Genomic DNA, 70,776 nt, shown 5'->3' on the forward strand with positions numbered 1-70,776 from the left:
TATTTTGGGATCGTGGCACGGCACAATTGCTTGCTGTTATTCTGGCAGTCATTTCTCAGAAGCCTGTTACGCACATTTTATAGAGCTCTTGAAAACACAGAGCTGCCCGAGAACACTTTACACAGCACGTTTCTGCTGTGCCTTTGTGTGCAAGTTGTTTGCGTCTCGGCAGCAGCCAAAGAGCCATTCGGATGTATTGGTTGCTATAGTAATTACTTTTCTTGGGAACTAAAATAATAGCTTACAGCTCCTGCAGCTCGCTGCTGTGTAGGCTGCCTTGAGCCAGAGACACTTCCATTTTGTTTTGGAGGGGGCTGGGGACTCTCAAGTATGCTGAGAGACAGACTTTCCTTCCTATGCTTGTGCAGCTCATTTTGAATTTAACCTTTGCAGAGGATGTGCTACAGGTCTGAAGGCTCAAAAATAAAAGTAGCTTATGAAACAATAGGACAGCTTTGCAGCTGTGGTTTCTGATGGGGTAAAGATTCGGATTTGCTTTCCATTTACCGTTTCTGAACGCTGGTAGGAGAGGGACTGGGGCTCATGCTGAGACTGATTTTCAGTGCAAAGGATGCTACAAAACACTGTTGGGGGGCTCAGAGGGGTTTCAAAAATGCCTAAGCAAGCCAAGCAGGAATGTGACAAGGAGGGCAGCTCTGCATCGTTCAACATTTTTCTCCCTGGTGAGGTAACTACTGTATGGACCTGCACCTCTGGAGAGGGCAAGGGGGTCTCACTGTGGACAAGGCAGCCTTTCAGAGCAACCCAACAGCTGGCAGATGCCACCTCCCCCCTTCCATCTGCAGGCACAGAACATTTCTGGGTGACATTTTAAACTGCAGCTCTGGACTTCTGCTTGAAAGGACACTGTGCAGAAGCATTTCCCAGCAGTAGGACAAGCCCCGTGCACATGGCTCTGGGAAGGTCTCTAAGTCGCTTTGGGCTCCTGGACTGACAAACAGGGATTTCTGTCCAGCTTGCAGCCAGGCGGGCTGGCACAGCATAGCACTTCTGGATCTCCCAAGGAAGCAAGAGAGGCAGGGGCAAGTGGCACAAGAAGTGATAAGCCCCACTACCCTCCTGCATCATGAAACAGCTGCAAGTTGACTGCAGCTCAGACTCTTGACTCACAGGGGCTGACCTACATAAGGGTCCCAGCATCACCAACAAGTACCAGCTTGGTTTTGCAGTCAGAGGCCAGCAAAAGGGGAGGAGAATATAAAAAAGGGATCAGAGAGGGGGGCAGGAGGAGTTAGGATGAAAGCAGAGAGAAAACAAATAGGGAAAGCATTTTACCTCCCAGTGCTGTCCTAGAAAATTTGCTCTCAGATATGCACATGGCTGCATTGACAACTGGCAGAGAGATGCCAAAGGGAGATAGAGCATCATCTGCTAAAGGCTGCGAAGGCAAAACAGTTCCTGTTTGAGCAACAGCTACACAGAGATGCAGGCAGGGAGGTGTTTGGGGAAACCACAGGGCAAAACTGGGCCTTCATGTGTGAGGGGGCTGTGCTTGGCTTGCAGGCAGCAGGTGAAAAGAACTTACTTCCCATGTGTAGATGTGCTGATCTACCCCCCCACCCCCTCCCCAATTTAGGCATAGCACACACACAGGTTTTGTGCCTGCGCAGCTCTGCAGCTGAAGTACAGTGCTGTACCAACAGAGCTCAAGCAGCTGGGAGTTGCATGAGCATCCTCATTCTCCCCAGGCAATGCTGGATAAAGGACCCTTGCCCACCTGTTTCTTCTGTTTGAGGCTTGAATTTAACAATACTGGTGCAACTAAAGCTGGGTTTCCTATGGCCTTTTTATAAACCTCTCAGGCTGTTTTCTTCTTTTGTATCAGAAATTTTAGCTTTGTTTTTATTCCTGGTGGATTGTGACATACCAAGAACTTAAAATAGTCCCTGAAGCACACCAGGAGAAACAATATTTAAGATGCAAAATCCTAAACGCAAAGGGGGAAAAAAAGACTTTTTATCTGGCAGGATGCTTCAGGAAACAAAAAAGTAACTCAAAGGCACATGAAGATAAAATTTCACAATCAGTCCAATGTATTACTTGATTCTGTAGATTATTGTCTGTCTTTGAAACATACGACTTGTATTCACAGTGGCCAGCACCTGCACTTTTAGCAGGGTAACAAAATTCATTTCTTTACCCACAATGGGTCAGGTGTGGGAGAATCTTGGCTTTCCTTAAACAGGAAATCTGCAGCTGTTGTGGGGACTTTAAATCATAATTGAAAACATGATCCAGCTATGAGATACAGACTCAAGTTACCACAAGGCAAACAAAATAATTCAGACTGATTTAACCACAAAAATATGACACCTGATTTTTAAGCCATGGCTTAGGGGAGGAAGAGGACAGGGCTAATTGATGACTTTTGATTTCTACTGGTCTACAGAACAATTAATGAGAATATTTCTGGACCACTAGATTTTTCTTTGAGTTAATTTGGGAGTCAGCTTTGTTATTAATTATTTGATATTTGACATTTGCAGTGAGCTGCTAGTGACTTAGAACATGTACTTTAGGAAGCCTTGTTATATTAAGAGCAAAAACTGCAGCTACGTTAAAAATTTGGGGAGGCCACAAACACCTTTCTCTACTGCAGAAACAGTTTGTGCTAGACAAGTATTCTTGCTGGCATAATAATGATTTCTTCTCAGCAGCAACTCTTCTCCAGCAAAGACATCATAAGATGAAACAAAACCCTCAAATTTTGCTCTCCAATATGTCATTAAAACGACTTATCTTACATCACCATATGGCAGGTAGCCTGTCTAAATGTGTGGCAACAGCTGGACAATGCATGAATGCTCCTGGAGTGTGAAAAGCTGCAGTGTAACTCAAGTCAGCGTGTCAATGGCACCTTAGGGACATGCTTCATCGAGTGCAGTTTCCTAGCCAAGTCACTGGAGCTCTGAAGGGGCAGCAAAGATGATCCACAGACCTTATTTGTATAAGCAGCACTTCCTCAGGCAGAGAGGTTGTGCCAGCTGAATGAGTAGTCCTGCAGTAGCTCAGGTGGTGAATTGTATTGCAACTGCACAAGAGAAAGCTGAGTGCACAGAGATACCTACCATGAATTCACTGAGCCTGATCCTCCACCCCCACCACAGCACTGTCAGCTGTGGCTGCCAGCAACAGCCACGTCATTGTCACAGGTTTAGATACTGTCAGTCAGGGCAAAGCACAAGTGGGAATTATTTTATTTTATTTTATTTTTGCTCCCTGTGAAGCACTACTTGGTGAACTCATCCCGTTTGTTAACAGTCAAAATCCTTGTGCTTAGTGTCAGGCTTGGGGAGTCCAGGAAGGTGGCAAAAGTAATGCCACAGGGAAATCACGGGGGATTTACATCAAAGCTGTTGCAGCTAACTGGGTGGAATGGTACAAAATGTTTTATTTGGTTTTAGCCAGCAGAACCTTCTTTGGAATAGGCAAAAATAAGCAGAGACAACATTTTAGTAATAATCAATAGAACCAATCCTCATGTACCACATCCAGCATAATGACATCAGTAAGCAGAACTGCTTTGGTCTTACAAAGTATTCATGCTGTGTAACGTGCATTAAACCACTCTGGGAATTGGGGTTCTCTGGGGTGGTGTGTCTCCAGCCAGCACAAAAGTGAGGAAACCTCTGTACTGCACCCAGCCTCACCTCGTAGACGTCCTTGCTTACCAGTCAGATCAAAATCCAGCACCAGTTTGCATTCCTGCCACAGCAAGCAAAGTAGTCCAGTGCTGCTGTTCCATCCTGAAGGGTAAGAGACAAAGGAGATCAAGATTAGAAATAGAATACAAAACTCATAGGAAAGCACCTGGCTCTCAGAAATTCTCTTGCTTTGACACTGAGCTTTATGCTTCAGTTAAATTTTCACCATCAAAGAGCAAAATGCAAACCACCAGACATCAATTAAATTACTATCTTAGTCAATCACATCCTTTCTGGTAGCTCTGGTAGCTCTTCTTCCCAGGTTCTTACCAAATGGTGATTCTGAGAAGAAACCCCTGCTTCACTAATTGAGCACTGATAATTTTTAGGAACTGTTGCCTAATATAAGTACAGAAGGGTGACCCCTTCCTCCTTTGGGGATGCAACACTCAGGAACATAAAAATGCTTCAAAATCTCTTTAAAATGGAGCAGCTATTTTATGACTGGGAGAACAGTCTGGGTATCTGGATACAACTGTCCCCGCAGATGGCAGTTCAGGGTGTAAGCAAAGGTCAGAGCTGGCTAAGGGCATGGTTTGTGTCGATGGGACAGGAAAGCTTTTGGCTTCCTCAGCAAGACAGGCTGCCCCAGGATTATTTTGTGTGAGCAGTCCTGAGAGCCCTACACTGACAGGTAGCCAGGGCCTCTTACCCTTGGCACGCCACGTTGATCAGTCCTCTTTTCTCCCTGCACACCCCAGTGTCCTGCTCACTCCTCATGGTTCTGTGTCCACATTTCCTGAGCCAGGCAGGACAAGGAAGCTGTCTGGGCTTCTTTCAGAGCACTTGACCTTGCACAGGGCACAGGCAATGTGTGTAGCTCATTCATATGTCACTGGAAGCATCCATCTCTTCTGAATACACCAACAATTGAGCAACCTGCCAGCAAAACGAAGACATTTTGGAACTGCATTAATTTGATTCTACAGCTCCAAAGAAGCAAAGGCATCCCTGGAGGGGGATGTGAAAGTGCTGTTACAGTGTCTTGAGCAACAAATGGTGTCTAGTGTTTATACAGAGAAAAGTGGTATGAACTAGAGAGGAAGTCGTGACTAGACTGTCTGGTTACACCGTCCATCCAAGCAGGAATGCTGGTAACCAAACAAACCATAAAGGCAAAAAAATAACCACCACCCACCGAGGGGCCCCATACCTGGGACTTTTATCTTTCCTGTGGCTGCAGTAGTGCAAACAAGTGTAGTGGCTCTTGTCTGCTGCTGTATCTCTGCTGTATTCAAATCTGAAAAATCCCACAGGATAACCCGTCAGGTTGCCTTTTTATCCTTTCAGCAGAGGGTAATCACACACCCTGTATATAACAAAGAAAAAGAACAAAGCATGCAACGTCAAAACTATACATAATGGAAAATGCCAAGATGAACGCTGCAAATGCAGACTGATTTTGTCCCCTTGTGCCTCACTTGTTGTGATAAGGACTTTTATTTTACAGCCTTTGATTCATTTTCTCGTGGGGCCTCAGCCTCACTTGGTGCACTGAGCAGGCTGTGCCCAGGTTGCAAAGAGGTGCTCACGCTTTGCTTTCCTCCCACTCAGCCAGGGAGCCCAGGCCGTGCCCGAAGCGGCTCCTCAGCCCTTCCGCTGGTAAAGCTGCCTTGTTTTCTTCAGAGTGTTTTTCACTGCCTCAGGGAAGTGGGGCGCTGCCATGTGAGGTGAGCAGCTGCTGTACTCTGCTGCAGGGGCAGAAGAGGGATATGTAGACAGCTTTTGGCCAGATATGTTCTGGCTGTACACTTTTTTAGGGACCATTTGGAATGCTTATGACCTGATTTCACAGATAATGCAATTTTATTTGGCACTCAGTTCTGGTTTTGGGATTTTATGGATCGTGTACTTGGACCTACTGCAGTTGGGTTTCCCCTGGCATGGGAGCATTTAAAAATAATCTTTTTCAGTAGCAATCAGAGGAATTAATGTTTTTTCAGATGTATTCACTAGACAAGTTTACTTAGAGAACTAAACATAGAATCATTTGGAGTCTGATTCAGAGTAGCAAGGAGCAAGGAACAAGGAGCAGTAAGTGCCTTCCAGCCTAGAGGAGAACAGCGACAAATTGAAAAGAAAATAATAAAAAATAAACTGAGAAGAAATTTCTAGTTCAGTTTGTCCAGGTATGCTGGTGTTTTCACCATCCCTCTGCAACCGAGGTAGTGTTACCTTCCAACGGGAGGGTGATCAGAGCACTGCTTTCTTAAACTACAAAGACTAAATTTCAAACAAGGAACAAAAACCTTGCAAGTGTAATGCTTTAGCATTGTAAAACACATCCCTTGCCACAATGAACTAATAATGTAATTTAAATTACAGTAAAGGATGTAAGAAAGACAAGGCACAAAAGGAAGAGGAGACAAGACAAAATTGTCCTAGTAACAATATGTTCTTCCAAACTATGAGCATAATTATGTGATTTAAATTTCTACCAGATTTGGGGAATTTTTTTCATGTCATTGTTCTCCTCTTTATGTAATTAAGTGGTTGTACTTGACTGTGTGGTGGTAAGAAAATAACACTAATTCCAATTCTTATTGGAGGGTAGTGGACTGAAACCATGACTTCTCTTTATCAGCTCCAGGTAATAAAAATTGTATGAAAAGAACTATTTCAGGCAGTTTTAGCATCTTTCTTCTCTCTCTCTTTTTATACAAAAGAAGCAGGTCTGACATGCAACATGACAGTGAAATCCTTCTGCTGAGTCAGACACTCAGTTTCAAACTTACATAATTGGGGTGTATTTCCATATTCCTTCCCTCCTTTCCTATGCACGAGGCACAGACAGAGGGAATGTCTGTTCCAAGGCTGCTCACAGTAGCTGAGTGTGGAAGCCTCAATGCTGCAACTTAAATATATAAAATATCTTAACATCTCCACAGCAGGATAATTAAATACTGCACTAAGTCAGCAAAGCAAGGTCTGCTGCCCAGTGACACTGGAGCCCATATGCTGCACAGAAGCAGGCTGAAACTCTTCTGTTTCAGGGAACACTGAGTAAATAAGAATTTGGTCAAACAGTAAGTCATTTCCTCATTTTCAGAAAAGTCGTTCTAAAAACATGCAGGAAAGAAAATTTAATTATTAAAGACAATCTGATTATTGCAGTGTTCCAATGCCATTTTCTGACTCTGGTACGTTCTGTGATTTCTCAGGCTGTTATTTTTTGCAGTGCTATGGTGGAAATGTCTGCTAAAATCCCACAGCCCTATCACACAAAACAAATTTACTAGAAACGTCATCTGGCACGTAAGCCACATTTATGTCCACAGCAGAAATTTAGGTGGTGTATTTGGAAAGAAGTGCCAAGAAAAGAAAGCTTCATGTTCACAGATGACATGTTCCTCATTGACTGTTTCAACCACAAGAGGTGCATGCACAGCTTCAGCCCTATGGGATGTGTGCTCTCAGAGTTGCAAGGGTTTTTTTGTTAAAAATAAAAACAGGTACAAGAAATGCTGAAAGGAAAACATAGCTAAGAAACAAAGAGCAAAGAGAGAACAAGAAGGTGAGAAACACAGCAAGTTAAGTTAAATCAGATGTCTGTGCCTGCGAGATGATGAGATGAGCTATCTGAGAGATGCAAATTCAAATCATACCAGGCAGAATGGGAAACTGAACCTCCTCCAACTTCTTGGAGGAGTGCCTTTACTACTGTGCTTCAGGATAACAGAAAATGAGTAAACAGCACACCATTTGCTTTCCTTTTTAGTGTACAAAGCTTACAAGTACCATTTCAGATTGAACAAGGTTTTATCAGATACAAGTGTGGGGGGTTGAGTTTTCCCCCACACACACAGGGCAAAGGAAGAAGAAAATAATATTTATTTTGGCTGTCTTCTGAATTATTTCCCTCCCTCTTATTTGGCTGCTCAACTGAAAAAGCAATCCTATACCCATTCCCCATTGATCTGCTTCCAGCAGGGTTCCACTCCACATCCCTCTGGGTTTGGCAGCCACAGAAACTAATTCAGCTAGAAAGTCCTGTAAGCCACTTATAACATTGGAAGTCTTCTCACTGTGCTTCCACCCATGAGGAAGCCTTCTCCTGGACTAACTGGCAAGACACAGACTTGGTTAGGTGGTTTGCAAGATGCGGAGAAAATTGGCCAACAGGCTGCGCTCAGAGAGTCGTGATCGATGTTTGTGACTCAGGGTGGCAGCCTGTCACAAGTGGGGTCTCCCTGAGACTGGCACTGGGCTCCATACTGTCCATCTTCACAAGGATTTGAATGATGGATTTGAAAGCACCTTCACCCAGGTTGCTGATACCACTAAAATGGGTGATGAGGACAACCTGCCCTGTGAGGAAAGACCGAAGGAGTTACATCTTCTCTGCCTGGAGGAGAGAAGGCTTGGAGACAGAGGGCTAATCTCAATATGCCAGAGTGCTACAAAAAGGATGGAGGCTCTCCTCAAAAAGGACAGCATGGAGAAGACAAGGCACAACAGGGATTTTGTTATGGTGAGAACAACCAATGACTGAAACACAGGGATGTGGTGGTAGGGTCCCTGTCACAGAAGGTTTTCAAGCTGCCCCTGAACTGGGTGCTCGATAATCTCATCCAGGCTCCCTCCCACAAAAGTTGGACCAATGATCTTTCCAGTTCCCTTCCAGCCTGGGCTGTTCGATGGTTCTGTGATTCTATGCAGACAGGCATGGGCTCCTATAGCCATCTTCAGCAACCTCGCCCTGAAGAAGGAACCTGAGCAGCCCCACCATTTGCCAGCAAGCAGACCTGCACGCGATACAGTGCCAGCTCTCCAGGCAGGTCTGCAGCTCATCGAGCTCGCCCGCACCACACTAAGGGCGCTGCTGTTTCTCACGCGGTGGACATCGGCCCACGTGAGCCAGCATCAACTTCTTGCTAGGGACCGCGGGCCAGGTGTGAGTGGTGAGGAGCAGTCTCACGGCTCACCGAGGCCTCTGTGACCTTGGTAACTCACGGCCGCCGTGGCCCTCGCAGCCGGGACGCACCGGCCGCGCCGCTCCTGGCGGCCCGCAGCGCCGGGGTCCGCGTGCCCCGCCGTCCCATCAGCCGTGGGTGGCTCCGGGAAGGAGACAAAGGCGGCCGGGACGGCCGGAGGCGGTGGTAGGCAAGAAAAAGGCTCCGGGGCCGGGGGCGCACGGTGGGCGCCGGGGGACCCTCAGCGCATCTCCCGCCGCGCCCGCCGCCTCCCCCCGACCGAGCCCTCAGGCACCGCGGCGGGGAGGCGGGGCCGAGGCGGCCCCACGGCGCGGTGATGGGCGCGCTCTCTGTCCAATCGAACCGCGCAGTTGCCTGATGGACACGCCCAATAACCAATCGCCGCGACGCACCCCGTCCCTCCTCGGCTCGGAGCCAATCGCGGCGCCGGCGGCGGGCGGGGAGGCGGGGCCGGGTGCCGGCGCGGGGCGGGCCGTGTGCGGGGGCCGGGGCGCAGAGCATCGCTCGGGCTCGGTGCCGCCGCCGGCTCCGTTCCCGCTCCCGCGTCGTCTCCCCCGCCGGCCGCCCCTTCCCTCCCGCGGACATGTCGTCGCCGTCGTCCGGAGAGCGGTACGAGGAGGAGGAGGAGGAGGAAGAGGAAGACGGCGCCTACGAGAGCCAGGCCAAGCGGCTGAAGCCCAGCGCCGCTGCCGAGGAAGGCGAGATCGAGTACAGCGGCGCGGAGGAGAGCGAGGGCCGGCGGGACAAGCCCCCCGCGTCGCGCGGCGGCGGCGGCGGCTTCTCGGGCGGGGTGAGGGACGCGGGGCCCGGGGGCGGGGGGGCGGCTCCCCTCAGGCTGCCGGCGGGGGGAGGGGGCCCGTCCCGCCCCGCCCCTCCCGCGGGCGAGGCCGCGACCGCCCCCGCCGCTGCTCCCCGGGCGGGGGGGGCCCTGCTCGGGGAGGGGCGGGGGGCTTCCCACGGCAGCGAGGCCTTCCCGGGGTCGGGGCCCGCTGCCTGCTTCCCAGGCATGGAGGCGCTTCCGGCGGGGTGGGAATGGCGGGGGCTCCGGGCCGGGTCCTTTGCTCCGTTCCGCGCTCCCCGCCGCAGGCGTGCGCTTGTTCCTCACCGCCCTCGGGCATGGACTGAGCCTGCAGCCTGAGGGATGGATGGGTGTGAGGGATGTGGCTTTGGGAGCTCACGGATTGCCGCTGTTCGCGGGCAGCTGGTTGCCTTTCGGGGTATCGCCATTGCAAGTTTTGTGCCGGCCCTGTTGCTGAGCGTAACTATAGAAACACCGAGAGGAGGGGTGGCGGCGGGGGCTGAAACCGCGGCCGAGGGTTTCTTTCCTCCTCCGTTCTACCTTTGTGTCTGGCACCGTACGGCGATAAGGCTGATCTTAAGCCATTGCCTCATTTTGAAATTAATTTTTAATTCCCTCCCTCAAGAACACTGCGCTGAGCACCATGGTTCACTTTTTTTTTTGGCTACCTACCTTTTCCTCATGAATATGCATCTAAGTATCAAGGTAGTCCTTGACCCATAAATTTGAGCTAATGAGACTTTTCTGTCTACTGTTTGATTCCTTATCTAACTAATTGTCCATCAGATTATAACCATTTTTCTCCTTGATGTCTGTTTCTGTTTCTTCCTTGAACAAGCCAAATCAAGAAAACATTGATTTAATGTCAAAGCTTGAAATCTGAAATACCCGTTTTTGTGATTTGTTAAAATGAACTTGCTTATCACTGGGATAAGTCAATGAGGGAGCATTTGCTGTTACCATTTCTCCATCAGTTAAATCTATTGATAGAGAAGGTGCCTGCTAAATTTATTGTCGTGGTTTAACCCTCTCCTGCAACCAAGCACTGCACAGTCACCTGCTGACTCCTGCCCGGGCTGATGGGGGAGGGAATCAAGAGTACAAGTGAGGAAAATCCTGCTCTCCCTTGTTTTTCCCCCACTTTATATGCTGAGTGTGATTTCATGAGGTCTGAGATATCCCTTAGGTCAGTTGGGTCACTGTCTCAGCTGTGCTCACGTGTGGGGCTGCAGGAAAAGCAGAGAAAACCTTGATTCTTGCTCAGCCCGACTGAAAAACTCTGTATTATCAACACTGTTTTGAGCATGTATCCAAAGTATAGCCCATACTATTACGGAGAAAATTAGCTTTACCCCTGCCCAAACCCAGCACATTTTTAGAAAAGTTCCCTGATAAACTGTAACAAAATAAACCGTAACAAAAAAATTTCCGGAGAGAACTATTTTAACTCTCAAGTTTCTTGTGACAGAGCAGCATCTCTGTTGCAGTCAAGACTTAGTAATGTGCTCTATCTTAGAAGCCAGTGCTGAAAGAAATCCTTATACTTGCTTAAGTTACCTGGAATGTTTGTCATGTAGGAGAGCTGGATGCCATGCAGTGAGTGTTTCAAGTAGGAGCAAGATTCTGCTTTTGCCTTAGCTCTTTTTTGCAGTATTTTTATAAAATCAACTAGTTCTTGTATTTCTTTTTTTCCTTCTTTCTGGGTTCTGGCTCAGAGTGTCTCAATTTATCCAAGTTTACCCTTCATGGTAATGAGAGTGTGGGGTACATAACTTCACCTTTTGGATCTCAAGAATGGCATGTGCTGAGTCTTGTGAGTAAAGAAACTGAAACAAGTGAGTAGCAAGTCTAGAACAGGAGGGGTTTTAGGTAGCTGGTTGTGTCAGTTGCAGTGTAATTGACAATTTCTTGTCAAAACTGTATTCACGGATTCACTACTGGAGAGGCAGAAGTTGTCTTGATGCTGGAGATCAAACTGGTTTCTTAAGAATAAGGTGTAACATCAAGTGGATATATGAAAAATTAATGACTGAGTGCTTTTGGTAGTGATTTTATGTGAAGCTTTTAACAGCAAAATGCCAGCATCTATTAAGTAGAGTTAGTTAATGTGAATTTTCATGTGTTTTTTTCTCTAACAGATACGGAAATGTGCAGGAAACTTACTTATTCTGTGACGTATCTTATTTGTTTCTCTGCAGGGAAATGTTCTCAGCTTATAAAAGTTGTATGTGGTTCAGACATACAAGATGAAGGTAGGCTGAGAGGAGGGAAGAAGTGTAACTGTCCTGGATTGCTCAGAAGAGAGCAGAAAAAGAATAAGTAGGAGGAACTATGGGGAATTAGGAGGAGAAATGGGAAATGATGATGAGAAATGGATGATCAGGGTAAAGAGTGATAGGAGTTTGGTAGCCTCATGATTTGGTGGGGGGGGTTGTTTGTTTGTGGTTTTTTGTTTGTTTTGTTTGTTTCTTTTGGTTTTGTTTTATTTATTTTTCCCTCACTTATGCCCTGGAATATAAGTGAGCTGTACACTCATATGGATTATATGCTCTTGTATAAAAGCTCTTTTGTGCTAGGACTCCTGTGGCAGGTTGGTCGGGTCACCCTCCTGGGCTGTATTTATTTTTGTGGCAGTTTCCTGTTCTGGGACTGTTGCATTTGGCTGAAGAAGCCCTTCATGCCTCTATTTTTTTTGTTTTGTTTTGGTTGGTGTCTTTTGTTGTTTTGGGGTTTGTTTTGGTTTGATTTTTTGAAATGGGTGCCTTGAAATCTCTATGTGAGGTCCGGAGGAAATCCAGCATTTATTTTGCTCTTCATTTTCCTCTGTTTCCCACTTGTGTGGACACTTCTCGTAAGCCAAGGGTGTACCCTCTTCTTCATGGCTCATCTCCAGGCTGAGGAGCATGGAGAGCCAGGAACAGACCAGGGAAGGAGCAGGATGTGTTTCTGCAGAGGTATTCGGTGGGAGAGAGTGTTATTTGGAAGAATGACCTTTACAGAAGCAGTGAAGCCCTGTCAGAGGAATCAGAATTGCAGTGTAGCAGAGGGTGAGGACACTGGGATAATGTGGGCCAAGAGCTGTGTTTAAGGGAATTTAGAGGGCCTTTCAGCTCCATCCCCTCTCCCTCCCTTAAATATCAGTTTTACTGATTAATGTCGTATTTATACAACCTGTAGCATCCACTTCCCTCACTGTCTCTGACATACCTATTCCTAAGCTTTCTTGTGAAGTGAGGAAGACCTATTATCCCTGTTCTTACAGCTGGGGAAGTGAGATGTGGTGTCTAAATACACAAACAGAACTGTCAGCTGCTGCAAGGTGAAACAGGGATGTGATCTTGCAGCTTCTCAGTCACTCTGTTGAAACTTCTTGGGTGCTAAATGGAAAGCAGCTCTCCTTGCAACTCAAGTTGCTTTGTGTCTAACACACGCAGTGTGGTAACAGCCGCTAAATGCAATAAGTTCAGATCTTGACCTATTTTGCAGTGGCTTGTCCATTTCTTAAATGAAGTCCATCCTAGAAGCTGGTTTTGAGTACGTGTAAATCATCTTCTCTCCTTTGTCCTCCTTCAAAAAAAGAAAAAGTAACTATTACCTTCAGGCTGGTTCTTCTTTCAGTATCTCAGGCAGAATCTCCTGTTGATGTGTTGTGTAGGGGTTTTTTGTTTGGTTTTGGGTTTTTTTTTTTGTTATATTTTTGAAAGGATATTCAGATTGTGATGAGCAGAGAGGAAAATAGAAGAGGCTATTTCAGTTGGAAGGGACTTGGAACAATATGGTCCAAATACTTGGCCACTTCAGGTTAAATTCAGAATTAGCAGAAGGGGTCAGAGTGCAGGTATTCTTTCTGTAGCAGTTGAAATCATTGAAAGGACACAGTGGTAGAGATGCATTAAACGAAGAGAAATGATACCCAAACTCCTCATCCAAAACAAAACTAAATTGCCAAGTAACCTTCCAGAAAGTAACCTTCCAGAGTATGGGATGTGATTAATCTTAACCCCCTTCTTCTGTGTAGCCCTGCCCCACAGTCCCCCAAACCAACCAACAGCAATAAAAAAAAGAACAAATCCAGGATATGCAAAACCGATACATTCTTCCACCAGCTTGGAACCTTAACTTTGTCTTGTCTGCTTGGTTCTTTTGAGACACTTCCCCCCCCACCCACCACCAGTTCCTTTGTATCTATAAAACAAATTTCAGACTAGTTATAAAAGGGATGCAGAGGGAGGAAAAAGTTGAGAGTGAATAAGATAATCTGAATGGTGAGAAACGAAATAAGAGTATATTTAGGTACTTGGCGGAGGGAAGATGAAGACGTGCCATCCTTTTGCAGTAATGGAGAAAAGAGATGGAGGAGATAAGTAGCAAAAAGCCAAAGAAGCAGATGCTCAAAAAAGATAGTACAAATTAAAAGGACTAATCTGAGTATACTGACTGGAAGGTGTCTGGAGAAAGGATAAAGGATACATTTTTGTGCAAACAGTTGGTGATAAAATTCTGATCTGGAATTGGTGAGCAAGAGAGACATCGTCCTACAGCCCACAATGACCTTCCTCCTTTTTGGAATGGCAAACTGTAATTAACTGGCAAGAAACCATTGATATTTTTCAAATGTTGTCTAGAGGTTGTAGGTCACCAAAAAATGGATGTTAAAGTGCTACAGCCATTCTTCGAAGCTGCTTCTGTTGCAGTCTTAGGTATGTGAAGTCACTTGTTTGTGCTTCATTTGCTTGGGTATGTCAGTGCTTCCCTTTGTGCCTCAGCTTTGTTTCAGGGTAAGCCTTTTTATGCTCCTAGTTTCCTCCTTGAGGGAAACCTTTTCTGTCCTTGTTACTGGTATTGAGCACTTCCTTGAGAAAGGAAGTCAGTTCCATTATCTATTTAAATAACTGCGTTTTCCGTCCAGCCTAATGATTCTCCAAGAAATCATTATTGAGCTTTCAAACCCTCTTAAGATATATATATATTAATGGTACAGCCATAACATTGGCTACTCTGTTCTCCTGGCTTTGGTGGAGTACAAGCGTGGTGTTGGAGTTTTGCATGGGGCTTTTGTGCTCTTGTGGGAGTTGAGTTACTGAAAGACTTCTTTGTAGGCAGAGAAATACTGGTGGTTGTTAGTCGGTGTGTGAGCAGATGCTTTGATGTAACCTTTGTCTGTGTGCCAACTGTAGCACATGTAGCTTTCAGACACAGTGGCTGTGAGATCTTGGTCAAAATCCTGTGTTGTTCATCTCTGGGGACAAATTCCAGCATCAGTTGGATGAGCTGTGAATGTTCTGACCTTAGCTGTACACTTTACACTCTGCAGAAGCATTTGATTTTTCATGTGGTCTGGTGCTTTTAATTCTCCTTCTAAAGGAAATCGAGGGTCATTCTAGATTCGCTTGATACTGCAGCTTTGTAGCTGCAAAACTTGTTTGACAGTAATAATATGTGTGTCTTCCCTCTGTGAAGACTTTTTTTTGCACCCAGAAATATATACCTGTGGCACGTGTCCCCATCCTTCAGCAACCCATGTGCTCTCTGAATGTTAGTTTGAGGCTTCCTGGCTCAGGACTGATTTGTGCTTGGTTCTTGTGCTGCTGTTCACTGCTGCTGGCTAGAAACTATTTGGAGTAAAGCAGAGACTCTCTGATTTGGCCACCTCAGTGGTTTTATCTGTATAAAAGAGGTTCTGAAATTCTCTGTGGATAAGTCCTTAAGTTCATGGCAGGTGACTGAGATTTCACTCGTTTGTGTTTGGGGTTTTTTGGTGGGTGGGTGGGTTGTTTTTCTGTTGTTTGCTTTGGGGGAATTTTTTGGGTTTTTTATTCCATGCTTCTCGAGCTCCTGCATAGGTTACTATAATGGCAGTTTTTGTTTCTTTCTGAATCTCTTGCTAAACCTTGCTAGAAGAATGCATTCTGTATGATGTTATGGGAGAAGGAAATTGGGATTGGAAAGCCGAATGTTACTTTAAGGACAAAAGAAAGCAAAATTTGTATTTGTTGATGTTCTAAGAATAATTCCAGTTGCAGTAGTGCAGACACCTGTATATGTTCATGTAACTCATGTATAATGGATTTGAAGATGCAAGTGTAAACGTGTTAATTTTTGAGAGAATTTGCACTATTAGAAAGATTAGTATCTACTAATACCTGCTAGTAGATAAAAGTACAAAGGGATGTGCATAACAAAGAAACATGAACTGAAACTAAAACAGAAGTTTGAGCTGGGAAGGGGAGGGAGAGTGAAGTACTCTTCTGAGTATCCCTTCTTTGAAAAGCTTGGCATGATTTATGGAGATATTAGTTCAAAAAGGTAGTGAGTGGCAAGTACTAAGTTGCTAGTGACTCTACTCCTTGTGATGAGTCTGCTTCAGTGAGCAAATCATTGCTTTTATTTACCATCTGATTAGACAGAAATGTTATTAGATGGGATTTCTTGAGTGTATTAAAGAAACCTAAAAGGAAATGCATCCCCCTGGCACTAACTGGGATCTTAATATAGTAGCAAGTATGCAGGGCAATGAATAATTGATGTAATCGTTTTTGATTGTTCTGTAGACTGTAAATAAAGTAAAGGTGCCTGTTATCTCAACATCTTAGAGCAATAGGCTTTGCAGGAAAAGTGATAGTTATTGTTAGTTTTCTCTTGAAGATTTCCTCAGGTGCTTCTTTCAGCTTTGAAAAGTGTGTATGTGGGTTAAGAACATATAAGCTGAAAATAAAATCCCTCTGTAGTTCTGTTCCTTCTGCAATTGCCTAAGCATTTGCAGTTCAAAGTATTAACCTTTCATGACTACTTTGATCACTGCTCCTGCCGTAGACCTGACTGATTGATTCAGGATACAAGGTAACTTATGCAAATATCACCAGTGGAGTTTTCCCAGCATTGCCACAGTTCTTATTCAAAGAAATGTGTTGCCACTTAAAATGCTTTTGTACTGCAAACAAATAAAATGTAAGCTAAGCTTAAAATATTACACAGCAGATTGTTCTGACATCTGAGGAAGCCTGAAGTGCTTCAAACAGATGATGAAGTTGATTCGAACAGAATGGTCAAGTCTTTGATTTAAAGAAAAAATATGTAATTGTTTAGTGAGAACTCTCTATGGAACACAGGAGTTAAACACACAAGACTCAATTTGTAGTTATCTGGAATGTGTTTTTTCCTGAAATCTGTACTTCAAATGGATAGAGAAAGAGAGGAATGTCTAACAGTGGTAGCAGTCATTGTGATTACTTAATTACTGGAGCTCAATGCACCTTTGTGCTACAAATGAGAATCTCTCTCAAGTTCCAGAAGATGTCGTGCTGCTGTTTTTGAAAAAGTGAAAAATCAACAAGACTTGATCTGTTCCATGCAACACATTGATATAGTCACTAAATTTGAATACATCAACTTCACACTGCTGTTACAAATATGACATTTGGGTGCCAGGTATTTACAGTATATATTAGTGTGCCCTTTATTATCTCTAATCTTTTATTTTTATCATCTCTCATTATTGTCTTACATTGTTGTTGTTGGTTTTTTTTACCCTGTGTCCTAGAATATATAAGGTAAATTTCAGTGTTTTCATGGAAAGATGAGCTGATTCCAACCCAAATTCTTCAGTTGCACAGAACTGAGACTGTCTGAAAGCAGCTCTGAAAAATATTCATGGTGGGAATTCTCTGTGTTAATGTTCAGTGTCTAAATCCTTTAACAGTAGTCAGCCTTGGGGTGAAAAGAGCCCCATATGTACAGAAATTGTGAGTTTTTAAAAACATGTGTGTTCAGAATTAGAAGGGAGGTTGGGTTTATTTCAACCATAATCCAGAGCTGGCATTTTCTTGCATTGTGGAGCATTGGAAAAATACTCAATTTTCATTCAGTTCACAGATGGCCCTCATTTGTTCTTGCTTTTTCATTCTCCCAGCCTGTCTCAAAAAAATACCACCAGCAAGCAGAGTGTCAGAAATATTTTAGCTGTCGGACATGTCTTAATTTTTTTTTATGCTCTTAATGAATAGGGTGTGTGTAAGACCTCCTGCAATTCAACCAGTGTTAAATGGGCTGCTTTTTTTTAATACAAGAAAAATCTTGTGTGTGCAAACAGATTAATTTAATCTGAAAAGCTTTTTATTTTAAGTAGACTTCAGCAACTGAACTTGGCAATCTGTTCGGAAAGAAAAGTTAAATTATTTAACACACACTTAGATTGTGCTTTTAGATGGCTGCTTCTGGACCCAGTGTAGTGTCTACCAAATATTTAATTTTAGTTAATGATAGCAGTATTCCTTGCTCTGTGTTGAATTTTAAAATGTCGTTTTGTTGCTAGGATGCCGGGGGAAGTCATCACAAAGTGTCTGTTTCTCCTGTCGTCCATGTCCGAGGGCTGTGTGAATCAGTGGTGGAAGCAGATCTCGTGGAAGCTCTGGAGAAGTTTGGAACCATATGGTATGTCTTTGTTAAGAATTGTTCAGTGAAAAACATGTCATAAATGAGCATCCTGGGACCTGGCAGTTGTTTTGAGTGAGCAGGAAAATTTAGTGTGATGTTTCCCTCCCCAGCTATGTCATGATGATGCCGTTCAAGCGCCAGGCTCTGGTGGAGTTTGAAAACGTGGAAAGTGCAAAGAAATGTGTGACATTTGCAGCAGATGAACCTGTGTACATTGCTGGGCAGCAGGCTTTCTTCAACTACTCCACAAGCAAGAGGATCACTCGGCCTGGGAACACTGATGACCCATCCGGTGGGAATAAAGTTCTCCTGTTGTCAATTCAGAATCCTCTCTACCCAATTACAGTGGTATGTTTCATCTTCTTCTTTTATCTTTTTTTTTGTGTCTTCACATAGGTAACTTGCATGTTCTTTAAAGGTTTTTCAAGATGATTCAGTCCTTGTACAGATATTTTGCAACACATTTGAAGACTTCAGTAGTGAGGATTTTGAAATGTTTAAGTTGCTGCATGCTTCTGGAATGTTTCCAAACGTGTTGCCACAACATCGAGATTGTTATTGAGCCTTTAGGCTCTCAGTGGTGTATGTTTAAAGAGCAAGTAATTTTTCCAGTAAGAAAGGGTTATTTTATTGCAGTCTTTCTTAAGTACTTCCTTTTTGGAAAGGTGAAACCTTTATCTTCTGATGATCAACTCCAGTTTGATGTTATCTTACTCACTTTTCTTTGGGCCAATATATTTTCCTTTTCAGTATTTCAAGTTGTACCATTTATAAAGTCGCATCCTAATTTACTGCCATTAATGGCACATGTATGTGGTTTTTTAAGATACAGGGTGGTTTTTTGTTGTTATTTAAGAATTTATGTTTTATCATGCATTAAATGCTTGCATTTTTCTTAGGAGATTTTATAGTAAATGTTGAATTTCACAGACATATTTCAGGAAAAAAATTAAAATGGTGTACTGTGATACAAGTATGAATCACTTGTTCTTAGGGATGTAAGATGGTATGGATCAGTCAAAGTGTTTGGGGTGTGTGGAACCAAGTAAGTTAATGCAAGCATTAAGTTTTGTTTAATGTGCTGTATATGATGAGAGCAAATTGACTGCAACTTAGTATTCCTGAAACTACCTCAAGCAGTCAGTTCCACACCATGCTTTCTGCTTCACTGTCTTGTGAGCATCGATAGATTTTTGTCTGTTGATTCATCAGTGGGTGATGAACTTTCTTTCTTCCGACAATTTTCTTTATAGCAAAGCATGCCAAGGTATGAGTTGCTTTTTAGTGTTTAAAAACAAACCTGCTCTGAGCTGTGTGAACAAGTCCACTGACTGAGTTAAAGTATTCTTTGCATGTGACTGTAATACAAATTTTGGAAACTCTGTTTCATTCATGCATTTAAATTTGCCTTGTGTGAGCCGCTGAGTTGAAGGTGGATGCTTGAAGAAAACTGGGAGCAGAAGCCTGGTTCTGGGCTAGGAGAGTTCCATGGGAATTCTGAGGATGAAGCCTCTGGCACAGTAGCTCCTTTTTAAAAACAAACAACCCCCCCCAACCTCTTCCTTTCCACTGCCCCCAGCTGTTCCTTTAGCATGTACAAATGAGTGCTAGAAGCAGGCAGATTTCCAGGATTACTGGCAAGCATCAGAGCTCATTTCAGGCAGCGTAGTCAGAGCAACTGGGGAGAGCAGCTGTGCCCATAACAGCTAAAAATGTGATGAGAAAAATACAAATTTTGCACTTGGCCAATGGATTAAAAAAACCAGTTAATTTAAGAATGCCTCAGGCAAAGTCTGCATTATTAAAGAAACCCACCCACAACAAAAGAAAACAAAAATCTACCAAACAACCCTCCTCCTTCTCCTCCTCCTCCTCCAAAAAAAAGAAAAAAACACAAAGCCCAACACTGCTTCTTCCTCTTCAACACTCTTCTCTTCTTAAATTTGATCTACAGTTAGAAAAAATAGATGAAAAATTGCAACCAGTTTTAAGTGGCAAGTCTGAATAACTGCAATAAACTGTTGTATAGTTTTTAAGAGCTTTAATTTAAAAACAAGATAGAGTTTTTGGAGAGAAATTGGTCCGTTCAAGGGCATCTTGTGGCAGAAGCAAAACCGTTCTAAAATTTTGCTGCAGCTTATTTCCTCCATTACAACTGTGACCAGCTTCTCTCTCTCACTGGACTACTTGGTTTTTTTTTGAGGGATGTGACAGCAAAGGGCAGAAGGGCAAAATAACTGTATTTAGTTCCTAGCTGCTTTTCATCCCAATGTGATGGGGGCGTCGGTTTTGAAAAAGTTTTGCCTAAGATGTCCTGTACAGGTCTTTGAAGTTCAGTTTCCTTGTTTCCTTACCTGTGGGCAGAACTTTGTCAGAGATTTGTCTGTTCAAAGAGACTTTGCCAACATGACTTGTGCTGCTGCGGTCATTGCTGTCTGTCCACCCATACCTCTGCTGGTGCCTCTTAGTTCTCACTTCTACGTGCATGAGGAAGGTGTGGTGTGCCTTGGCAGTTGAAATGTCTTAAACTTAGCTACCTACATATTCTGAGGTTTAGTAGCTGCACCTCCTTTTTTTATGATATTCTAGTATGTATGTAATGCTAGTGCTTAATTTTTTTATAAATAGCCCACAAGTGTCTTGTGAACCACTTGATTGATTTGGTAATATAAAGTAGCTGAATTATAAAACATAATTTAAAAATCCAGCTGTGTGTGTGACTGCTGGCTAATGACACTGATGGTGTTTTGAGTAGAGCTTATGTTTTGAAAGACAGTTTTTTGGTTTTAAGTGGCTGTGAAGAAATTTTTTGGGGGACAAATTGTGAAAGAAAGTCATATGCCTGAAAATTAATGTCACCTAGAGCTCGAAGGTTTCTAGGAATCTTTTCTCCCAAACAGGAGAGATGGAGGGTAGCCTTTTGTGCTGCCTAGCATGCTGTAAATGATCTCACAGGTCTTATTTTTTATGGGTTCAGGCTGTTGGGCTGTGTTTGTTTTAATTTTAAGAAATCCACATGCCCCCTACTCCTTTGCCTCCTAATTGCTTCTCTATTCTGCACAACATAATAATAAATATTATACCTACTTCCTTTGCCCCTTCTCCCTCTCGTCCCCCAAATAAACCTGGGGATGTATGCCAAGATCTTGGAAGGATCATTTTCGAGGTATTTGGTTTAGATAAAAAGAAAGGAAGGAACATAGCATCCACTTGCAAGGTGGATTGATTCAGGTGAAAACTTGTCAAAATTCTCTTTTTGATGAGCTATCTAAGTTTACATCTTGAACTATCCCCAGTTTCTCTCTGAAAATGAGACTCAGCTGCTGGAGCATTAGGAAATGAATTGTGTTATAACTACAAAGTCACTGTGTCTGCTGTGGTAGAACTTCTGCAGGGCAATGCTTCAAAGGTAGCAGAGCTTGAGATATGGATGCAGTTACTGGGTTGTAACACAGTTGAAGATACTTGTGAAACCAATATTTGCATGAGTACTTAGTCTTTTCCTGTTTTTCAGGTTTGATTGCCTGTACTATATTGATCCATAAAAATGCTGATCATGAATGTATTAATTATAGAGGGGAAAATAAGAAACGGAAAGTTAACAAGCCTTTTCCTTGCTCTTTGGCATTTAAATGCCACTGCAAGAAAATGTCCTGTGGACCAAAAGTGACTGGAATTTAACATCCGACTAAAATTGTTTTTTTCTTCTTCCTTAGGATGTTTTGTACACTGTGTGCAACCCTGTTGGAAAAGTTCAGCGCATTGTTATATTCAAGAGAAATGGAATACAAGCCATGGTTGAATATCCTTTTTGAGTGTGGTTTGTTTTTTTTGGGGTGTTTTTTTTTTTGGTTTTTTTTGGGTTTGTTTTTTTTTTTTGCTGTAGGTTCTTGACTCCAAATGGGTTTAACATGAGAATGTCAGAAAAATACCATGTGGTTTTGAGACCAAATTATTTCTTAATTTCTAAGACATGATAACTTCTAATTTTTGTCTGTTAGACAAAGTAGTACTTACACATTTTGTCTTTGTAGGAAAAGTGCATTCTCAACAGTGATCTTGATAACCATGTTTATAGTCCCTCAGGCCAATAATTGCAGATATGATTATATAATAGATTTGACAACCCCTTATATGCACCTTTATACACAAAAGTTTCGTGGCTTCTGCCTGTGTTGATACCCAATAAGTGGGTAAGGGATTGCAGAGGCACAGTTTGTCTTCTTCAGACTCTTCTAAAATAGTCCTAGTATGTCAGTATGTACTGCATGTCTTACTGTTTTGACTTTATAAAGCAAAGGGCAGCTTAGGCATCCATGATCTTGATCCTTAGGCATCATGTGTTGAGGAAAGTCCCTGCTCTATTATCTTACTGTTTACTCTATTTGCAGCATTAAGTTGTTCTTGGGTTGAATGTTCAGAATAATTGTGTGTCGCTGTGGTTTGCGAAGTCCAAAGTCTGATCTAATTAGGCCTTCATTTATGAAACTGATAGCCCTCTTCCTAAAGCTTGATTACCATCCATTTTTTAACTGTTATCTGGATAAAATTTGCCAAAATCTCAGGCATTATTTTGTGATTTCAGATGCTACCAATGTGGCAGGCTTTATTAGTGGGTCACTTCCATAAAATATGACTTAACCAGTGGCTGCATTGATGACTTACCAGGCAAAGAGAGCTACTCTAAATTCTATTAAATCAAACTAATTGCTGTTGATCTATGTAGAAAACTTAAACTGTGTGTCCTAACAGACATTAATTTGACTTACTGTATGTGTTAAGTTTGTCATAAATGGAGTTGTCAGGATCAGATGACTCGTACAGTCGGGGGTTATTCTTCATCTTGTGAAAGATTAGGGAAGTTGTGGGGAGAATCTTGCACCACTCAGAAATGACCATCCTTATGTCCTTTGAATTAAATTCTGTAACATGCCTTTTATTGGAAATAAAAACAACAGCAATTGAAAGAAAACTCACAAATGTGAGCGAAGTAATGCAGCAGCAAGGTAAACAGTTGGGGGTGGGGAGGAAAGTGAGCTTCAAGACAAGCCTTATCTGAAAAGTTTAAAAATTTACTCAAATTTAAATGCTAATTGAAGTACCCATTACTTCTGCAGTTCTGACCAGTGTCAGTTTCTCATGGGTCTGGGAAGCTTAACTTTTCTGGTTTTTAAATTTCACAGTGAACCTGCATCCCCTTGGAAGAAGCTGGGCTGCAGGAAGGTGGTAAAACCAAGGCACATTTTGTTGTTTCGGACTCTTTCTGAAATGTCAGTAAATGATATTAAGACATGGTGCAAAAAGTCTGTTCTGCTTTCTGACACCAAATATTATTGAGTACGTGTAAGATCATGGGTTGTGATGTGCCAAGGCTAAGAAACATTTTTCTGCTAATCACAGAACTAATCTTGGAGTTTGTAGAGCATTTGAAATAACTTAGGTGTTGGAGCCTGGTACATGCATCTGCCTGTTGTATTTTTTTTTGAGGCAAGATATTATTTGTTCACTCAAAGTCTCTCTTTTAGTTATGTGGGGGTTTTTCTTGGCTGATGAGCTCAAAAGGGTGTACAGTTCGTTCTTTTTTCTGTAAAGTAACTACTGCATAAGTCTGTATGGAGTTCTTGTAGTGTATACAATAGTGAAATATCTGCAGGCTACCAAAGTGAAGCCATATCAGATAGAAGGGACATGAATGAGACACCTGGGGAAAAAGATCCTTAACATGATGTGTATGTTTGAATCTGTGTTTTGTGCCCAGAAGGCGAAGGCTGCGCTCAATGGAGCAGATATCTATGCAGGATGCTGCACACTAAAAATTGAATATGCAAGGGTAATGCTTGGACCTTCTCTTTTAATTTTACTCAAAAAAAAAAATATTTATAGTCAAGACTTAACCTCTTTCACTTTTACTTTATTTGAACAGCCAACTCGACTTAATGTCATTAGGAACGACAACGATAGTTGGGACTACACTAAGCCATATCTGGGCCGCCGAGGTAGGTTCTGATCCATTCTCACTGTAGCTGTTTGACTGTACTAATGCCAGCCCTTCACACGTGGTCAGGCTGTGTGGCAACAGTCCTTCCAAAGCAGGCCAGTGCTGCTGGAGGCTGTGTCACCACAGGGAATTAACCCTGAGCCCTAGTGCCCCCTACTGCCGTGTGCTTGAGCCACTTAGTGCAACAAGGAGCCCACACCTCCAAGCACCTTCGCAGTTCTCAAGGACTTGCATTTCTCCAAGCAGCTCTCTCTCTTTGGAGGAGAGGAAACCTGGCACAGACTATTCCTTATAAACTACAAACTTGCACACTGCTTCTCCTTCGAAAGGACTCTTTTCCCCTATGTTGGACAAGGCATTAAGAAGGATAGAGGACTTCAGCAGGCTGACTCTACACTTCATCATGCACCACATCGGCATCAGCAAAAAAAAAACCCCAAACAGACAAAAAAACCCTCTGAAAAACCTCAGACTTGCAGTTCACCTTGTCTGCATACTGCATGCACCACCACCACAAGTTTTTAAAGGAGGACATTTTCAGTACTTCAGATTTGTGTGGGACGAATTACATAATAGACTGTACCCATTCTGTTCAAGTTTGTATGTATGCTGGTCTTATTTCCCTTAAAATTACCACTGAAAAGTCGAGAACCTCCAAAATTAAGAACCTCTTGTTGATATCCTTGACGTTGTAATCTTTTTATTACTTGCTGTGTGTGAGAGTTGCATTCAGACTTAACACTGTAAATATTGTTTAGTAGTAGGGAAAATCAAAAAAGAAATGTAGATAGTTGGAACTGAGCAGTACAATACCAATAAGTCCCCTCAGCTATACTTAAGTAATAAAATAGGGAGATTCATAATTGGTACAGGCATACTGTCTCTTAAGTACTCAGCTGTAAAAATTCTCAGAGCTTAATTCATGTCAGTGGAAACTATGATTATATATGTACAGTCAAACTGCTGTCTAGCCTAACTCCTGTAAAGTGTTTCTTTAAAAATAATCAAAAATCTGTAACTATTGAGTGCAGTGTTCAGTAACCTGTGTACAATAATGTGTTCAATGTAAAGTTAGAAAAGTGAAGACGATGTGACCAAAATAGAGTATCTACTTATCAAAGGCTACATGAGAACCAGGGCTTTGGCTGTCTCAAGAGATTTGCACTTTCAGAGTAATTCTGCAGAGACACTGGGCTTGTGAAACTGTTGTATAACTAAAAACTTAGGGCTTGCCTTTTCAGAATGAAGTTCTTGTAAAAAGTTAACAAGGGAGCTACAGTTTTGGTTGCAGCTTGTAGATCATGACTGTTTGTATTGGGATTCAAATTTTTTCTCAAATTCTTGAGTCAAAGGAAATGGATTCTTGAAACTCAAGGACAAGAAAAAAATCTAAAGGTTTGAATTTGAAAAATGGAAAGGATTAATTTGACCCTTGTGTCTTTTGATCATTGCAGTGTTTGGAGGCTGACTTGTAACACTGTGCATGTAATTACATTATGTAATTGGTCTGCAGATAGGTATGTCTGTATGAACTAAAACTTCCCCAAACTTGAGCAAACAGTGGAAAATGAAAAACTTAGGATAGGTGTGGCTTGCTCTTTTCACGAACTCTACTCTTTTGTTTTTCTTTTTGTTACTGTCTCTGTCCTCTATACATAAGCACCCTACTACACATAAAAGGAAAAAAATTATATTTGTATTATATAGATATATTTATATATCATAAATACTGTATGTAGCATGATTTTTCATTTTCTGTGATCCACATCCATTTATCTGGACAATGGGAATATAAATGAATGAACAGTGAAATGTACTCAAGAAAACAGGCATCTAGAGCAGTTTTGTCCATAAAGTAATCCAAGAGTTGAGGTTTTCTTTGAAAGAGTTTATGTATTTGTCCTTCAACTTACTCTTGCAACAGCATTATTTGGGTTTTGAACATAGTGTGACCTGAGCTGTAGGGATCTCACTGCAGCAAAGATCTTATCCCAAAGGAATTTCATTCCAAGGACAGACATGCCAATAAATCCTTTCAGAATTTTACACCTGCCCCTCAAATGTTAGGAAGGAAATACATTTTACTAATGATTTCTTTAAACAACTGTTTTTAGTTCTTTATGGTAACAAATTACTTGCCCATAGTCTTTCTCCACTAAAGTAAACTTCCTAACAAGTGCCTGCTGCTGTGAACCCATATTGCATTAGATTGAATGAAAAAAACCCACCTGACCTAGTATTCTACTTGCCTTTAGCCAGAAATTTCAAACTGCATTTCTTTTGGTGGTAATACCAGCTTGCTCAGTCACTCAAGGACCTGATTTAAAAACAAAACTAAAAATCAAGAAACCTAAGATTAAACAAGATTATAAAGAACCATTTCTTTCAGAATTATTTTTAACACAGGTCAGTTCTCATGTTTCAATGCTTGTTTACCCAAGTATTTATACTGGCACAATCCAGGGGCTTTGTTCAAGGAAGGAACAAGCATGGGACAAGGAGAGAGCAGTGGACTGCACCACCAGGAGGAGGAAATATTTGTCAAATGTTTCTCACAGAATTCTTTATGTGAAGAATGTGATTCTTGACTATATTTTACTGTGGGCAGTTTCAAAGCATTTAGTTCCACAGCCTGGACTTACAAAACTGATTTTTCTGAAAGATGATTACTGCATACAGTTTAAATGCTCAAAATACTTGATAAGAGTGCTCATTTGCTTTCTAGAGCCAAGAACCAGAGCTGTTACCCTGAAAAGGGAGTGGAAAAGTAAACTTGACAACAGTAATCTTTCTTCTATATATTTGAAAGTGTTCAGGACTGCTCTCTCTTCAGATTTTATTGCCAAAGTAAATATCTGACTTGGAACCTGTCCTCAAAATCCTGAGCAGAAAGGGCCACATGTGTTTTCATCTCCCACTGTTGTGTAATCAAAGAGTTCCTGGTTTTTGGGGAAAATACCTCCAACTGCATTGGGCTGGAGTTACTGTTCTCAGCAGTCATAGTTAAATTTCCTGGGAGGAGTTGTAACTGATAAATGCCTTGCCCCATCTTTTCAATGTGGCTTTCTTTTTTAAATTGTAAGAAAAGAATTGTTGCTTACCACAAAGAAATCTGGAAGTTTAGATTTTTTTGTCATGCAGCATGGATCTGATTGGAAAATACAGCTTTGGCTGTGAGGCATTGCTTCCCTCCATTAATGTAGACCCCTTGCTTAACTTTATATCCTAGAGAACTGGGTTTTCTTAAAGGATTGACTGTTGTTTAAGTGCATTACTCAGTGATACTTTCCCTCAGTTGAACTGTTATGTGCTGCTGATAATGCCACAATGTACAATCCTTTCAGCACGCCCATAAATCAGTAGGTGTTCTGTAAATATATATGTACACATATGTAATGCTCTCTGTTTACTGATTATGAAACCATGTAATACAGGTTGTTGTTGGCTTATGCTGAAACTTCTTGAAAGAAGCCCACTTTGAAAATGTGTTGCTGTTGAAGCTAATATTATGATTCAGGTACTGTCTTTCAAAAGTACTGCATTTCAAATTTGTTTTAAGAGACACATGGGTAAATCCTGCTGTATGGTGTTTTCTATACTAATGTGTGGTGTCTGTTTAGGAGAACTATTGAGTATCTCCATAAACTTTAAATGTCTGTATCTCCTCATTGGCCACTGCCCCCAATCAACTTAAGTGCAATTTGTTATACAGATGGCAGTCTTTTAATTTTGGTGTCCCAGGGCTACAGCTTGTGTTTTTAGACATAGAGTGAATGAGAAATTGTTTATAAAATTAACAACGACTCAAATTACTTTTTCACTTCTTAACTAGAAGCTTTGTGTCTTAACTGGAGAAATCAAGTGCCTGGTTGTGCGTACTAAACTGGTTTCTTTCCCTTCCCACGTTAGACAGAGGGAAGGGCCGGCAGAGACAAGCTATTCTGGGAGAGCACCCATCATCTTTTAGACATGATGGCTATGGTAAGTAACATGGGATGACAGCTGGTTAGGATTTCTTACGTGCTGTGTGGAATTCTAAATATTTAATCAATGCTTGGCTGTGGGTCCCTTCAGCATGAGCAGTTCACCTGCAGTGCTGTCAGTCTGCCTTCTGAAGCACTGTTGGTTCAGTGAAATCCATGTGCACTCATTGCCTCACCTCTTCTTGTCATGGAGAGCATTCAGCCCTGCAAGTTTATTCCTTGGAAGAATGTTTCCTTTCAGTTGCCATCACCCTGGCAAAAATGATATCTGGATTAGGAAAGCAGTTTTCTTTAGAAAATGGCAACATAGCTTGGTCAATGGTTTGGTACAACACAGAGCTCTGATGTTTTTGCATGCAAAGCTATGAATTGTTGGCATTGGCATTTCTAATGTAGCTGATTCAGAAAAGGTAGAGCTATGTGACTGTAGAGGAATAATGTTACGGAGTTAGTGCTATAAAGTACTGCATTTGTTATCAGTGCTCTTTGTAAATGAAGATCTGCTGTCACTTTCATGTGCTGAGCGAAGACTTTAGGGCAGAGAAACAAATGTCCCCATTCACATGTGACTTTTCTAGTTATTTACTCTCTCAGCTGTCAGGTGCAATGTGATTTGTCTTGCCTCTTTCTTTGCAAAGGTATTTGTGATATTTTACAGTGTAAGTTGACATCCTACCTACTCCTTCCAAAAGTTCTTCAAATCTCCAGAATTTCTAATCAAGTTCCACCTTGATTCAGTGATGTTCTCTTTTCACGCCTCTGATACATCCTTCTACCTTAAGTAATGTGTCCATCTTCTCCTATACCACTGTCTCCCTGTCATTACTACATCATTGCTGGGGAAAAAAAAAAAGACAACAGATTCCTTTTATACTTGGCTTATGTGAATTTCACATTATTTTTGTCCCAGAAAAACAGGGATCCTCCCCTTGGTCTGTAATACCGACATTTTCTATGAACAGAGGTATTGCTTACTAGTAGTGTCTCATCACTAAAAGTAAAAAAAAGAAATTGTCTATTTCAGTGAAACTTGTCACTTCATCTATAGTGGAACATAGGACCACTGCATTTTGCATTAGTGTGGGGGTTTAAGTATTCCTGTTTCTTCCAAATGAGCATTTTGTAGAAAGGCAGGCTTCTGATTTAATCTCATGTCTCTGGGATAAAGAGCTGTGTAATCTCCTGACCTTTGGCTCACTCCTTTTGTTTTCCCTACTTTGTAATACTCTTTCTTGGTCTCATGTAGCTCTGTAGGTAGATGGGAATATTTCTGAAGGTTGATTTAAATTATTTCCTCTAATACATTTATGTTCAAATATTTTGCATGGTGCAGGGAAGATAATGATTTTTGTAATTACTGGAATATCTTTTTTCAGCAATTGCTGTGACCTTCTACCCCTCCTTTAAATATGCATTTTGTATGTGGGCTTTGATGCATGATTAAGCAGGGAAAATTATTTCAAACAACATAAAAATACGGACTTTCATCTCCTTAGGCTCCCATGGTCCTTTGTTGCCCTTGCCAAGCCGGTACCGAATGGGATCTCGGGACACTCCAGAACTTGTTGCTTACCCATTGCCCCAGGCATCCTCCTCTTACATGCATGGTGGAAATCCTTCTGGGTCAGTTGTCATGGTTAGTGGGTTGCATCAGCTCAAGATGAACTGTTCAAGGGTATTCAACCTGTTCTGCTTGTATGGAAACATTGAGAAGGTAAGGCATAATTTATTAGAAACCTGGAAACTACTATAGTCCTTTAAAATGCTTTGGAAGAAGCCTGTCTGAGATGGTCTAAAAATATATCCTAATATTTTATAAAACTATTGGTTGGGCTCTTTGTTGCAATGTCATTTTTTTTTACCTTAATTTCTTAGGTGAAATTTATGAAGACTATTCCGGGCACAGCACTGGTTGAAATGGGTGATGAATACGCTGTAGAAAGAGCGGTCACACATCTCAATAATGTCAAGTTATTTGGAAAGAGACTCAATGTCTGGTAAATATGTTTTATCAGATTAATAGTCCACCAGTGGGCAGATGGAATGAGGTTTCAAAGGGACAATATCGCATTACTCTGTTATCATTGTTGGAGTTATGATTTCCAATTTGCAACTGTTTATTTTGGCTTTCAGCTGAAGGAGGGATGATTTAGGTCAGGTATTAGGAAGAAATTCTTTACTGTGAGGGTGGTGAGGAACTGGCACAGGTTGCCCAGAGAAGCTGAGGATGTCCCATCCCTGGAAGTGTTAAAAGACCAGGTTGGATGGGGATTTGAGCAACCTGCTCTAGTGCAAGCTGCTTCTTGCCCATGGCAGGGGTTGGAATTAGATCATCTTTAAGGTCCCTTTCAACCCCAACCACTCTTAAGATTTATTACTGTTTATAATTTTATTTATTTGCATTCATAAAGCATATTGTCATTACATGGTTTGACCACTAATAAACTGTATTCCCTAATGTGTCTTGCCCATCCTTTCTGCATTTTTTAAAAGGTGTCAAATCCAACCCATCTTGTTCTTACTGTATTTATCCCAAATTATTATAAAGAAACATCAGCTCTTTTCTAGTTAGATAATAATCTGCAAAGTATGATAGCCTTAATTATTTAAGAAACTTCATCCTTAAATTCCAGTGTTTCCAAGCAGCACTCGGTAGTTCCAAGCCAGATATTTGAACTGGAGGATGGCACGAGTAGTTACAAGGATTTTGCCATGAGTAAGAACAATCGCTTCACCAGTGCTGGCCAAGCATCCAAGAACATCATCCAACCACCCTCCTGTGTGCTGCACTATTACAATGTTCCCCTGTGTGTGACTGAGGAAACATTTGTAAAGGTAGGCCCTTGCAATGACTGACATCCAGTGCTTTCTGGGCTCTGCCCTGGCTTTTCATGGTCCTGCTTTTAAAAACAAGTAACTGGGGTGGATACAGCGCAGCCACTGGAAGAGACCTGATTTTTAAAATACATTTGTAGCCCCTCTGGACATGTTCACAATTCTGGAGTTACTGTTTGAATTTTATTTCTTTTTTTTTTTTAATTTGAGAAACAAAATCTTGAAAATAAAGTTGAGGAGTTTCATGTGGAGTTTTTTTGAGGAAAGGGAAAAGACACAAAGCCAAATACATGAAGGATAGGACTACAATTCATAAAGGATTTACTGACTCCCTGATAATGGTTGCTCTAATGACTGCTAAGATGTTTTGGAATGGAGACAAGCATGCAACTGGGACAGTTGGCACAGCTGTATCCTAAATGAACTCTGGATGGTTAAAACATGCAATACTGGGCCTCTTTAAGGGGAGGCAGTGGTAAGATTGCTGACAGTTCAGTGAGTTCTTTTTCAGTTCAATAAAATATATTTTTCCAACTCTGTTTGAAAGTGAACTGTGGTTCCCAAGTGGTGCCCTTGTATGTACAACTTCAGAACCACTGTATTGGAGTAGGAATGTCAAAAAGTAGAACTTGTCTTTATTTAAATACGTTTTTGGAGACAGTAGTGATATCACAGATGCAGGAGCCTTGTTTTATATACTACAGAATGGTATTCTAAAGAGTTACCAGTCTAAACATATTTTTAAAATAATTTGCCATAAATTCTTGCAAACTCTCTTAAAAAGTCAGAATCTTCCTGTCTGTATGTCTCTTCCAGGAACTTGGAATTTTTGCTAATTTATTTATGTGCACTTTTGCTGGAGTTTTACCTCTTATTTTATTTTTGTGACAGTTATGTGAGGATCATGAAGTTCTCAGCTTTATTAAATACAAAGTGTTTGACCCAAAACGTAAGTAAAATTTGACCAGTTTGGGAAGTTACTGATTCCAATTTTGATCGGAGTATGCACCGTCAGGAGATGTTACTGATCCCCTCCTTCCCGTTTTTATTTCTCATTTTGACAGCTTCTGCCAAAACACTGTCTGGTCTGTTGGAATGGGAATGTAAGACAGATGCAGTGGAAGCTCTCACTGTACTTAATCACTACCAGATAAGAGTCCCAAGTAAGTAAATTTTCCTAATACTACTGCTGGAATTTTTTTTTCTGTGGAGAAGGACTTGAGGGTTCTGGTGGCCACAAAAATGATCAGAGGCCTGGAGCACCTCTCCTGTGAGGAAAGGCTGAGAGAGCTGGGGTTGTTCAGCCTGGAGAAGAGAAAGCTCCAGGATGACCTTATGGTGGCCTTCCAGTACTTTAAACTGGGCCTATGAAAAAGAGGGAGAGTGACTTTTGGCATGGGCAAATAGTGGTAGAACAAGGAGTAAGGGTTTTAAACTTAAGAGAGATTTAGGTTTTAGATGTTAGGAAGATGTTCTTGACTGTGAGGGTGGTGAGACATTGGCATAGGTTGCCCAGAGATGCTGTGGATGCCCCAAACCTGGAAGTGTTCAAGGCCAGGCTGGATGGGGCTCTGATGGTCTAATGTGTGGCATCCCTGCCCATGGCAGGAGGTTGGAACTGGATGATCCAACAAGATGATCCCTTCCAACCAAACCCTTCTATGATTCTTTCACAATAAATATGAAGAAATCTGCAATGTCTTGAACTGAGGATTCTTTAAGGTGCTCAGCTCATTGCTCTCAATTTACTGGTCCTGTAGCATGTTCCTTTTGAAACCAGAAATTGTGAAGCCAAGCTGAATTTAGCTCCAAAGTGGCAAGAATAGAGTAGGGTGAGTTCACCTGCTAAACAAGTAGTCAATAGGCCAGATCTGCACTGAACAATGAAGGCAGTTTACTGGATTAAATGGAATTTTTCCAGGTGGAAAAATGGAATTAAATGGGATGTTCCCAGACATAATTTTGAATACAGCCCAGTGTTTAATATTATTTTAAACTACCTCCTCCTAACTGTTACGAGTTTGTCTCCCTCTGAAGTGTTAACAGTTTAAATCTTTTCTAATCTCTCACACCTTCGGTCCACCTTCTTAATAATGGACCTCAGAGGCAGGATATTTTTGAAGATAATACTGGTAACACACTTCACAATTTCAGTTTTATCTCAGTTTGGAGAGGCGGTGAAAGCAGAAAAGCTTTCTCTTTCAATGTGAAAAAGGCAAACCCCAGTGGAGGTGTGAGTCTGAAATACACAGAATTGGTGAACTTGCCAGGTTATGGAAGGTGGATCAGCAGGAGAGCTGTGCCCATGGTGTGTTCTGTGTTGTCTCCTCACAGATGGCTCCAACCCTTACACCTTGAAGCTTTGCTTCTCTACTTCATCCCATTTATAGAGAAGAGGACAGCATGTTAAGAGCTACGTTCACCTGGACTTGCAAGTTAAAAACTACACTTCGTTCACAAAGCTCTAAAGTGGTTGTTCTAATGTTGCCTTGTTTCAACTTAATTCTAATATCTTTTATCTTGTTTTATAATAAATGGATGTTCCTTCATAAATACAAACCAGATTTTTTTTTATTTTTGCCTCTGAGAAGTACATGTTGTAAGCTTACTACAAAGTTTGTATTTTGTTAGTGTAGTATCTTCAAATGTCTAAAGAAGCACCAGTAGTATAAACAAGATTGTTTCTTTTCAAAAAATGAAATATATTTGCATTTTCAAAATGTTAAAGATTAGCAAGTATTTTTCCATTTGTAGTTTTAATTGGCAGATAGAACTATTACAGCAGAATTTTAAATGTAGAACTTGTTTTTCAGTATGTTAAGTAGTGAAGTATGTTGCAATACTAAAAAGAAGCTTGTATTTATAAAATGCTTTGATCGGGTTAATGTTGCACATACTGAACTTTTAGTAGTATAGACTTGATTTATAGTTCAGACAGAGCTAACATAGAAAATTATTAAGTATGTACACGTGTATGGTATGAATTCATACTTATTTAAAGTTTTGTTTGTTTTTTTTAAAAAAAACCCCTATTTTCCATTTGCATTAGCATGATGCCATCTATAGCTAGTCCCACCGTAGGGGCCTTTTAAAAATTAAAATTGCAAGCCTGTATCAATGTGTTCATCCTCATTTTCCATAACTTAAACTTAAATCTTTGGTGTTTAACATATCCTTTTGACTCTTTTTTTGAAGCAGTGGTTATGACATACTAAATGGTAAAAGTTGGGGGGGGGGGTGACAACATGGATTGCAATAGAAACCAAGGTGGTAAAAATAGTTAAAACAAAAAGAAAGCTCCCACCATATCCCTTCATACCTGGACAGTTAATTCAATGTTTTCTTTTGTCTGATTTATCTTAAACATCTATTATGACCGTGAAAGAATTCATTGGGTGAATAGTTTTGGCTTGTCTCTAGTTTAAGCTGAGATAATCTCAGTGGGATTCAGGTAAAGTAACTGATTATGTGATGTGAAATTAACGAGGCAAGAAATCTTTCCCTTTGGAGAAGATGATTTGTTCGGTCCCAGTACTTTGAAACCTGTTTTCTGGAACTGGAGTTGTCTTATTTGAGCTAAGCCCCCAGAAATGGGAATCCAAGCAGGGAAGTCTGGGAGCTGTTGACCTAGGCTCTGTATGTGTTCCCCTTTCTGAATTTGCAGCGGAGTGCTGAGGGCTTCTTTCAGTTCTATTCTTAGTCATTGGAGGGAAGTTACTTTACCAGCTAGTTTATGCTTTATCCTGTAAGTTCTTTGTTCTGTCTTTATGGATTTTATCTATGCCCATCCTTTAAGCAAGACTTTGTGCAGAGTGCTTGTCCTTGAGAGGTTATGTTGTAGGATGTTTACGGCTGTGGGCATTGCACATCTTCCAATACAGACTGGATTTTCCCCATTCTTAATTTCAAGGCAAATATTCCTTATCATACAAGGCAAAATGTGTCAGATGTCCTTCAGGTTTTCTCATCAACAATGATTCGTTTTGCCCTGTCTACCTCCATTTTGTTCATGCTTCAGGTAATGAGTGGTTCAGGTATTCACATCAGGCGTTTAATATGTCTGAACTGGGAACTAAAAACCAGCTGCTCTTTGGCAGCTCTTTCAGCACAGGGTTTGGAATGATCCCAGCCTCCTGTCTGTGAGGTGGCAAAGAGACTTGCATTTTAGGGGCACTGCTGAGACTCTTTCAGCCTCAGTCCTCTTTCCCCAGAAATTGCTTCCAGACAGCTCCAGAGCAGAAGTCCACGTGCCATATCTTGCTGCTAGTGAAATGCTCTGTGCTACTTAGTGTTTTAACTGTAAAAGATCTCTCCCAATCTCTCATTTCTCTTTTATCAACTTCAATGTTCTGTAGAAAACTGTTTCTTCTGTCATAATTTCCATTGCTGGTTGTATTAATGTAGCTGGTTGTTTGTAGCTGAGCATTAAAAATAAGTCTGTTTTCAATTTGTAATGTGGGATGAGTGACCCTTAAAACATTCAGGTTTCATTAAAAAAGAAAAAGAAATGCACTTTAATGTTTTGGTGTCCTCAGTGGATCACAGCATTCAGTGCCTAAGATGTTCAGGTGAAAGGCATCTTTCCTGTGTCTTCCCAGATCAAATGGAGCATGGTTCCAAATATATCGTTGAGGACTTGATAGCAACTGGAAGGCCCATATGCAAAATGAGTAGCCTGTGCCATGTGGGGCAGAGAAGAGAGGAGACTGAAGAATTGTGCAAGCTTCTTTCTCCACAAAATAATCATCTTATTCATGTATTCATGAGAACAGGAAAGATTCCTTGTTGGTGTTTTGCTGTTAAAAGAAAATAATGTCTTCTCTTGGGCCTACAAGGATGGGTGCTTGTCCTCAGGAAGGAATGAGGTTGGTCTTCTTCCACACACAATGTCTGTGTTCACCTTTAATCTTACTCTTTAGAACAGATCCCAAACAGCGGGGCAGGTGGGGACTTAGTTGCTCCAAAGGGAGTGAAGTTTGTCTCTCATTTGGCAGTGGTATTACCATGCTTGTTAGATTAAAATTAAACCTTCAAGGTCTTGTAATGCTGGTTTTTTTCCTGTCTCTTTTGCATAAATTATACAAGTAAAACACTGAACATTGCTATGCACATTCTCTGCCTGTAAGCAGCTGTCATTCACAATGTAATAACTTCATGTCTGTCCCACGGTTTGTTTTGTTGGGTTTTGTTTGTTGGTGATGTTTTGTTTGTTTTTCCAATTGATCACCCTTCTTTGGAGGTAAAGATGTACTGAGGTGGAGATATGTTCCTCTTCTGTCATGATATTCTAATTCTTGTTTATATTTATTTTTCCTTATATGCAAGAAGTGTGAAGAGTTGTTTTCTGACTTTCTATACCACCACAGCAAGATAGAGTGTATTGCTAGGGTGATGAAAGAGAAGATTTAAAAGAAACCGTGGAGGACGTGTTTGGGTGTCCTGCTTTGTGAAAGGAACGATACAACTGAATGTGGTGTCACTAAGTCTGTCTTTCAGTAAGGGATAATGTTTGGGGCAAGCTGGCTTGTTACTGGCTGAAACCCTTTTGTTGTAATTAAATACAACTTGCTCCTTTCCCTGCTGTGTGTTTTCTTGTGAACAGCTCTTGAACTTGTTTGAATGTGCTGGTGGCTTAGCAGGAGACATTCAGTCTCTTCTGTTAAATAATGCATTGAGGTCTGGGAACATGAACACTCTTGCTCAATTATTTTTTCATCTCAGGGACGTGTTTAAACATACTTGGGATTTTTTTGTGTGTCCTTTTTTTGAAAATACCTTGCATTCCCACATTTGTAGCTACCAGTGGGTTTTTTAGCCATTCCAGGGTTTCATGTCTACTTTATGTCTATTTTTATGTCTAACCAGTCAGAGAGAAGTGTGCTGCATGACTGATTTGTTGTGAAATTCAAGTATCTTCTCAGTTGCACCATTAATATTGGCACTTGTGGGGAGGGGTGATGTGCTCACTCCTGTGATAATGTGATGTTTCTAAGGTGCCATTTGGGTTCCTTAGGACCACAGTCAGATAAAAATAATCTGAAACAAGTAGCTGTTCAGGGTTTTTGGGATGATGAGGCCCCCAAGTTCTACTGCTAAAGCATCTGATTTGATAAAGGGTCAATCCATTTCTAGACAGCTGCATTATTAAGTTAAAAGAGCAAAATATTTGTGTTCTGTTTAGTCTCCTGATGCATAATAGTCTTTCCTTGTTAAAAATAGGGGATTTCTTTCTCCAAGGACTGTTAATTCCCACAGGATGTGGAGGAACCTAATGCAGCCAGATTACTTGTCCTGTGCTTTGACCATGGCTCTCTGAAGGAAGTAACCTCAGTCCCTTTTCTTGTGTTCAGAAAGCTTTATCTGTCCTGTGCCAAGCCTTCCTGTCCTGACCTTTCCCAGCCAGCTCCCTGGGCTGGAGCCATACATGAATTCAGATGGGTTCCCTGCTCTTCCTCTTCACTGTTGCAGCTGCTGAAGCGTGGTCTTAATTTCTGGCACGATTTATTTAACTTTCCTTTCTCTGGTGTTCATGGAGCAGCTGCAGCCTGAGTGGGTCTTCATGCAAGGGAATGAGTCCTGCAGGAATGTGCCAGGGAGCCAGCAGCTATGGCAAGATAATTAACCCTCTTTTCCAAAGCATCTGGGATCCAGGAAAACAAATTAATCCTGGCATGGGCAGTGTAGCAGTATTCAGAATTAAACACTGGAATGGGATTGTGGGATGGGGGATGGCTGAGGTTGGCAGTTGGAGCACAATGCAGGATGTAATTACTCAATTTCATATAAGCTATTATCTGTTTATCTTCTCTTGCCATCTTTTCTTTCCATTTGTGGTTTCATCTTTCTTCAAGCTACTAAAAAAATTAAATTGTTTGTGCTCCATTCAAAATTCAAGTGGGTAGTAGTCAAATAAGCCTCCAGAAGCTATTAGAGTGCTTCTTACTGAAAATTCTAAATTTTCTGTCTCTTAGGCTGTTAATACAATAGACTTTGGATATTTCAGGAAGCACAGTTTGTATTTAGGTGATGCTTTCTCTATCAGCAAAGTGCAAACTTCTGGCCATTTTAAACGGAATGGCATGGATGCAGGGATTTGCATGTCATATAGATTATGCTTCTATTTTCTGTTAACCACAGCCCTGTAACTGCTAAATCAGATTAAATCACTGGGCTTTAGATAAGCGTCCTGTCAAAAGGCTTCAGAAGTGTCTAGGAAGTAGCCTGGTCAGACAGTGACCTGGTAATCTTTTTTTGAAGTTGCTCCATGGCTTCTGATTAAACCATGGTAACCTAAAACTTCAGTAGCTGAAGGTGGGAATCCCCCTTACTGAACTTTTACTTCTCTCATCTTCTTGGGGTGCACTTTAAATCCCAAACAAACTCCTGAGTTCTGAGAATAGAGCTCAAACTGGAATATTTTAGTTACACTTAAATATGTTCCCCTTGCCCAAGATTTCTGTGGCGTTTTCCCATCTTTTTATTGCTGTATGGGCAAAGACTTGTTTGTGCCTTTTTAAGGATCCTTTTTATGCCCCTAACTCTTCCTTTTTGTGTCCTTTTAACATGAAGCAGTGAGAGCTAACCAGAGGATTCCAGATTAAGACTGAGCTATTAACTTATTTTGAAGTAACATGTTCTCTAGTATTGCTTTTTTCAGCTATAGCTTTCATGTAATAATAATAATAGTAATAATAATAGTAAAAACAACCCTACCTGAAGCAGTCTGAAGGACAGGTTTCTCTCATGAAGAGAAATAAGGTGATAACACTTCACCAGGTCTCCAAGGATATGGACCCCAAGTTCACAGCTGAGTGCAACCCTGCTCTTCTTGCTTTCTTCACCATAGGTAATAACACATCATTTGTGTTTGAGTGCTGCTTCAATCTGCCCTGCCATTACCTCCAGTGCTTCCACCTTTGATGACCCTGGCATTGCAAAAAAAAAAAAAAAAAGAAAAGAAAAGAAATGGAGGTTTTCCTTTTTATCTCCCAAAGCTTCCAAACAAAGCTTGTTCTTCTGCCTTCTGCACATTTTGAAAATTCCCAAGAAATAGGGCAGGGATATTCAAGGATGCAAGGACAACAGAAGCCAATCTTTCTCTTTGAAACTGTCAGGAAGAAAAGAGTTGTAGCTCCTGGCCTGAGCCTGCCAGCACAGCCTCCATTTTATTGCATTGCTGAAAGCAGACTCTGCTTTCCAGGAGCTCTGCTTTGTAGACCTTTCCGGAGAGCATCCGGCCAGGGACAAGCCTCCTTTCACGGGGAGGACAGAGCGGTTCCGAAGCCGGGATGGCACAGGTTCATCTGCGAAATGTGTGTGGGGTGAGGCTCCGTGCTCCAAGGGGACACTTGTTTCTCTCCTGTGGCGTGCTGCCATCCCAACAGCCTTGGCAGGAGCCTGTCCTGCACTAAGCTGCTCATCACTGAATGTTTGAGAGGGGCTCGTCTTTAAATTGCTTAAGCAGCAGTCACTTTCCATGTGAAGCTGCTCTTAAGCCATTTTGCAAGCACTTAAGCTGCTCCTATCTTTTAGTCCTCTTGAGGTGCCGATATTCCCCATTTCCCCAGTTACTGTGTGACTGCCTGTACCTGGCATTAGCCTGGTTCCTATTAAAGCTGCTGTAGATCACTATTCCAAAGTGTCACTCACTTGTGCCTGCTTTGAGTTGTGTGTGTGGTTTGAGCTTAGGCCTGCCAGCTGTGAGGTTGGCTCCTGAGCCAAGGAGGGCGGGAGTCTGCCCTGACACAAAAGAGCCCTAAAAACAAGTTGCCCAGTGCTCCAGGTTTCCCTGGGAGCTCAGACACTTGTCCTGCAGCTTGCTGAGGAGTCTGCTTAACTTTAGCAAAACACCCTGCCGATAACCCTGAGTCAGCCTTGTACTCAGGGCTGTGCAGCACAGAGGCCAAGCTGATAACAACTGCATTTTGCTTTGTGTCCTTTCCAAGCGCAGACCAAGTTCCCCTGCTGAGATCTGAGGAAGGGCTGGGTGGAGAGGCTGAGCTATGTTCACCTGGGAGATACCATTCTTATCTGCTCTGTGAGCGGGGAGCTGAGCAAAGGAGCAGGGGGAACACGAGCACACCTTTGGCTCTTAGTTGTGGCAGCGGCACAGAACAGACCCCAATGTCTGTGCTGCTGGCCTGTAAAGCAGAGAAGCTTTCAGAGCCAGGCTGGTTGAGTTTACACACAGGTGTCTGGTAGATTGTCATAAAGTAGATTTATGCAGTTTAGATAGCTTTGGGCTTGGTACAAGGTAGCTCTGTGGCACCTGGCTTGCACATGATGAATACATGTGGCCCAGGATCTTTGAGTTCCCTGTTTCCTTGCCAATTCCTCCTGGTTTGCTAATGAAATGGAGCAGCTTGCCCTTGCAGCTCGCCCTTGCAGCTTGCCCTTGCAGCTTGCTTGACCTTGGGGATTGCATTGGTCCTCACAGGTACACAGCCAAAGTGCCTGTCCTTGTCCTCCCACAAGTCCCCTGGGGAATGTCACTGGACTGGCTGTGCATTGTGTGGAGCTGACATGGAATAACCTGCCCATGTCTGGGTTTTGCCTGCTGGGCTTTGTAACGCCAGGGGTACCAGTTTCTGCCAGGAATCTGGTGAGAGTGAGGAGATGAGCACAGTGAAGTATAAGGCAGCTATTGCCATGAAGACATTTATCAACTACTTTTATACAGACCTTTCACAACAAACTTCTGCCTCTCCTCCCTCTCCTGGTTCCTTTCAGGGCCTATAGTTCTGCCTATGAATAAATGATACAATAGGTTAAAAAAGAATGAAAAAATGGCCTTAGATGATGTGTAGTCCCAAATTCCCTTTATGCCAGGCACAGCCCAGGTGATAAAATCCTGGGTTGCCCTGTTTATCTGAAACACAGAAGGCTGCCATGGAGGAAAGGGCTGAGTGCTTCAGGACCAAACACCTGCAGCTCTGCTGTTGTCAGGTTTCTGCAGCATTTTACCTGATTTTCATCTCTAGACCAGACACCTGATCATCTGAAATGCTTCCTGGCATCCACTCAATTTTCTGTCAGTTGAAGCAGGAAACTTACTATCTCAAAGTAGCAGGCATAGATTATGTTGTTGTTGTTGTTATTGTTGTTGTTGTTATTATTATTATTAGTTCTTCCATGTCTGCAGCTGTCGCCTTCCCTTGCTCCCTGTGATGGGCTGAGTTAGCAAGGAGGAAGCTCCCCTGTGGGCCTGTCCTGGCTAACAGCAATGCTGGGCCACTATTCCCCAGGGCTAAGTGTCCTCCAGGGAGAAAATCAGGCATAACTGTAATTTTGGAGCTTGTAACCAGGAGAATCAGGACACAGAGGCCACTAGTTTTGTGTTTCTGTTCATATCCAGGCTTTGGGTTTGTCTAGTGCTTCACAGGGAACAGGGACTGGAGAACAGGGGCAGTGGGTCCTGCTGTTTCCTCCCCTGGATCCCGGCGTGGGGGCTCTGGGGCAGAGCTGGCAGGGAGCAGGGCAGAGCCTGCCCTGCTGGCAGGGGACAGCAGGTGGCAGCAAAAAATCCAGGTCCCTTGGCTCCGAGTTCAGCGCCGGGGACTGCGTGTGTTGGCTTCTGCTGAAGTGGGGACAGTGAAATCGTAGATAAACTCTCTGAAGTAGATCTGACACGGCTTTCGGTTCGTGCTCGAGGGCTGTTTGAGGCCATGGGATGCTGTCCGGCAGCATCGGCACTGGATCACCCTCAAGGACCTGCCAAGATGTGCAGAAGGACTCCCAGGTCCTTGAGTTTGGACTCTCATTCACCAGAATGGTCACTCCAGAATTTGCTGAGCCATGTGTGAGTGAGGAGAGAGACTGTGCAGGGCACAGCCAAGGGCAGCAAGCACATATGTGGCTGAACACAGCTGTGCTTTGCAGAGGGCAGCATGTAAGGTTGTTTCTGCAGAAACCTATCCTTGACTTTGGAATCTCCTCTGGGTGACCCAGAGGCATCCAGGCTGGAAAACTCAATGTCTGAATCTCTCCTGTAGTCTTACCAGCTCTGGGGTGCGAGCTAAGACATCTCTGCAACCCTTTTCCTAAGAGCAGCATTGCGAAAGAGCCCCACTGGATAATCCAGAAACCTGGGTTTGATTCCACTTGTGTAAGCAATTTATCGGGCAAGAGGTGATATTTCATCCCTCCTCCTTGAGGGAGCTGGTGTGCTTCTGAACACGTGCAAATGCCTTTGATACTTCAAAAATAATGGATAAATGGCAGCCTGGCTTAGGAGGAACAGATCCTCCTAAGGATCACAAGTGTGATTGCTTCCACTGGGGACAGAATGGAAAAGGATCCAACAGCCAAAGATGTGAGCAGTGCTACTCCTGAGGAGCAGTAATTAAATAAATGCAATGAGGCAGTGAAAGGCATGAAAAAGTGACTGCCACAGCAGCATAGGTGGAGCTCAGAGGGTCCCCCGTGGGGTGAGACATCTGCCTCAAAGGGCTCACAAAAGAGATGCAAGGAGCCTGCACGTTTACCTCGAGAGGGTGGAACTGGCTCCCATTCCCTTTCCTCCTGCTTTTTCTCCGGGCTCTGCTTGTCCCACTTCTCATGGTGGGGGCACCAGGGAAACACTTGCAGAGGTGGGGCTGTGTCTGTCTCCCTGGCTCCTGCCTGGCTGCTGGATGGTGCCACTCCTGAGCCATGCCCTGCGGGCTCTGTCTGGAGCTCACCCCCACGCAGGGAGCAGCAAGCCCTGCCTGCCTGATGAGCTCTCTGGTGGCTTTTTCCAAGGAGGAGCCTGTTTTCAGGTGGTCATGAGGTACAGACACCCCCTCTCACCACGCACAAAGCAGGAGATGAGAGCTGGGTTGGAAGGATGCTGAGACCGTAGGGGGTGCCTGTGGGGGGTGCTTCAGGGACTTCACTGCCACTGCCACATTGGCAAAACAAGTGGGAGATTCAAAAGGGACACTGGGGTGGGGGGGAGAGGCCGTGGGCACATTTTTCCATAAGGATGAGTTGCAGAAGGAAGACACAGTTGAAGGAGAAGCACTAACACTGGTAGAGGCTGCACTGGGCCAAAGCAGGAGCTGGGCAAAGTCTTGATCCTGCCAGCCGTGTGCTGTCAAACTCTGGCTGTTCTCTGGACTCCCTAGTGTTATCTTCACTCCTGGGAGAGACTGGGGGCAGCTTCAAACTTGGAGACAGTCCGCTTCTACCCAGAACAAAACAGTTGTTTTTATACCATGTCAACCATGCAGGTTATTTTGGGAATTTTCCACCTTCTTTTTGTTTTCTGTCCTCATTGCACGTAAGAAAAAGTGGCTTTAGATGGGGTTTCAGAATAGGAATGTTGCAACAGTTGTACAGCAGCTGCGTAGCAGTGCCTGTTGGAACGCTGCTCCTTTGCCCTCCCTTCTTGGCTTCAGCTGGGCTTGTTCCTGCCATGCTTTCCTTCTGGATTTGCTCCTTTTGGGTTTTCCTTTTGTTTATGCTCCCCTCTTTCAGGCCGGGGTACATGTTTCCAAGGGTCAGCCTAGAGCCAGAGGTCACAGTCTTTGGTGTTTAAACTTAGCCATGGATTTTATAACACTTGCGGGGAGAAGAACCAGCTGTGGTTTGGCATTTTTGGCAGCCCTCTGTCTCCAGACTCTGGGCCACTTGCTGTGCTGTGCTGGGGACAGGAAAGAAGACTGAAAATGCAGGGCAGCTGCTGGCATTCCCACTCCCACAGCTGTCAGGCAGTGAGCACCATGGTTCTTGTCCTGCTGGCCTGGGGGAGACCTGGGGGCCGGGATCTCGGCCTGTTCCATGCCAGGACACCCCTGCTCCTTATGACATGGGGAACACCCCTGCCCTGCAGCGTGGCCGGCTGTCCTTGGGCATGAAAGGGCTGCTGGATCTGTGTGCTCAGATGGCAAAAGGCACTGTGAGCCCCTGCCCTTTGAGCAGGGTAGAAACTCCAGCTCACAGACAGCTGGAGGAGCAGCCTGGTAAACACAGCCACGTGAGCATGCGATAAGGGAGCACTTGGCCCCGGACACACTCCTTGGGCACACCCTCTGCCCAGAGCTGCTCCCCACCCTGCCTTATGGTGAGTGAGCTGTGGTCCTTCACCCCCGGCCTCCTGTGCTGCCTCCCGGGCAGCTTTGCTGCCAGCTCTGCTTTCCTACTGAGGCAAAGTGCAAAGGCACCTCTTGCATCACTCCAGGGGGGTGAGGGCCAGACAGGGCTGTCCCTGCCAGCAACAGCACTGCAGGCACCAGCCATTCACAAGAGGCTTTAAAGATCCAAGGACCTGCTCCCATCCAGTTCCCCATTGCCTGTAAATGAAGTAGGATAGCTTTGAAAAATCAAGATGTTCCTAGCAAATGGAAGCTGCTTTGTCCAGCTGAGATTTGCCTCCTCCAAGGGAGAATCTGCCTTTGAGACAGCCAAAATGTTTTCTGCATGAAAGGCCTGGCTCACCTCTCAGTGGAAGCAATGGCATCTTGTGTCACCTGTTTGTAAGGCAGCTTTGAAGTTAACTGGTTATGTAACCTATTAAAAATACATTAATGTGCCTTCTTAATATTTTCTTCCTGGCCAAGGGCTTGGTCAGACATGGTTTCAGGTGAGCTGTGGGAGTTGGTTGCTGCTGAAGGGTGCAGAGGGGTCAGACATGTCAGCAGTTTCCAGACTCAGTGAGGGCTCTGCAGGAACATCCCTGTGTCTAGCTGCACACCCTCTCCCAGTGTTGGCACACACAGACCTCAGGCACAGCACCCTGTTCTTCAGAGAGCATCACACCCCTCTAGCCCCCTGGTTAATGGTTAGACCCACATTGCAGCAGCTGCCTCCCCAGCCCAGCCGTGGAAAGAGTCACAGATTTTAAATATTGGATTTTCTGATCTTGCCCTTTGGACTTATTTTGCTGTGGCTGTTGGTAAACTGTGTGCTCCTAAGCTCAGGCTACTGTGAAATCCTCTCTGGACTGCTGCACCCCTGAGCAGGTTCATGTTGGTGAGTTGTACAGGAGCAGTGTCTGATAGAAGTTGGCACATATGGCTCAAGGTAGGAGCCTGATTTTGGCTCAGTCTGGTGTAGAATTGCCTCCCAAAGAAAGTGCTGGTGAGAAGGGACCTGTGGAGGTCTCAGATTCATCCAACCTTTGGAGCAGCATTGTTGCCAAAGCTGGGTCAGAGCAGCTAAGGTTGGAAAACTTGAAAGGATGGAAACCCCTCCACTCTGGGTCCATGTCCCAGGGCTGCACCACCCTTCTGGGGAAGGGGCTTTTCCTAACACCCTGTCTGAACCAGCCAGGCTTACCTACCTGCTGGAAGGACTTTGGCTTCATCTCCCTCTAAGTCACTGTAGACTTCTGCTACATCACCCCTCATGCTCCTTCACATCTAACCAAGCCAGCTATCTCCACCTCTCCCTGTAGGCAATGTCCTCTGACCTCAACCAGCCTGGTGGCCCTGCTAGTCCTCTCCAGCTTCCAGCGATCTGCTGGGGCTGTTCACACCCACCAAGTCCTGCTGAAGTCAAGCTCAGAAACAAGCTCCTTGTTGTGTCTGCTCCAATAAGGCTTCAGGAGAAGCTGAGTTTGATGGATTTCTGAACGAGATGAGCCTGAGTCAGCTGGCACGTGCCCAGCACTGATAAGCAAGGCCTGCCCATGCCCATCTCTTTGTAACACCGCAGCATCCTCCTGACCACCGAGGGATACAGGTCACTGCCTTGAACTGTCTCCTCAGCCCCATGGAAGAGCAACACAGTTTGGGGATGTCAGCAGCACAAGGCTTGTATATCCTGAATTCTGGACTATTCAGAGCAGCAGACACCTCTCCACTGCCTCCTGGGCACTGTCCACCCCTTCTGGAGTAGGTCCAAGGGGTTCAACTGCTCCCAGATCCCAGAGGCAGTGTGGCTGGAACCCAGAGGAGCTGTCTTGCCCTGCTCAAGGCCAGCTCATCCATCTTCACCTTGCTGGCACAGCTTGCTCTGAATGGAGGGGCGAGTGTAGCGCTTCACTTAGATGGATTGCAGGGAGCAGAGGGACTTTGCAGGGTCATCTTGGGCACTTCAGCAGGATCTGGACTCCAAACCTAAGCCTTTGTGGAGCATTAGACTCCCTCCTCTTTTCCCTTCTGCGGGACTGAGATGTGCTGGGCAGCCCATTCCCGCCTAGAGCTACTTGGTCCCCACTGGTCACTCATCTCTGAAGGATGGTGTCAGATGCCTAAGGCTGCTCCTCTGAGGTCTGAAAGATTAGACTGGAAGTTTTATAGGTGGGAGATATCCCAGGGCTGAGGTCAGAGACAGAAATGTAATGTCTGCCCTGCTCTGTTATACAATCTGCTGTTAAATAATCACTCGGGGTCACTGTGCCTGCCAGGCCACTGCAGCTGGCAGTGGGGCTGCTGGAAAAACAGGATCACTGTCCACTGGACAAGAAGGAGAAGAAGGAAAAGCAGTAACACACCTCTGGGCGGTCCCATGCTCAGACCCTTCCCAGCCTTGGGGTTCCTCATTGCAAGGAATTTTCAGTGACAGAGGCACTCTCAAGGACACAGCCTGTTTGTAGGATGGTCACAGGGGGGATGTGGCTTTGGCCACGGTGAGGAAAGGCTGGTGTTTGTCTGTGGGATGCTGTGGCTTGAAGTGTGTGAGAAGGGAACTGTGCCTGTCACAGAGACACTGGGTCTCTGCTGGCTCTGCGCAGGGAGGAGACCCAGGATCCATCCAGCACAGCTCTGTGCCCCCCAGCCCATGACTGCTCTCTGCATTTCCTAAACCTGCAGTGGAGCCAAGGCTGGGGCAGAGCCGTGGCCTGCCACGAGCTGCCGACCAGCACGTAGGGATTGGGCCAGTGCCACAGCCGGGTTGTGTTGCCCACTGTGGACTGACACCCTTTTAACAGCACTGTGTCAATGATTTCAAAGGTGCTGCAGAAGAAAGTAGCTGAACTGGGCACCTGGAGGACATCAGGGAACCTGTAGGAATGGCTACTGATAACCTGCGTTGGCTGCAAGTAAGCAGTCACTCAAGGGAGCTGGATGATTTTCCCTAGGAGATACAGGCCAAGTCCAGGAAAAGAAACCACGCTGGCAGGGAAAGCTCACAAAGCAAAGCTGAGAAGTGGCCACACTGCACTCAGAGCCTCAGCACCACTGCCCTGGGATTCCTGTCCTCAAGCACGCATTTACAGATAGCTAGCCTACTTCTGTTGGGCAATTTCTTCCTAATAAGGGTTTTTGGCAGGTGGCTGTGCTCCCCTGAGGGTGAGGGAGAGCAGCTCAGTACAAGCAACAAACTGGTGTGGGGCAGGGCAAGTTCCTTTTGATTTAACTCAGAGGGTGGCTGTGAAATAGAAAAGCTGGGGGATGACTGGATGGCACTGAGGAAGCTTGAGGCATCCCTTACTTGGATTTGCTGCCTGTGATCGGGGAAGCATTCTGGCTTAATGCAGCTGTTTTGTTAATTTAATCCTGCTTGATTTTCCTTTACACTTTCCCAAATGTTTTAAGCTATTCTTTGTCCTGCTCACCCACTTTTTAATCTGAGGTCAAATGATTGGATCTTAATCCCTGGATCTCAAATGAATTTGCCTTTTGGTTTCCAGCCCTCTGCTACAGCCAGGCTTGCCGTCTCCCTCTCCTTCTCTCATTATTTCTCTGTCTCTTGCAAGTTAACATTACTTGAGAAGAACAAAACAGGTGATACCCCCTGATTAATATTTCCAAACAATTTTACATTTTTACTTGTGGTGAGTCCCTGGAGCCATTTTTGTCAAACTACCTAAATGTGATCATAGCCAGTGCAATACTGTGCTTTTTGTAGCTGACTGGGTGCACAGAGACAGCTGCCATGGAGTGATCATACAGGACAGCACCTAAACCCATTGTACAATCTTCCTGGAGGAGAGGGGGCAGGACAGCCTCTGAATCTGATTCACAAATCCAAAGATGACAGGATGCTGATCTCAGCCCCACCCTCTGGGTTCTGCTAAAACTTGGCTTCTCATTTCATTGCAATTTTTCCGTGCTGCAAGTTCCCTGCTCAAACGTATGCAAAAATTCTTGGAGGAAGACTACAGTTTTTCAACAGTATATTCTAGATTTTATTGAGAAGAGATGAAATGTAATTAAATTTGCATGTTAATCCAACCAGATTAAATGGCACATTCTACTTTGTGTCCTTAGCTTGGCCCAGGGGCCAGACTGAACCTACAAACACAGACCACAGAACTGGTCTTGCCCTTCGTGTCTAGACTCAGGCCCAGACTTTGCTTCAGTACCTGAGACTGGATCCAGACAGTTTCATCGGGGTGTTAAGGATCACAACCCAGATCCAGGCCTGATTGGGAGCACAGGAGTGATCCCAGCCCTGAAGGGTGCTGCTGCCCCAGGTACCCTCTCATAACCCCATGGTGCTGGTGGGGGAAGCTCAGGTCCCCGCCTCACCCGGGTTTCCGGGGTGCTGCCATCACTGGGTCTCATGCCAGCTCCTGCTGGCAGCTACCCTGTCTTTGAGGTACCCAAGTCCTTGGCAAGGCAGCCTGTGCTAGTCCAAAGCTTCTCCTGAGCTGGGTACGGTGAGCTGTGACCATGTGGCTAAACGACATCCAAGCCCATCCTACCCTGATAGAGCCATGGGCTAATGCAGCCTCATCCAAGGGTGTGTGCATGACCCTGCATTGGAGGGATTTGCCTTCCAGAAAAGGACAATGAGAGCTGCAGGTCAGATTCTACTGTGGGAATTCCACAGAATTCTCTTAAGCACAACTCATCTCTATGCAGCTAGTCTGGACTTGCATGGAAAACAAGCATGTTTAACAAGCATGAATAAACCACCTACTTCCTCGTGAGGACCTGTAAGCCTCACCCAGCAAGCCAGTCATGTAGCTGCAAAGGATGCAAATAAACTCTGCTGTGTAATTAGCACCCCTTGTATGCCAGGGAAATCATTCCTAACCCCACATGCAACCAGAAGCCAGGCCTGCCTGCACGGGGCTCAATTCCAAACACCCTCCCCAGGTTTAAAGCTGTGCTGCTTCCCTCAAATCAGGATCATGTGCTGATGCTTTGCTCCATATGGGAGGAGCTGGCTTGTGATGTGAGAGATCAGTTATGCTGCAAGGACAAATATCCTCTTCTAAAAGCCACAGCCAGTGCTGATAGGAGTGTTTGCTGGTAAATACCTGCAGCACATTAAGCTAAACCAGTCTGATTTTGTTACATTAAAGAATGAAATGTCTATGCAGCGTTTTTCCTTGTGAGACTCCGAACTGTCACTGAAGCCTCTGTGGTGGTGAAGTACTTTCCATCCCAACTTGTCCCTGGTAGCCTGATTTTTGCATGCTGCACCATGCAGACAAAGCACTGGTAGTACAGGCTGAAGCGCAGTCACTGATCATATGGGGACTTCTCCTCCCTTGAGCCCTGCTGTTTGTACCAGAAAAGCAGATACAGCTCTTGGAGGGAGCTGTGGGGCTTCAGGGGCTGGTGCGATTATCTCTGCAAGACATTTGATGTGTGTCACCGTGACAGCTGGAGCAATTCTTCTTTTTCTAGGACAAGTGGTTTGGAAGATAGAGTCTGGGGGTGCGGGTGGGAAAGCTCTCTCTCTGTGGTGGCCTTGATGACCTAAAGGGCCATTTGGAAATGACACCAAGGGGATCAACACCCGAGAGGTGCTTCTCATTTTTAGAGATGCAGAGCGGGCAGTAGGTGGGTGAGCAGAGCTGGCCTCCAGGTGAGACTGGAAGCAACGTGGTGGCTGTGGACAGGGGCATCTCTGCCGTGGGGCAGCCCTGGGGTTTGCAGGCATGCTGGCACTCCAAGCAGCACTGCAGCCTTCACAGGAGTCAGTATCTAACCCAGACTTTAAAAGCGGCCTCGTCTTGTGCTGTTGCATAAGAGTGAGATGGTAATCACATCGTGTTTATACAGACTGAAATGATAGGGCTCCGCTTGAGCAAATGCTTGCATTGAAAGCTTCAGCTGGCTACGGAGCTTCGTTTCTGGGAGCAGAAGAAAACCACTTAGCCATTTAATCCTTTGAAGACTTCAGTCACCCTGATAAGATGTAGACAGGGCAGGACAAGGGAGATGGGTTCCATGTGCCCCTGCAAGACTGTCGCCTCCCTAGGCAGGCTGCGTCCCACCACCCCAGAGAACCCCTGTAAGACGTACCACACAGGCCAGCGTGGCTCCTGAGCCTGCCCACTGCCCTTTCCCCGGCTGTGACACAGTCCCTCGATTTAAACCCTTAATCCTGGGAAGATTGTGCAATAACTCCTTCAGTCTGAAAACGGATTATGCCCGTTTCAAAGGTATTTGGCACTCTGGCTACACCGGGAGAGCCCAATCAACCGGCCCAACCTCTCCTGCAAGTGCACCTGCAGGCAGTTCTTGCAGCTGGTGCCTAGCAACTTGCTCTGAGCTGCTCTCATGGCTAAAATTCAATGTTATTTCAGTGCTCCTCCCCAGAGAAGCAGCTCCTGGGTGAGTATCAGGGAAGAATGAGACATTTCCCACTCAGTTTGCTACAAATTAGTGGTATAGGAGGAGCTGCTTTCTCTTTCTTGAGCACTTGTCCTGCGGCCAGCTAAAAAGGCATCTCCTCTCAGCATGTGGGACAGCTTCAGGTTCAGGAGATTTAGTAAAATGGATTTTTCCTCCTCCTTCACAACTTGTTTTCTGCTCCCAAATGCCTCTGCTTTCTTGGAGTTCACTGCAGAAGAACAACCAGGCTTGGATTCATACCGTGTCTCACCTTGGCTTTTCTTGTGTGAGCCCCAGGTTATGCAAACACTCGCAGGTAGCTACAAGCTCGGGGCTGTGCTGAGCACTCTCTAATGACGCACAGCAACTTTTAGATCACCTGTATGACAAATGAAGGCAGCCCTGAATATGAGAGAGATGCCCTTGGGAAATGTGAAGCACCAGAAAAAAATGCATATGAAACCAAGATTACCTGTTTACAGGGCTGAGATCTTTGCCGAGGTGGTGAGGCAAACATCAACCAACCTGGGCAGGACCGAGCAGCGTGTTCCTGTATGTGGGCAGGGCACAGGAATGGGTGCTGGGAAGAGGGAGCCAACGGGAGGATCCAGCTGCAGAGTGGGCAGAGGCTCAGGGAGCAGCACATCTTCCAGGGCCAGCTGGCACTGAGCAGAGGGAGGAGCGTTCCAGCTGGAAGAGGTGGGAGGCTGTGAGTAGATGAAGTCCATGAGTAGTAGGGCTGTGGTACTGCAGCCTGGGTGTCTTTTAGAAAAAAGCAAGACAAAGTGCCTTACAGGGCTTTTCCAAACTCTGGGAGGGCACGTGTTTGCCTCTGGGAGCAAGGCCGAGATCCAGATGGATTTCCCAGTGGGAATCTGTTAAGACCTCTCAGACTTGCCTTAGTGACACAGCTCCCTTGGTGGTGTCTGCTGGGAGGGCAGCTGACCACTGCCTGCCCTGGCTGTTCCCAGTGCTAGTGCTGGTTCACCACTGCAGAGCTGGCCTCTCCTTGCTTCCCCAGTCTTATTCCTTGGGAAGCCCTGGGTGGTCCTAGCAACTGCAGCCAGAGGGTTGGAGGTGCCTTATTGCTGCGGACAGGGTGGGTTTCAGAAGAGCCACCTTTATCTCACAGCTGTCTGTCCTCAGCTCCTGACTGCCTGCAGCACTGCGCAATCTGGAAGAAGGAGTGGGAATCACCTGGTCACTAGTTTGGACTCCACAGCCTGAACCAGATGAGGAAAGAGGTTGGTAAGCGCAGAAGCACCAACGGAGATGTCTCCAGCTTATCCCAGGACCCTCAGCCCTCCAAGGTGGGACATGGCTCTGTTCCCCAGCCCAGGAGTGGTGCTCAGCATGCTTCAGGTAGGTGTTTGGCTTAAGGATTTGTCATCATACAGATCATCTTAAACAAATCCAACTGTATTGCACAGGTTAGCTGATGGGGATAGAGAAACACTTTATACAGAAAGACATAAAGAACCCAAGTCTGATTCAGCCTTTCCTAGTGTCCAGTGGGTGCCTCTGCCTGCATGAGTCAGGAACTGGCCAGTCCCCTGCCATGCTGTGGTGCCCGAAGACCAGGAGACATTGTGGTGGCTGTTTCCCTTCCAGCCGCAGGAAGGGACAGCTCTCCAAGCTGCCTTTGGCTCATTGCATGGGTGACACTGGTGCTGTTGACTGGCCCAGAGTGGTTTTGGGACAAGCTTGGGACAGCAGACTTTTTAGAGCAGCATGGCCAAATCCAGGAGAAGATGCTGTCTGTAGTACAAAACTGTGACTTTGGTGGCTGAGGGGACTACTGGCCCAGCCTGCACTTGCGGGTCAGACGTGTCCTTCTGCTCCAGCAATCGCTTCCCACCACAGCCTGCCTGTGATTTGCACAGTTGTTCCCAAGCTACTTCCAGGCCAAATCCACAGCCAGTTTAAGCAGTTTCAATCCTAATTCCTTTCCTAGCCTGGCTCAGATGAATATAGCTTGGATTGTGGTGGAGATGGGGACCTTTGCAACCAGGAGAAGACATGTTGATAGCAAAACCCTCAGCTCAGAAAATGTCTTCTTCCTTCCTGCAAACATAAGGGGACAGAATTAAGGCTGAGCTTTCTGACCTCCAAGTTCTCGACTTCTGCTCTCACGTTACAGCAGCAGCAAATCCTGTTGCATGAAGCAGAAATCTATCTGTCTGAACACGCACTATTTACTCTTCTCTGCATAAACTGTTCCAGACTTGACCAGGAACAAAGCAGAATTAGGAAACTTCTTTAATATTGTGGCGTTTCCCCCCCTGTTTTTTTTAGATTTCATATTGAGCTACTGAATCTTACATTTGCCAGCTAACAGTGTTTCTAGCTTTCAATGTGTTTTACTTCAAGCTATTTCCCTTTGCCTGATTGCCTGAAATATCTCTGAAATACCACTGCATACAGAGTGTGCTCTGCCTTCTTTCTGATGGAAAGAAAATTTTCCTTGGCTTGGTATGAGGTTAGAAGGACAAGCAATGGCCCACTCATTTTCACCAAATAAGTAGAGGATATTAAAACTGCAAAAGGCCAATGGCAACATTTTTAGGTTTTTTTCTCGCATTCATATGAACGCTTTTGTACTAAGGGGTTGAATCCTGCTTCCATTTATGCTGATGTAAATCTAGAATAATAAAGTTCTTTTACAGAACTGCATATTTTATTAATCCAAGTGTCATAACTAGAATTGAATATATGATAGTAGTTTGATTGTTGTATCCTTCTGCAGTTCTCACTTGCTGTGATTACAGCATCTTTTAGATATTTTAATCTCTTTTTCATGTGTTGTAGATGTTAAACTTTCTGACACAAGGGCTGTCAGTGTAAGCACAGCAGGAGGTATCATGAGCCCTTATGTTAGGAAACCCCTTAGGCGCTACTTCAATAGGAAAGGGTGGAAAGCAATGTTTGGAAAGCAGTTTTAGGTGCTTCCATGATAGTTAGTTGGTTTTGACTTTGAAAATCTCTTCTAAGCTTTCCCTCTACCTCTGTTTTGGGAGAACCGAACTCTGTTTGCTTTTAAGATTGCTGTCACTCACAAGCTGCCTCTCCAGGACCAAATAAGTTAGCACAGCTAAAGACTGAGAAAAATGGTTTCTACAGAGAGCATTGCCACAGTGAGGTGGGGTTTTGCAAACCTGTTGCTCACTTCACATGACGATTAATTGGACATTGTGTTCTTCTAACAAGTGACAAGGTCATACTGACCAATTTGCTTGTGGAGGTTTACACAACCTTTAGCCATAGGAGACCTCACAGACTTAAAAACTCCGTGCAGTAAGGGCAGCTCGCTTTCACAGCTGGCCTTTTAAAAGCATGAAGCAAGGTCAGTTCGGGTTGAGAGGAACTAGACTCCTGCAAACCCCAGAACCTGCAGGAATGTTTGGTTCCTTGGAAACTTGTATGGCTTGTTCTCATTGAGAGCTGTCCTCCTGCGTGTTTCCAGCCCGAGTGCAGCAGCACTGCTACAGTGAGGAGTGCGGAGCTGGGGTTACGGCTGGAAATGCAGAGCGGTCCGGTCGCTCTCCTGGCTGCCCCCAGGGCCCAGCAGAGGTGGAATGGGACGCGAGGGCCCAGCAGGATGAGGGTGGAGGTGGACAGCAGCACACGGGTGACGGTCCGGCTGTGCGCTCCACATCAGCGAGCTGCGCCGGCTGCTGCGGCCGAGGGCGCGAGGGATCCCGGAGGGATGCGCAGCCTGAGGAGGTGTTTTGTGTAGCTTGGGGGCTCCTCACCCTGTGCCCCGCTGGAGCCTCTCTGCTCCATCTCAGCGTGACGCGGGGTGCGGGGCCCTGAGGGAGGCACCCACCCACAGCTCAGCCCGGGGGCCGGGCTGAGCCGGGCAGCTGTGTGTGTGTGTGTGTGTGTCTGTGTGTGTGTGTTTGTTTGTCTGTGTGTGTACGCGTCTCTGTGTGTGTCTCTCTCTCCCAGCCCCGCGTTGCCCTCACGCCTCCCGGCCCCTCAGCGCTCCCCCCTCCCGCTGGTGCCCTCGGGGGCTCCGGCCCCGCCCCTCGCGAGGCCCCGCCCCGCGCGCCGCCGGCGGGCGATAAAGGTCTCGCGGCGGAGCTCTGACGTCACGGGGAGTTAATTTTAAACCCGGACAAGATGGCGGCGAGGGACGCGGCGCGGCGCGCGGGCCCGGCCCGCCACCGGCCCGCCCCGGCAGGTAACGCGGCCCAGGGGCGGCGGCGGCGGTACCGGGGGCGGCGGCGGGGCTGAGCCCGCGGGGTCGGCCCGGAGCGCAGGGCTGGGTGGCCCAGCGACGCCGGGCGGCGCCGGGGGAAAAGGCCCCCGTGTCTCCCCCCTCCTCAAAATGGCGTGGGCGACCGCCCGCCCCCGAGCGGCGTCGGGGAAACCGCGGCGACGGCCCCTGCGCCTGGCCCGCGGTCGCTCCCCGGCGGGGTGACCCCGCTTTCCCCGCGCTGCGGCCGGGGCCTCCCCCGCTGCAGTCGGCGGCCCGTGCCGGAGCAGGGGCGGCCCGGGGGCCACTGTCGGTGACCTTATTCCCCGCTGCGGTGCGGCCGGGCCTCACCGTGTGTGCCTCACCCCCGTGAGGAGCGGGGGGCACTATCGTTGCACAGTGCCGGGACCGGAGCCAGATAGCCCGGAGGGCGCCGACTTTCCCGGGGCCGAGTTGGCTGGCGGAGGGAGCAGCCCCGGGCAGCTCGGGGAAGGAGGGGACTGAGCTGTGTCGGCCCGTCCCCCCCATGGAGCTGGTGCGTTCCGCTGTCAGCGCTGCTCTTGCCTGTAATCTGTCCCCTGGTGGGGATGGGACATGGGTTTGGCTGGGTGTTCAGCCTCGGGTGTGCTGGAGTCTGCGCAGTGTGTTTTTTAAAGTGTGGGTATTCCTCAAGAACGACTTAAAAGCTGGGTGCTCGTAGCAGTGTCTCTGCCGTACGCTTGGCGAGGGGGCACCTGGGACTTGTGAGGGTTGTACTGACTCGAGCTCTGAGTTGGATCATGTGAGGTTTTTAGCACTGCACTGGAACACTGAACTGTTTGGACATCTTTGTTGTGTAACTCTCACTTAATTTGGAAGCAGAACGATTGGACTGGGCACAATTAAATAAAACCTATCAGATGCTATGTGCCACGATTGGTTTCAATTGCTTGATTTGCAAGCCAGCTAGAGATAGGGAAATCTAGCTGCACTATAAACTGGGAGATATGGAGTGACAACTCACCTGGCTTGATTTACAGGGAGGAGAAGGCAGTGCTTCTGAGCATCAGGAAAAGTTTGAATGTGTTTGCCAGCACTGCAATTTGAATAATTTAAAAGAGCCCAGAGATTGAAACTGAGGCTATGATACTGCTTTACTGCTCAAGGACTGATTTCTCTCCCTCCCAGTGCTGCTCAGTTTTCTTTGATTTCAGTTTTCTGTGGTTTTTGCCACTGTGTCATTTAGTAATCTCAAAGCATTAGATTAGTGCATCGTTTTCTCAAGGTCATAAAAGTGCCAGCACACCTGTAATAAGTGGCCTGTAATTAGCTGTGTCATCATTAGCAGTGGAAACATGCACATGTCACTCTTGGTTGCTTATGAACTTCAGTCACGGAACAACTTAGGTGATCGGGTCTGCATGTAAAGCTATGGATGATCTGTGCAGAAGGGCTTTCTGTACAGTGAAATAAAGCAGAGTGATAGGTTGGAGTAGTTACAAGAGCAGCAGTGTAACAGGAGACACCTGTAACTCCTCCTGTACCATTACTGAGTGTTGCTTAACAGCTGTTACGTTCTAGCTTACCCTAAAATCAATAATCGTGTTACAGCACCTGCTCAAATAATAGCAATAGCTCTTTGTTTTTTTGGTTGGAATTATTTTGGAAGCAGTGAGTGGAGTTGAGGAAGGCAGTATTCTTTCCTTTTCACGTTCACTTGCCTGCAACTTAAAAGCATTTCTGAAATAGTTCTAGCACAGAACACTTTAACTTGAATTGTTGTAAAAGCATTGTTTTAAACATGACAGTCTGTCCTGGTTTAGGAGGCCAGGCAGCTCTTGTTCATGTTGGATGGACAGGAATGCTTGAGCCATGTCTTGCAAGAGTCCTGATACTTCTTAGGCACCTTGTGTCAACTGCAGTCCCTGTGGTTTGCTTAAATATCAGTGATTAATATTTGCTTACTGACTGTACTAATAAAGTAGCACTGACCGGAGTGAGGTACTGTGATAGATGAGGGATTGTTTTCTCTTCCTGCCCTAATAATAACAGGGACACTACCTCATGCTGGCCAGCCTGGGTAGGAGCAGGTCTGTCAGGGGGAGAAGGGCTGGGGATTTTCCTCCAGTGTAATAGAAGAGCACTTATCTCCTGGTGGCAGTGTCACACCCTCCCCAACTTTGAGTTTACCTGGCTTCCAAACCAGATGTCATAAGCAGATGGAAATGCAGGTATCAATTCCATGTCCTTGTTGGGTTGGTAGTGAACCACCAGCACCAGCGTGATCGCAGGCTTCACTTCAGCACTGTAATAAACGCAGTTTTAACTTTGTGCCTGTTGTTAGTAGATCGTTGTGCGTCTTGTCACAGCCCATGGAAGTTTCAAGGGCATTCGTAAGGAAAACTACCAATATTCACTCAAATGTCACCTTGCATAACTCAGGTTTGAAGTTGCTTCTGTTCTTACATTGTGGTTATGAACAGACCCCATCCCTGGGATGATTTTTGATATTCATGGCAGTCTTTGAATGGGATGTTTTAAACTTTAAAATCAGGTGGAGTTGTTGCCTTGTTTTTTAATTTACTTAATTTCTTTTTCTACTGTTGCTGCATGCTGTGCCTATAATGTGATCTGCAAGCTTCCTGAGCGCATTTTTTCAACTTTTTGCTAAGGGCTGCATTTACTTCTTAAACTTACTATACCAGTTGTTAGTATTTTAGGTTTTGTCTTTAACCTCAACTATCTAAGGTGAACAAGGCATAAAAAATATTTTCCAAGTTTCTGCATAGGCAGATATGCTGTATTTGCCATTGGTCAACAACTGAAAAAATTCAGAAATACTTACATATGGTGGTTCTTTAGACTTTACTCTTGCTGAAGCATGACTGGGTTTCTTTTTTAAAAACATTTTCAGCAACCTGAACTTCCTGAGATGTCCTGGAGGAAAGATAGAAGTAGCTTTCCTTGTTTTTGGAAGGTTGTTCTTGATATGATACAAAGAATTATTATCTCATCCTGTAGCTGATTTTAAGGTCACGGTGCTGTGTAGGGAGTTGATTTACGTGAATACACTTCTGAGGTTGGGATTTGTGTCTGAATAACCAGAACAAGCAAATGAGCAAGTTTGAGATATATGTGAAAAGACTGCTCAGATTGATGTCTGCTGTTTCAGTTAGCTGCAAAGAAATGACTGATAAGAAATAAGTGATGTCTTTTAGGATAAGGATTATAATCAAGGCATTTTTAAGAGCAAATTAATGCATAATAGGAACTTGTGTTCTGCGAGCATTGGTAACTAACTTGCCTGACCTTTAGCTTCTGTTTATTTCTGAAATAATGTATTCTGTGTAGTGTTCATTTCCAGAGAAGCAAGATTTCATGTGTTTGTCAAGCTTTTTTGAAATGCTTTGAATATAAAAGTTGTAAGAACTTTTAAAGTTCCTTCCTTCAACTCCCCAAGCTGGAGGAAGGCATTTAAACTTGAAATTTGAACCACTGCCCGCTTAATCCTGGAGGTAAATCTGAGGAGTTTAGGTATTTGTCTTTTCCCCCACACTGCTATTTCTGATTTGGCTGACTGTATCTCCTGGGACTTGAAGGTAATGCTCATTGTTTTCTGTAGGTGTAGAGATGAGTTACTGGGAGATGTTCTTGGGTGTAAGTTAATGCTACCTGTTGGTGTTTAACTGGAGCTCTTGCTCTGCAGCAAAGCAAGGAGCTCACTGTCCCCCTTTGTGTTTGGGAGGGAGCCCACATCCCTGTTTTAGTGCCAGAATTGTCTCCACAGGATGTGTAAGCATGTGAACAACCTCGTAAAGTTATCTATTCAGTTCGGAATCTGTCACTGAGAATTCCGGCTGCTCCACGGGGTTGTCACTCCCTGAAGTAACAAGACTGGTTTATATCTCATTTTAGTGTGAGAATAGTAGATTTTTGTGCTAAGTGTGATCTTTGAAGCTAAATAAGTATCTCCTTTCATTAACTAAACAGGGAAAAAAAGAAAAGCTACGCTAATTTTATTATGCTTAGTAGCTGGCTTCTCTTTAAGGTTGGAAGAACTTAAAGTAGAATGTTTGCCACCAAAGATGGCGCTACTGAGCATCCAAGGCAATCCAGAAGAAGTTACCTGAGTAAATGCAGGTAAGCTGGATATTAGAATTCCTGTTTGATGCCCATTTGATGAACTTACAAGCAGGACTAATAGGATATCAAGTATAAGGTGAAAGAGAAGTCCACTTGGGTCTTTGCAGAAATGATTTATGAAAGACCAGCTTCTTTTAAAAGAATGGCCCTGCTCTTATTTATCATGGAGGAATAGGTAGGAGATCTGGCAAAACTCTAAGACTGCATAAAGTGTCTTTTGGGGAAGGATTTTCTGTTCACAGCTTGGTTACTTGGCCTCCATTTACACCCTGTATGAGAGATATTCTGGTATGCTTTACTGGGAGGGGAGATGTCTCATGTAGTTATTTTTTTCTTGTCCTAAATGTATTTTCAGCTTTGTTTTCAGTGCAGATGATGAGCAAATGGTGGTTGCATTTTCAGCCCTGTATATTGTTGATTTTTGTGTGGCAAGGTGGGGTTTGCTACTGCAGGTCATGGTCAGTTTCTCTTAAAGGAGTGGAATAGAAGCCGAAATGCTGAAGACTTGAACTGATAAGCTGTTGTACAGATTGTAGATGTGGAATGTAGAATACAATTTCCAGTGAATTGATATTTGAGAGTAGAACTTAATTTACTCTTGCGCAGTTGTTGCTCCAGTGCCATCAGAATCAGGTTCCAGTCTGTAGTTAGTGTCAAATTATAATGCATTTATTTTCCCACCATCACCTCAGAGATAAGCATGTTGAATTTACAAGTTCTTACTGGTCTCAGTAAAATATTTGGAATGTCTTTTTGAGTAGTATATTGGATAATGGTTCCAGGATAGCAAGGTGGAGTTTTTTTACTTGGATTGAAAATTACAGAAACTTGTTGGAGAACATGTGTCAACTGCTTTTACTGACGTGTTAGGACTGCTTTCCCTATGTTGTGTATACTTGGAAAAGTTGTTCTCACCTCTTATCTCCTCTAGCAGGGTGGTACTGCTGAGTGGAAGAATAAGTGCAGTTATTTTAGCTGTCTCTTTAAACACAACCCCGTGATACTACTGCCTGCAAACTTGCTGTCTTGTTCCCCTCCCCTCCTCGACCTCTTCTGCATTAAAGAAAGGATCTTCTGGCTTTTACCCGTAGGTGTTCGTTTACCTTGGTCTGTGTAGTGTGATGTACTTGGGGAACTGTAAACTTTTGTGAAATAAAAAATTCAGTCTGTCTGTCAACCCATTGCCTAATAGGGAAATCATCACAGCCGTGATTTCAGGGGAGGAGCAGTCACTTGAAGTATGTGAACTCCTAGGCATGGAGACGGAAGCTTGGCCTCCTTTAATGTATTGCTTAGACATGAAATAATAGTGAAAATGACTGCTGTAGAAAATGAGGTTAAGGTTCTTGATATAATCATTTTTCTTGAAGCAAGAAGCCATCTTGCTTTTAAGAGAATTAAGTTTCTTAAATACTTTGTAATCCTGAGCTAAGGAACTGTTTTTGTCAAGATTTTAAACATTGCCTTGAAGCTGCCCTCAAATCAGTTAACACTTGTCTTTCAGGGAGCAAAGTCTTAAGCTTGTCATTAGGATAGGAAGGAAATGCAGTTCAGATTTCTTAAAAGGAAATCATACTGCTGGTATGTCAGACTTGTTAGCAAATAAATTGCTTGGAAAAGTGCAGTAAGTAATGATTTTGAGGGTTAGGACACAGAGCTGGAGTATTTTCTAAAGCTAATAGTACTATAGAAAGGAACAGCTACTGAAGACCTACGTGTTATGTGCTGAGATTTTTATTTTGAAACCTTTCAAAATAAAATACTGCTGGTACAAACATTAAGAAATGCAGCTTTTGCTTTTAAACTTTTAAAATTAATTTAATAAATTAATAAAATTAATTTTTTAAAATAGAAAAATGAACATGCTATCTACTGTGAACGTTTGGATAGCAAATGTGATTAAATGCTTGTAGAACCTTCAGATGCTATGAGAAGTCCTGGTTGTTTGAGAAGACCCTTGAAATGCAATTTGGTGCTTTTGAAGAGGTTGGAAGTTGGCTTGTGAAAGACTGGATATTATTCTTAAGAGTCTTGTTGTAAGTACTTCGAGTTGCAGACATATCACTGTGTCATTAATCAAATATCAAACTGAGCTGTTCTTTAGTCTAATCTCTTGTTGACTTATTTCTGTGGCACATTAGGACTAGATTAAGCTTTTGTGAGCTTTGAAGAGGATCACACTGCTATCTTTCTCTGTTTCAGTTAATCTTCTAATCCTAGACTTCTCTCCCCAGTGTTTACTCTCTATACTGTAAGGAAAGATTTCATGGACCCACCAAATGAGGACATTAAATATGATCTACAGAGACTACACTGTTGGTTGGAGGGGAGTGCTAAAACAAACAGAGTTTGTAGAGTTGTCTTTCCCTCTTCCTTCTCCACCCAAGTGAAAGATGTGTATTAAAACATTGTGGTCTCAACATATGGTAGTCCTGCAGAAAAGCATTTAGATTATCCAGATGTATATAGATGAGTTTGAGAACTTGATGTAAAGAGAAGTAGTAAGCAGCCCCCCCCGTGTTTGTTCTTGTCAGGATGATAAGTGTGGCTTGCCTTAAATCTGGGGTTGCTGACTTCTTTCCTTTCAATTCTATACCTCTAGGCTTGACTGGCCAGCAGCCACCAAGGTACACATGACAATGGCATTTCCTGTTGCAGGAAAATGTGTTTAAAAATCAAAAATGCTCCGGTTGTTGAGACTTGTTTTGTAGCAGTGGCTGATGTTTCTGTGGTAAGAAGACTCTTGAATGATGTTAAAAGTCCTTAGGTAAGTGGGTAAGTCTTGAGCCCTTTGAGCATAGGAAGGTGCTTGTATGGAACTGAGCCACTGAAGTGTGTGTTATAATGTCCTTGGGACAACTTAAGTAGTGTTTTTGAAATCAATGTGTTTCTAGCCTCCTCTGTAGTAGGCACAGCTCTTAGCAGGTGCAGTGTATTCAGTAGGTGTGTTCAAGGGAATACTCCTCTAGTGCAGGAAGGACTGTGCCAAGCTCGAGGTCTTCCCACCAGTTGCACATCCTGGCCTGCAAAATACTGACAGACTGAAAGCTGTGGTAACCTCCATTTGTAAGGGAAGGAAACCTTGTTCTTAAGTGAAGGTTAACAAATGTGTTGGCTATCCCAGCTAAAATCTGGACTTTCAGATAGAGACAAATCTTTGGCAACACACAGTCAGATCCCGTTACAGCCCAGTTGTCTACTCATCTTTGCAGTGTTATCACATATCACTAAGTCAGTTCCTACATGAATGTGCTTCTTAACTGTACTTGTGAGTTTTGGGATTCTGAAGAAATTTTCCAGCTGAACTAGGTTGTAGTCACAGAGCTGAACTTTTCTTTTGGCACCAGTGCCCAGTGAAGCAGTTTGTGCCTCCCCCTCAGTGGTGCTGGTGCAGCTGTTTCAGAGGCTGTAGAGTGCACAGAACATCACTTGGTGTTCAAGGTAAGTTGGTGCTGGACCTGGGACAGCAGTGCCAGCACAGAGAGCAGCAGCCCTGGACTGTTGAACAGTACAGCTGAACTGTGCCCTGCAGAGGAGACTGCGTAGCTCTGCTGTTTGTTTGTCTTCAGTTCTAGTGCTTGTTGGATTCCTATTGGAGGTGATACAGTTTGTGGGAAACTGCTTGTATTGGATTGCTTTTTCTGCTGGTTTGGCTTCTTTAGCTGACTCTAAGCAGCATTGGATACATGGCAAAATTAGCAGGAAAGGCAGTGTGGTGCTGCATGGTGCTGGAAATGGGAAAGAGTGGGAGAGCCCCTGTGAGGGGGTGGTTAAGACTCAGCTGTGCTATTGAAACAGGCTTGAAGAGGCAACGGGGAGAGAGGAGGAGGCAGTTACTGGCACTGTCCTGTTGGCAGAGTTAATGTACTTTGAGCTGTTGCCTTAACAAGGGATTTGTGTGTAGCAGCAGCACTGATGCCTGGCAGAGACTCAGGAGTTGTGGCAGTAGGTGTGGGGCTTTGAAGTGTATGGACTTGGGTACTGTATCAATTATTGTGGGTTAATTGCAGGAAAGGGATATGGCAGCCCAGGCCTGTTTCTCTGTGTGCTTAGCAGCAGGGACCCTGATAAAAACTATTTTTGTTGTAGCTATGTGAGAAAAATCTCTTCCTCCAGTGGAGATAAAGTGAACACATGCGAAATGTGATTTGTTTGGGTTTTTTTGTTTCAATTCTCTTTGACTGTGCCTTGTGTGCAACTTTTTTCCTGTTTTGATTCACATTTTTGATCTGGGTGTTAATTGTGTTGACACATGGTGTGTTTCCCATGTTACACTTCCCTTTCATCTCGTGGGTGTCAGTGACCCCACCAGGTTAAGAACAATTAAGAAGGGAGAAGGAGAAGAAACTGACATACTCCCTGGAGTTGTCTGCAGGTAGTTACTGTATCAGTTTTGCAAACTGTGTGATCTAGAGAAGACGGTTTTTTTAAAGAGACCTACACTCTCTCTCTACTATCCTTTATTCTTTGAAATGAAATGTAGAATTCTGGAGTTCACTGCTGGAAGGCTTTCTTAGCTGCAGGAACTGAAAGAGAGATGGGAAGCTGAGTGTGAACTGAGCTTGGGCTAAAAGATCACTTTTGGTTGGAAGCTTCATCTAATTGTTAAGGTTGGAAAAGACCTCTAATATCAGAGTCCAACTGTTAGCCTGGTGCTGCCACGTTCACCACTAACAGCATGTCCCCAAGTGTCACATCCACTTGTTTTTTGAACGCTTCCAGGTATGCTGATTCTACCCCTTCCTGGGTCAGCCTGTTCCAATGCCTGACCACCCTTTCCATGAAGAAATGTTTCCTAATATCCAACCTAAACCTTCCCTGGCACCATTTGAGGCCATTTCTCATCTTGTCACTTGTTACCTGGGAGAAGAGACCACCCCCACCTCACTACAGCCTCCTTTCAGGGAGTTAGAGAGAATGCTAAGGTCACCCCGAGGCTCCTTTTCTCCAGGCTAAACTCCCGCAGCACCCTCAGCTGCTCCTCAGAAGAGTTGTGCTGCAGGCCCTTCACCAGCACCTCAGTGTCTTTCTTTCAGTGAGGGGCTCAAAGCTGAACCCAGTACTTGAGGTGTGGCCTCACCAGTGCTAAGTACAGGAGGTTGGTCACCACCCTCATCCTACGGGCCACACTATTGCTGGCATTCAGCTTGCTAGAAGCAAAAAAGAAAAGTTAAAGCATCTTTGGTTTACTGTGTTTCCTTAAACATCTTGGTGTTCCTGACTGGCAGCTTGTTTATCCTGGAAATGAGTATGCAACCCGACCCTTTGGCACACCTTCCTGTATAGCCAAAGGGAGCGCTCGCTTTGCTTTCTGCTGAGCTCCTCCGTGGCCATGGTGCAGATGCATCTCTGTAACTAAACCACTTCTGACTGGCAATCTAAAGACCAAACATGGGGTCATTGCAGTTGGCATCTCTCACTTTATTCTTTTTTCCTTATTCTCGCTCAAAATACCAATTTAGGTTAGCTGCTCACTGTTTAAATTACTGGCTGCTGACATGAGGGTACATACAAAGTACATAAAACGTAGTTCTGGCCTAAACCAATTAGAAAATACTGATTTCTTGAGTGAGCAACAGCCTTAAATAAAATCGCTCTGAAATACAAACAGAAGTCTGCCTGGTTTAAATGCGCGTGGCCTGCAAGGATCCAGTTAGCTTTCAGTGTTCATGAGGAGCTGTCACTTGCCATTTCCAGAGTTCATGGTGAACTGGGGCATTGTCGGATCTGGAGTGCTCTCGTTCCCATCCTCAGGAACCTGTGTGATGGGTAAGAAAGGAGAGAAAAGGTGAGCAAGAGGCCTTTTAGTGCTTTCATCTGCTCTTAGTGTTTTAATACAGCTTTCTTTGGGGGAGGCTGGAAAAGTGCTGGTGAATCTTTCTGTGGATAGAGATCCTGTTAGGTCCTTCAGTGAGTGTGCTATTAATAGCTGTGATTTTTGGGCAGAGGGGAAGAAGGAGGAGAAGCACGCTTTGCCACTATCCCTACCCTGCACGATTTTTCTTGTAGCTATGGAGAAACATCTTTCTTACCAAGTTCATAATGTGCTTTCTAAAAAGCAGTCCTTTTATATAATTTTTTTTTTTTACTTACTGAGTTTGTACTGCTTCTGTCTTAGTCTCTGCTTATTTGCATTCTCTTACTTGTATTTGTTGAGAAGAGCTGAATTTGAGGGTTGACTTTTTTTGCTACATGTTTTCATTATATGAAGTTTCCCTCTCGTTTTTTGGTCCCCATAAATGGGGAGCACCAAATGCCAGCTTATCAGTATTTTGTGTAGGGGAGAGCTGTCAGCTCCTGCGTGCATGCAGACCTTCAGCAGAGAAGCAATTTAAGGCACTTAGGAGTAGTGCTTCTGAGTTATCTAGGTCATCAGAATATCTTCTTTTTCCCCTTGCCTGGCAGAATTGTAGTTTCAGGTGCTTCTTGCTTCAGCTCACAGTTTATGTAACAGTTCTAGATGTGTGCCTGTAACATCCCATTACCCTGAAGGAACAGAGAGTTAAATGTGTCTTCCCCCTGTACCCTGCCCCTACTCCTCTGTCCAAACAAATCTTTGGAACTTAGCTCATCAGTCCTATTTGTAGCTGAAATATTCGAAATATTTAATTATTTCTGGCCTTAAAATGAGCTACTTGGCACTATTTACTAGTCAGCAATAAGAAAGCAGCGATGCATTAAGGTCTGTGGCAGCCCCATGGCTTTCATGTGAGTTTATTGCATGGAGCAGGACTACTGGAAAAAGGGGAGGACAATTTTGTGGCTTAAATCTAGTGATTTTTTTTTTTTTTTTTTTTTAGTAGATGTGTCCAAATAAGGTTTGAAGGTTAACATATTTTCTTTCTGTGCTCTGGAACTCACTTCATACATGCCTACCCTTTCCTTCGTTCACTACACCAAAACAAGAAGCGTTTAGTTTGTCTCCTTTCTCTCAAAGGAAAATTTCCTACGTAAAGCACTGAGAGAATGCCTTACATTTAAATGCAGTGCAGCAAGTTTCCTCATGATAAGTTATTTTAAGCTTTTGATTCAAGCCGTGAACTCCCTCAGGGTGTGGAGGTTGAACAAAATTTCAAGCAAGATGGCTTGATCTTAGTGTAGCTCGCTTCAGTTTGCTTTTCACCGTTCAGGTGATGGTGGGGGGAGCCTGTCAAGCATCTGCATTGTAATGTGAGCAGGGGATTTGAGCTGCTATTGTATGGAGGCAAGTGTGTGGTGCTGTAGAGCACCAGAAAAAAGAGTTCAGGGATGGTGAAAGCTGAAGTATCTAGGGGTACTGGAAGTCTCAATTTGAAGCTGACTTCTAGCAAGGTGCAAACAAGATATTAAGACTACCAGCTAGAAGATGTACAGCTTTATACTCTTTAAACTCCTTGTGATAGAGCAAATGGAAGTACTGATGAGGGACAGCTACACTAATGAAAGTGACTTCAAACTAAAAAGCAAATGGGATTTAAGTTTATTTTAATGTTGTTCTGCATTTGTGGGCAGTTGTTTGTGTTCAACTCACTGTCCATAGAAGCAGTTACTAATTGTGATTCAGTGCTTGTTGATCAAAAGTCTGTACTGTTTCTAAAACCAGCTGAATTTGATAATTAGTATGTGCCTTTTCTTTTTCTTGAAAGAATGTGGATAATATGTTTAAAGATCTCAAGCTGTATTTAGGTTGAAACTTAAAGGCAAGTGTGTTAGTACTTTCAATTAATGTGCTTAAAGGGAAGAACTTGCATTTAAAGCAGGCTGTCTCTTATTTTCATGGCATGCAGGTGTCTGAGTGTTTTCACTCCTGTGTTCTTACACTGCAGGACAAGTAGGTCATCAGCTGCTGGCTGTGTACTTAGGGGAACCAGGCTTTTCATTCTACCTCATGTTTTAAGAAATAGCTTATTTAGTTGGGTTTGTTCAGTTGAAATACTGTCTGCATACACAGGAAGCTACTGTTCTCAAAATCTGGCTTAGTATTTCAACAAATGGTGCTTGTTCTGGATACTTAACTGGTGAGAATAAATAGCAGACCTGCTGTAGTTGTTACTGAGTGGAGTGAGGAGTTTATAGGGAAAGTGAGTGGTAGTATCTTCTCTTGGCTATATTTGCTCCCATTCAAATCTGTCTGCTTCTGTGTCTTGCTGTACAACGTTGCTTCTCTTGTGTCTCCCAGCCTGTTTGACCTGGGTTAGGAAGGGATTGTGTCAGTCAGAACCATGCATTACCCCACAGGTTCGAATGGAATAATTCAGGTTGGAAGAAGCCAAAATGACGTAGGGAATGATTGGTGAACAGCCACAGTAATAGATTTGAATGGATGGCAGACTTCAGGGACAAGTCCAGCTGATGATCTTTTTGCATCATCTCCCGACAGAGCAGCAGACCTGACCTTAGTCTGGAGTCTGTTATTTCAGTACTACAGAAACTTCAAAGGTCAGATGAACAACTCGAAAAAAGAAAAATACAGCTGTGACCTTCTGGGCCTGCAGCACTGTGCTACAAGTTCTAGTGCCATATGGTTTGACAGATGAGAATTCTTCTGTATGTACTAAAAGCCTGAGGTTCAGATCTTCTGTGCACATGGGAATTTCCAACTGCATAGTGATCAACCCCATGAGTGAGTTGGATGAATCTACCAGCCTGTCTGTAATACTGTGGCAGGAGGCAGCATTGCCTCTCTGCTCTGTATGCAGAACATGGAACATTGTGCTAAAACAACCACCCCCTGTGTGAATGTATTGGGATGGATGTGCTGGGTTGGTAACTCCATTACAGGGGTGGAACTGGGCTTAGCAAAGTGTTAAAATGCACTCTAAAAACCAAACAAAACCCTCAAACCAACAAAAGTCTGTTGTTTTGGTTGCCTCTGTAGCAGTACCAAAATGTACTGTCATGGAGACCTGTATAGCGGTGCTGCCATGAGCTTTGCAAGTCCAAGGTACTGTCTAGTTGGCTAGGAAGACTTAAGTGTAGAAGTGGTCATTCTGTGAATGCCACCTCTTCTAAAGTTAGTACTCATCTCTTATATTTGACTTGCTGGGACTGGACTATTGCAAGAATCTAGAGCAGTCTGTGGGCTTTAGAACAAATCAGCTTAAATTCTGAGTTTTAAGTAGTACACTGTGACCGTGCTGGGGCAGGCGAGGAGTGGGGGGCAACCAAGGGACAGGGCTTTGAGTTCTGAATTGCATAAACTTCTGGCCTGATTTGACCTGACAGTGCTGTCAACGTGTTTACTTTATGAATTATTTTGAGAATTTTTGCAGTGCTTTTGCAGAAAACTGGACTGTGAAAGGGGGTGCTTCTTGTTCTGACCTTTGTTTCCAGAGGCTGCACTGAAAGTAATTCTTGGAAGTGGAATGTGATCTTTCTGCCCATGATACTGAAGCCTTCTAGAAAGACTTCTTAAGTACTCCAGTGCTGCCTGAGACAGTGACTAGCCAGAGTGACAGGGTGAGCAGCCAGAAGGCAGGGTAAAGGATCAAAAAAGGGTGTGACATCTGCCTAGGACACCTGACAGGGTGGCATATGCTGATTATGCTGCTGGGATGAGCTGTAGCACTTGTTCTATAGTTCACATGCTTGGCTTGTGCAATGTCTGTCCTGGTAACTGCTAACTAGTTCAAAATCTTGAAAGGAGGGGTGTTCTCTGCCAGTTGAGCATGAAGTTATCAAACCAGCTCTTCTGGATGGATCAAGTTGCTTTCACAGCTGTCAGCACTGTAGTTCTCCACCCTCTAAAGTGCTTGATTGAAGGCCATGATGGTCTTTTCTGTAGGTAGGTTGGGAACTTTCAGATACATTAGGCTGCCTGGTCAAAAAAAAAAAAAAAAGCCAACAAACCAACTTGACCCAAACCAAGCAAACAAACCCGACTTGATGCTCTGTACTTGACTTTCCAATTTCTGCTGATAAGTGAAATCTAATAGGAGTTGAGTAGGGTCTGGGATGAATCTTCTCTCCTGTTCCCTCTGAGCTAATGAGCTTCAGTGGTGCAGAATGCTGTTAACAAGATGTGAGCTTTTAATGGGCATGTTGTGTGTAAGCTCTTGATAGTACTATCTCCTTGTGATAGGGAGAATCTACTTGTTTATGAATAACTAATGATAAAGGACCATTCCACTTGTTTGTTTGGAAATGTCCTTGGCCTGAAGAGGCTTTGGGTGGCTGTGCTCTGCACTGGCAAAAGGTTGCTGCTACAGCTTGAGGTCTTTGAGCTCTGACAAGTTTTAATGACTTCCAGGTAGGACAGGATGGTTAATGTCAGGCTCCAAGTGAATGAAGAGAGTTGCAGGTGTGGCTTCCAAACCATTTTTCAGTCTGCCCTTGTTTAGAAACCTAACCCCTTACTGCAGCTGAAGTGAAGTGTGCATTTAAATAAAAGAATATGAGGCTGTTCGAAGTAACCACCTTACACTTGTTACTACGGTCATACCTTGAAAGGGTGGCTTTGAAACATTGTCTGAATGTGTTTGCTAAAACACAGGTGCCTCTTCTTGGGACTATCTGACTTTAATGCTTTTATCAATAGAATTATTCCCTTTCTGTTTCTAGGCTGTGATGCTGCAGGCTTTTTTCTGACTGTCAGAATCTTCATTCCTTCGTACCTGGGTTATCCTTCCAAATTTTCTGACCTACGAAGGATCCTTCCTATATGGGGCAAAGCCTGTTTAGAAACTGTTTCAAAAAAGAGGGCTTGTGTAGTATCTGGGAATACAAAAGCTTTAGGCCAAAGGTGAGAGACTTTCCTCTGAAGTGGTGAGCAGTATTGTGTCAATGTAGTTTGTATAGTTTGGTGTCCTGTTGACAGATTTTCTTCTAAAAGTTACTCCTTCCAGTTGTCAGGCCTGCTAGTATAATCAATTTTTTAGCCTGCTTGGCTAATCACTGTGAGTTAGGGTGATGCTGGGGAGTGTTTTGCACACCCACTTGGATAATGCTGGAGTTTAGTTCTAGCTGCTTAGGATTTAAGCGCTCAAGTGTACTTCCCGTTCAAACCAAGTACCATGCCAGCTTAATATATTCAAACTAATTTTTTTTAAGATTTAGTGCCATTGGCCTTTGGGACAGCACAAGATTTGATGCTTGGAAATGGAAGCATCCTCTGTCATTTTGCAATTAAAAGTGTTGTCAGAGCTGGATAAGGGGACGGTTGCTGGAGAAACTTCAGGGTCACCATGTTACCAGTTTTTCAAATTCATTGTAATTTCAGGGTCTCATTACATCCACAAAACCGAGTGCTTTGGAGCCCTGTTCGTAAGTCTTTTGCTGAGAATGGTGTCTTGCATGCAAAGTCTATCAGGAATGACTTGGCAGGTCCTGTGCGCATTGGCAGGTTCTCTGCTATGAATGAATGAAACTGTGTTCCGTGGTGCCTCATGGGCGCATCCTGCAGAAGAACACTTCCTGTGGGCTGCTGCTACAGGAAACGTCTCTTCGAGCAATACATCAAAGGACTGGGGGTGGCTGCTGCCTTGTCTTGGAAATGCAGGCATGACTAGAAGGACAGCGTACTGAAAATCATATGTGATAATCCCAGATAAGTCACTGGTAGGAAGGTGCCTTGATCAGGTTTGTGCACATAGGGTTGCAATAGAATACAGCAAAATGCAAATATGGAGTAGGAGGCAATTCTGTAAGCACAAAGCAGCTTACCAGATGTTTGTCAGGAAAAGTGGAATCGGGAATGATAGAGTTGATTTCTGCTGTGGGATAAACTTCAGTGTTGTGGTGCCTGAACAAGAGAGGAGACTTCATCTTGGATAGGTTAGTTTGGTTTTCTTTTAGGCCTCTAATCCAATTAACTCCTGAATTCCAAAAGTCAGGAAAATAGGGTATTGATGCTATTGTAGTGTGTATCTGAAGGGCTGTGTTACCTTATCATTCATTAGTAACTTTAATCTGAATTATAGTTTTGTCAGCTACTATTTTATTCTGAAAGGGTATTGAATCTTAAATTGTGTATAAAATAGTCTCTTAACTGTTTTTAAAGACTGGATACTTACTGTTACTAAATCTTGCTTAGTAGTGCATTGTAGGAAGAATATGAAGCCAGAAACTACTTCAGTGGTTTTTTGTTTTCTTATCCCAGAAATGTTAGGGCATGCACATGCTAAGGGTTTTTATCTTCTTGCAGACAGGGAATAGGTGCTCTAAAGTCTGTGCTGTATTGAGACTTGAAACAGTGTTGGAATTGGAGAGGAGCTTATTCATTGGATGTCTTTTATCCTGGGCTTCCATACTAGATCTGTGGTCTTGCTTGTACCTGTTGGCAAGCAAAACTGACGGAAAACATTTATTTCCCCTGGGCCCCTTACAACAGTAC

The 70,776-nt window shown here is 44.1% G+C and overlaps 2 protein-coding genes across 6 annotated transcripts in view; both read left to right on the forward strand.

The window, feature by feature from the left end:
- The first annotated feature begins 9,122 nt into the window (after window positions 1-9,122).
- On the forward strand, window positions 9,123-36,283 carry HNRNPLL (heterogeneous nuclear ribonucleoprotein L like). The gene is made up of 13 exons (XM_042036650.1): window positions 9,123-9,449; window positions 17,770-17,888; window positions 18,002-18,239; window positions 21,608-21,693; window positions 23,625-23,721; window positions 23,815-23,887; window positions 27,799-27,870; window positions 29,369-29,586; window positions 29,748-29,869; window positions 30,506-30,707; window positions 31,599-31,656; window positions 31,772-31,870; window positions 33,042-36,283. Exons 1-13 carry the CDS (start codon window positions 9,243-9,245, stop codon window positions 33,095-33,097), a joined length of 1,647 nt encoding a protein of 548 aa, XP_041892584.1. The 5' UTR covers window positions 9,123-9,242; the 3' UTR covers window positions 33,098-36,283.
- Window positions 36,284-50,881: 14,598 nt separating this feature from the next.
- The window catches only part of ATL2 (atlastin GTPase 2), a 41,183-nt gene continuing 21,288 nt past the window's right edge, over window positions 50,882-70,776 (forward strand). For 3 of the 5 annotated variants that reach the window (XR_006017543.1, XM_042036759.1, XM_042036760.1), the window contains exon 1: window positions 50,882-51,508. Coding sequence is in view for 4 of the 5 variants with exons in the window: in XM_042036759.1 (XP_041892693.1) it covers window positions 51,379-51,508 (130 nt within the window). In the remaining variant the exon portion in view is untranslated. The remainder of the gene's footprint in view (window positions 51,509-70,776) is intronic. The other 2 variants (XM_042036762.1, XM_042036761.1) reach the window with 2 other exon arrangements.

Source organism: Corvus kubaryi, unplaced genomic scaffold (assembly GCF_017639235.1).
Source record: "Corvus kubaryi isolate FWS band 111438036 unplaced genomic scaffold, C.kubaryi_AGA036_p1.0 37386, whole genome shotgun sequence".
NCBI lineage: Eukaryota > Metazoa > Chordata > Aves > Passeriformes > Corvidae > Corvus > Corvus kubaryi.

Bases quoted from the DNA above. Each gene is read 5' to 3' on its own strand.
- HNRNPLL (XM_042036650.1), top strand. From the start codon at position 9,243: ATGTCGTCGCCGTCGTCCGGAGAGCGGTACGAGGAGGAGGAGGAGGAG. The intron at 29,587-29,747 runs GTAAGGCATAAT...TTAATTTCTTAG, and splicing joins TGTATGGAAACATTGAGAAG to GTGAAATTTATGAAGACTAT. The intron at 30,708-31,598 runs GTAGGCCCTTGC...TTTTTGTGACAG, and splicing joins CTGAGGAAACATTTGTAAAG to TTATGTGAGGATCATGAAGT.